At 39.0% G+C, this 60,948-nt stretch overlaps 1 protein-coding gene across 3 annotated transcripts; it reads right to left on the reverse strand.

Moving 5' to 3' along the window:
• Positions 1-5,581: 5,581 nt before the first annotated feature.
• On the reverse strand, positions 5,582-58,803 carry LOC139751194 (uncharacterized). Of its 3 annotated transcripts, none has more exons than XM_071666360.1 (11): positions 58,538-58,803; positions 47,389-47,555; positions 46,192-46,281; positions 39,891-42,779; positions 31,800-31,997; positions 31,433-31,573; positions 30,395-30,534; positions 22,310-22,449; positions 19,027-19,166; positions 13,800-13,950; positions 5,582-11,632 (listed from the first exon to the last, which is right to left on the reverse strand). In XM_071666360.1, the coding sequence occupies exons 1-11, from the start codon at positions 58,779-58,781 to the stop codon at positions 10,785-10,787; spliced, it is 5,148 nt and encodes a 1,715-aa protein (XP_071522461.1). In that variant the 5' UTR covers positions 58,782-58,803; the 3' UTR covers positions 5,582-10,784. The 3 variants fall into 3 exon arrangements, with proteins under 3 accessions (XP_071522461.1, XP_071522460.1, XP_071522462.1); XM_071666359.1 differs by having other exon boundaries at positions 22,310-22,452; XM_071666361.1 differs by lacking the exon at positions 58,538-58,803 and adding an exon at positions 58,186-58,435 and having other exon boundaries at positions 22,310-22,452.
• Between the last annotated feature and the right edge of the window lie 2,145 nt (positions 58,804-60,948).

The raw sequence follows: 60,948 nt of genomic DNA on the forward strand, positions 1-60,948 counted from the left end.
CACCATATATTCTTAATACCTTCCACAGAGAATCTCTATCAACTCTATCATATGCCTTCTCCAGATCCATAAATGCTACATACAAATCCATTTGCTTTTCTATTTCTCACATACATTCTTCAAAGCAAACACCTGATCCACACATCCTCTACCACTTCTGAAACCACTTACTTATATATATATATATATATATATATATATAGAGGATGTGTGGATCAGGTGTTTGCTTTGAAGAATGTATGTGAGAAATACTTAGAAAAGCAAATGGATTTGTATGTAGCATTTATGGATCTGGAGAAGGCATATGATAGAGTTGATAGAGATGTTCTGTGGAAGGTATTAAGAATATATGGTGTGGGAGGCAAGCTGTTAGAAGCAGTGAAAATTTTTATCGAGGATGTAAGGCATGTGTATGTGTAGGAAGCGAGGAAAGTGATTGGTTCTCAGTGAATGTAGGTTTGCGGCAGGGGTGTGTGATGTCTCCCTGGTTGTTTAATTTGTTTATGGATGGGGTTGTTAGGAGGTGAATGCAAGAGTTTTGGAAAGAGGGGCAAGTATGAAGTCTGTTGGGGATGTGAGAGCTTGGGAAGTGAGTCAATTGTTGTTCGCTGATGATACAGCGCTGGTGGCTAATTCATGTGAGAAACTGCAGAAGCTGGTGACTGAGTTTGGTAAAGTGTGTGAAAGAAGAAAGTTAAGAGTAAATGTGAATACGAGCAAGGTTATTAGGTACAGTAGGGTTGAGGGTCAAGTCAATTGGGAGGTAAGTTTGAATGGAGAAAAACTGGAGGAAGTAAAGTGTTTTAGATATCTGGGAGTGGATCTGGAAGCGGATGGAACCATGGAAGCGGAAGTGGATCATAGGGTGGGGGAGGGGGCGAAAATTCTGGGAGCCTTGAAGAATGTGTGGAAGTCGAGAGCATTATCTCGGAAAGCAAAAATGGGTATGTTTGAAGGAATAGTGGTTCCAACAATGTTGTATGGTTGCGAGGCGTGGGCTATGGATAGAGTTGTGCGCAGGAGGATGGATGTGCTGGAAATGAGATGTTTGAGGACAGTGTGTGGTGTGAGGTGGTTTGATCGAGTAAGTAACGTAAGGGTAAGAGAGATGTGTGGAAATAAAAAGAGCGTGGTTGAGAGAGCAGAAGAGGGTGTTTTGAAATGGTTTGGGCACATGGAGAGAATGAGTGAGGAAAGATTGACCAAGAGGATATATGTGTCGGAGGTGGAGGGAACGAGGAGAAGAGGGAGACCAAATTGGAGGTGGAAAGATGGAGTGAAAAGGATTTTGTGTGATCGGGGCCTGAGCATGCAGGAGGGTGAAAGGAGGGCAAGGAATAGAGTGAATTGGAGCGATGTGGTATACAGGGGTTGACATGCTGGCAGTGGATTGAATCAAGGCATGTGAAGTGTCCGGGGTAAACCATGGAAAGCTGTGTAGGTATGTATATTTCCGTGTGTGGACGTGTGTATGTACATGTGTATGGGGGGGGTTGGGCCATTTCTTTCGTCTGTTTCCTTGCGCTACCTCGCAAACGCGGGAGACAGCGACAAAGTATAAAAAAAAAAAAAAAAAAAAAAAATATATATATATATATATATTTATTCCCTGGGGATAGGGGAGAAAGAATACCTCCCACGTATTCCCTGCGTGTCATAGAAGGCGACTAAAATGGAAGGGAGCAGGGGGCTAGAAATCCTCCCCTCTCTTTTTTTTTTTTTTTTTCCAAAGGAAGGAACAGAGAAGGGGGCTGGATGAGGATGTTTCCCCAGAGGCCCAGTCCTTTGTTCTTAACGCTACCTCGCTGACGCGGGAAATGGCAAATAGTATGAAAGAAAAAGAAAGATATATATATATATATATATATATATATATATATATATATATATATATATATATATATATATATATATATTTTTTTGTCGCTGTCTCCCGCATTTGCGAGGTAGCGAGGAAACAGACGAAAGAAATGGCCCAACCCACCCCCATACACATGTATATACATACGTCCACACACGCAAATATACATACCTACACAGCTTTTCATGGCTTACCCCAGACGCTTCACATGCCCTGATTCAATCCACTGACAGCACGTCAACCCCGGTATACCACATCGATCCAATTCACTCTATTCCTTGCCCTCCTTTCACCCTCCTGCATGTTCAGGCCCCGATCACACAAAATCTTTTTCACTCCATCTTTCCACCTCCAATTTGGTCTCCCACTTCTCCTCGTTCCCTCCACCTCCGACACATATATCCTCTTGGTCAATCTTTCCTCACTCATTCTCTCCATGTGCCCAAACCATTTCAAAACACCCTCTTCTGCTCTCTCAACCATGCTCTTTTTATTTCCACACATCTCTCTTACCCTTACGTTACTTACTCGATCAAACCACCTCACACCACACATTGTCCTCAAACATCTCATTTCCAGCACATCCATCCTCCTGCGCACAACTCTATCCATAGTCCACGCCTCGCAACCACACAACATTGTTGGAACCACTATTTGCGTGGGTGGACGTGTATGTATATACATGTGTATGGGGGTGGGTTGGGCCATTTCTTTCGTCTGTTTCCTTGCATTACCTCGCAAACGCGGGAGACAGCGACAAAAAAAAAAAAAAAAAAAAAAATATATATATATATATATATATATATATATATATATATTATATATTTGTATTCAAAGCTAGCACCCATAAATCACAATAGGGACTACTTTCATGAAACACAATTCTCTCAATGCACTCAAATAAATCCAAGACCTTTGGCCCCTCTCCCATCCTGTGATTTACCTTGTTCCCCCTGTTCAATCTCTGCTACATCTACTCTTCCATTCAAATTCATACACAAACTGACCTGTCTTATCCCTACTAAACTTGGAATCTTCCTTTCACACACTCTTCTATACCCCAACACCAATTTCTGCAACTTCTTTCTTATTTCTGCCACCACTGCAGTGTAAACCATAAACAGTAGCTGACACTTATCACCCCACTTCCTCAGCATAATATAGTCCTGCCCCTCTCTGAATGTTCTTATCAACTCCCTTACCATCTCACCCATTAAAAGATCAAACAGCCATGGTAACATCACACATCCTTGACAAAGACCCATCTTCAGTTGGAACCACTCACCCTCCTCCCTTGATAGTTCCAACCATGCTTACTTTCTCAAAAGTAAAACTCCTCACTACATGTAGCAGTTTTCCTCCAAAATCCATGAGTCAATCCTCTCATATGTTTTCTTCGCATTCATAATAGTCACATTTAACTACTTCTCAGACACCATGCTCATAGTAAACACCTGAACCAAATATCCCCTACCACTTCAGGAACCATATCGCTCCTCCTCAATCTGATGCTCTGTGCACGCCATCATCCTCTGAACCACCACTCTCCCATACAGCTTACTTGGTGAACACAACAGACTTATACCTCTTTTAATCAAGTATTTCCTTTAATCCCCCTTACCTGTATATCATGGCAGTATCCAGGCATTTTGTCGGTCCTACGACACCTCACCTTAAGCAATGCATAAATGAAAATCCAGGCTAACGATTCTAATAACGACACACCCTTGCTTAAAGGCAAAGGGTAACAGCGTAGAGGTAGCCTTTGGAAGATATACATCATCCTTAATTGCAAACATTCACTCTAGACAGCATCCATAATGCATCAAAACTAGAGCCTACAACCTGCAGCCAAACCCCACTGATTATCTAATGGTTTACCATGACAGCATCAAAACAATTATAACTAATAATGACCACTTAAACTAAATAGTTCTCTTACTTATTTGCAATTCCCAGCATAACAACAATATAGTGCCAGGAACAAAGAACAGCCTCATTTCTTAACATCCACACTCTTGCTGTCATGTATAATGCACTCATACCACAACCTTTTCATTGCTTCCCTTGACTACATCATATGCCCTCATCCAGTCTACTAACAACACATTGCCCTCAGTATGACTGATCATTCCAATTTGCTCTATCCCAAGCATCCCTCACACCCTCCTGCATGTTCAGGCCCTGATCAAAGCGTCTTTCACTCTATCCTTCTACCTCCACCTTGGTTTCCTCTTTAACCTTTTTTACCCCACTTCAGACATGCATAAATCCTTAGTCTGCCCCTACCCATTTCAGCACACCTTCAACTCCCTTACTAACATACTCTCTTCCTGCATAATTTCTTATTCAATCAATCCCACCTCAAACCACATGCTGCCTTTAAACATTTAAATTCCAACATATAAACCCTCTTCTGTACTTTTCTTCACCTAAAGCTCAGGCCATTCATCCACACAACACACACAGGACACCTGTACCATAAAACATGCCCAATCTTTGCCCTTACAGACAGTGACCTGTCATTCACACTTTCCTAAATGCATCCATGACCTTAGCTTTCTCTACCACCCTTTGGCTTACTTCAGCTCCCATGGTTCCAGGCCCTGCATATCCACTCCCAAGTAACTAAAACACTTCACTTCCTAAAGTTCTATTCATTCGAACTCACACTCCAATCAACCCAACCTGTCATTCTTCACTACTTAACTTTATTTTCATTCACACCTCAACTTTATCCTTTCACACACTGATATTTGATTCTGCAGTTTAGCACTTGAAGTTGCAACCAGAGTAGTGTCATCAGCAAATAGCAACTGTCTCACTTCCCAAGGTGCCCCATCCCAAACACTAAACCAGCCCCACTCATTGATCCTCACATTCACGTTCCTCACTACCCTACCCATAAAGTGAATATAATATTAGTTGTCCCTAGCTAGAAGGTTGAAAGGATAATACCCATTACCTCCAGCACATCAAAAATGGTGACTAGAAGGGTGTAGCAGTGGTGAAGAAATCTATCCCATATCATTATCTTCCAAAAGGTGGAGTAATGAAAGAATTCTTCAACGATGGCTCATCTATTACTGAAGCAACATCACTAAGGTGGGAAACAGCAATCAATCAATCTATCCATTTCTAAGACATCTGTTCACCCTATGAACTCCATGCATGGCAGTGGCCACAGCAAAGAATCCCACTTAACCCTGTCCTTATATGCCTCCCTTGGATACAACAAACAGGAAAAAATATCTATTGATCTATATCTCTTGACATCCATTCCCTCCAAGAACTCCCATCAAAGGGGTGGCCACGGCAAAAGTCTCCACTTATCCTTGCACTTGCATGGATCCCTCACACACTAAACCACTCATTTTTCCACCCTTTCTCTTGATCCAGTATTCTTCCACTCTAGGATAAAATAAGGTAGTAATAATGATAATGGTAACCTTAGGAACAAGTACAACTGGCTTACTTACATCATTACTTTCCAAAGGAGCCAAGAAAGAATTTTACCATGACGACCCAATCTAAATTTTTTACTAAGGGGGGAGGTAAACACCAAGCAGACTGAAATAAAATAAAAATAATAATGATAATGGAAACTTTAAAAATGGGTAAAGCTAGCTTCACCTGTTTTCCATATTTCTACTGCAATATGACCAATTATTACTTATGGTTGCCATCATATAAGTTCTAATGGTGCACTAACACAACACATCATACTAATATTTTATTTATGTACACTTTGTGATTTACACATCACGAATAGTTCAAACATCTTAAAACTTAACAATGGCAAAATGCGAGAGGTGTAAAAATAGAGAAGATACACAATGAGTGAAGCCAGAAGCTACTGCTCTTAGGAAGCTGCAGAAATGACCAAAACCTAGATCAAACCATAAAACAAAATGGAAAATAGAAAGATAAGAATGATGTCCACTATATAAAATTTGTAAAAACTTTTATAATACATATCTAAGTCACTTGTAAGTAAAGGCATCTATGCTGCAATAAGTATAATCTTTACAACTATACACTACTATAATACACTACAGCAGAAACAAGAGAAGTAAGAGGAGAATAAATTACCAAAGTTTTATGCAAGCAGCCATATCTGCAGCCCCTTAAGGAAGCTCTGAAGAGAAAATGAAGATAATCCTAATATAACAGTATTTGCACATGGGTAAATGCCAGAAAACAGGACATGAATTTCAGGTGAGATCATACTTAATATTCACAAAAGAAATATACAAAAATATACAAAGGATACACAATACATTCATCCAAATAAATAAGAAATAACAATAGAGAAAAATCAAATAGAGCATGATGTGTAAAATTTCTAACCTCACTGTGCCATGAACACTGGTAAACACTGAGGATGTAATGACAAAGGTGGAATGCCGAGACTTAATTTTTACTATTTTTTTTTTATTATTTCTGATGGCTTTTGATTGATAAGTTAGGTTGCTAAAGTTTATTGATGTGTTGTACTTCCAAGGCATAATATCTTTTCAAATTCAAATACTGTAGCTTCAATTCAATACAGATATCCAGAAGGTATAAAGAATATTCCTAATCATAACAGCTTTCTGTATCTCATAACTATACTGTGAGGAGACTTATAACTAGGTTTTGCTTCCCATCCATTTTTCTAAAAATAACATTTCAAGAATTAATCTACTTTCTGGGTAATTTTAGACTGCCTTTTATTATATCATTCACCAGACAGTTCACAGGATACAACCACCTGAGTTACTGGGAAAGACTCAAGACCCTGAAACTCAGTTCAGTAGGGGGAAGAGGGAGCATCACATAACCATATACACCTGAACTTTGTAGAACTGGTACATAATCATGTACATCTAACATTTCATGGAAATACTAAATGCAAACTTTTGTGGCATGAAATATGACAGTAAAAAATTCACTACCAATGAGATGAACTCACAAGCTCAGCTCTATGAACGCAAGGGAGTTTTAAGGTTTAAGGGACATAAATGTTCCACGCGCAAATAGCTCCAATCATGAACAATATCAAGACTCCCCAAGAATATTCAGCTGTTACTGATAAGTACCAGTGATTAAGCCCAACCAGTCAAAAGTGCTACAATGCACTGAGTTTGGACACAGGCCACACAGCTACATCACTGTCAGCTTTATGGAAATAAGCACCATTTGCTGATTCTGAGAAACACTTTCCCTTACAGACCAGACAAAAACTGAGCAGTAAACTAATAATTTACCTCTAGATTCAGCAAGAATTCTATTTTTTCAGCCACAGAAAGTCCACAGCAGCTTCATCTACTGGTATTTATAAGTCATAATAAAGAATATGCCAAAAATTTACAAACACATCCCAAAATTAACTCTTTCCCTGACATTACATGGCTTTAGCTATTCAACTGACCAGAAAAAAAAACAAAAATAAAAAAGTATATATATACACACATCAAAAGTATTCTTTCTACATGGCAAATATATAAAATAAGCATAATATAATATATCTGATCTAAATTATACAATATGTTAGAGGACATCAGCAGGATAACAACCATGAATGATGGAATTATAATACTGTGCATTCTGAAAACACTTATGAAGATAAGAAAAGGCAAAGTCATGTGTGTAGAAGACTGATGACTTGGAAAATTCTGCAAAGGATGATGAGTGATGTTTATGAGCACAGATAAAAGATATAACTTCAGAAAAAGCTGAAGAAAATGTTATTTGTGTGAGACATCTCTAAGGTCCAGAGTGGTAAGTTCTTAAGAGCCATACTGCTACAAAGCAGTAAAGGTTAATATATTAAAAATATATAAAAAGACTTCTTAGCTCATACTAAGGGTTTTACTTTAGTACACTAGAGCCAGGATGATTATTAAAATCATTTTACACAAAAATCATTAATTACTTCCTCATCAAAGTTCCTGATGGGCACATTCCTTGCAAAATAGATAGAGAAACAAGACCTTCCTAGCACTACAGGTTTAAGGGTGCAGTTGTTATTGTAAGTGTTTCATTGCTCAGTTCTTTGATATAAGCATAGCTTCCTGCTTGAATAAGCACACACCTTTTCCTTTGCAGCTCTGAAATAAGAATTCTGAAGATACATTTCAAAGAAGAATGTTCCGTGCCAATTTTAAGTACACAGTACTTAGTTTCCTAAACTGATGACAACCTGGTAAAGATAATGGTATTCAAGCATATTTCCCAGTTGATATGACATGGATGAAGGGATATCAAAATTTCAAGAAGTTTCTTCAAAGTGATGATCAATAAGAAAACTAACATGTCAACTTCCTTGTTCACATGTAAAATCACAGCTCATTCAAATATCCTTAAAAACTGCCACTGTATTTAGGTTATTTAATCAACAGCTGAATCCAAAAACCCATAGCATCTTTAAACTAGTTAGAAATATTCTGAGAATTCTATCTTGACTAAATATAAAAATCAAGAACATTAGTATACCACTAATGTTAAACAACTTAGTAAAAAAGCTGAAATATTATACATATGGACACATCTGAAAATATCAGGTGCACAACACAAACACTTTCAACATTTGCAATTTCTGCCCATGTCACCTTGTATCTTTACCATAATACAGCTCTTAGATTTCACGGCCAGGTTTCATTATGAACCTAAATTCATGGGGGAAAAAATTAAACCATCCACACACACCTGTTAAAGCTGCCAAATTGAAGACACTGATCAGGTGACAAAACTTAATCCAATTATTATTCTACACAAGATCTTTGGTTGAACTGCAAAAGGTAAACCGTCACTTGGAAACAATGAATATGATCATATAATTCACATTTATCATAAAACTGTTGTAAACAAGAACAGTAATTTTTAATTACAGTAATTTGTTCCAAGCAAACTTCTTGGCCATCTCATGATCAGTCTCCCTTTTGCCAGTATTCCCATTAAAAAAACTAATTCTTTCCTCTGACCACTTAGGAGTACTACACAAACAAAAGCAACAGATTAGTCTGTTAACTGTTTCTGTAATGCAAGTATTATACTATGCCTATAGGGGCACACATTAAACACCTCCAGTTTCAGATATCTGCTAAAAATAATGAAACACGTTTCCCCAAATATTTCACTTAAAAAATTAGCTGACAAGTGACACAAAAGCTGGCTGAAACAGGTGAAATACCACAACTGCCACAGGAACCTTGTCAGCAACATTGCTCAGTGATCCCCAGATAATTTTGTACTGTCAGGAGAACTTTACACTAACCTAACTCACATACATCACTGGAAACTGATACAACAGCCTAAACTAATGTATGCTATAGTCACTGGGGTTGAAAGCAATAACAGTGCCAGATACGCTAACAGTGAATTGCAGTGTTAATCTTTGCATTCATTCTCGCCGAGGCACTCACAGCCTTTACGTTCATATCCTTGAGTGAGAATGGTAAATAACAATTCAGAATTAAAAAATCATCAATACTACAATAGCTTAAGTACTACTATATGGTTACTGCAATGCAACCATAACAGTAATAAATCAATATTTTAAACATAATTTTTAATGCAGAACTTGTGTGGTGCTCAGCCAAAACTGTATTAACGACAAGCGAGTAGAAAACATCATACTTTTAACTGGCTTTACCTCTACAAACAATACTTATGAGAGATATTAAGGGACTGTGAACATCAGTATAATAAATATCAATGGTCCATTTCACAATATTAGTTAACATTACACTGATGCCATAACTGTAAGTTCTGTGCAAATGAAAGTTTCCAGAGATTCTATGCTGGTTAAGTTGACATGATTAACCAATGCTACTTTATTTACACAAAAATTAAGTTTTCAAGTAACAACTCAAATTACAAGATGCTGTGAGTCATGAACTTTTAATTTTGATTGTGATTAAAATCCCTCGAGCGCTCTACAGTACTGGTCCTCAACCCCTAAATGTAATCTGCTGCTTCTCTGTGATGAGGTGTAAAAATGACCCACAAAACCAAAATTTTCACTAATTAATAAGGGTTTTGATTATATGACAGTCATGAATAATAAAAAAAACTTTCACTGGTTGAGAACCCCATCAGTATTCTACACAAATCTGCTGCTGCAAGTATGGCTGATAGAGGTTATCTGCCAGGATATATCTCAAATGGCTGGCAAACAACTGGATAAAGAAGATATTAAAAACTGAAAACAAACTGAAACACCAATATCATAATCATATTCAGGAACAACTCTATATTGCACTTCCTCTCTCAAGCAGAGGCCTATCTCATCATAACACTATAAACCATTATACACATCCCCAGTTTGTTTTCTTGTTAGATGGTAACATTCTCAAAACATTGAAGTATTTAGGCAAAGAATTCATTTGTGCCCATAGATCATCTAAAAATTCATAGTCTAAGGTCATGTTTGCAAGAAATGGCAAAACTGCTTTAATTCTATGATGTTCTGCCACTTCCTTTGCACTACCTATTCAATGCTTTCTGATCTCACAAGCATACTTTCATTAAAAGAGAACTGGCACGAGATAATCAGTCACAAGGCTTTCTGGTATTTAAATTTCACAGGATTCTACTCACTATTATAATAAAATCTATGAATAAATAAGTCAGCATATCTACAGCAATTTACATCTTTATCTATAAAGGACACAGGAATTTTAACCAAACATCACTTAAGTGTGTTTAGAAGTAGCTGGAGCCTTTATAAGAATGAGGTGTTTCTTCCCATATCATGATACCAACAATAGTAGCATGATGTCACACAAAATAACTGTTGTTTGTATCTAAGGCATTAAATGCATATAATTTATTGTGGAACTCAGTGTAATAATATTTCTTACATTTTCATCTACCAAGTTGAGTTCACAAGTGTTTTCTACATAGTTTATGGTATCTTTAACTAATTATTCACTTTGTATTATTTGTGCATACCTGACTGTGACATTCTAGCCATTATAGACTCAAGAACATCACAAGCTGGCTGTTCACTTGCAGCTTTGTTTGGAGTCTTGGGTCTGTTTACCACTCCAGTAGTTTTCAACTTTGGAACACCACTTGATTTTTCAAGATTTCCATTCTCCTTTTTTGACTGACTGGCCTCCAAGTTTACCTTGGAGTTCTCAGGGCACTCTTGCATAACTTCTGAGGCTCTGTCTTCTGTTTCAACTTGAGTTTCCTGAGGGATTATATTGGTCTCGGGTAAAGACTTGGATTCAGCATCAGCTTCAACTTTCAATTCATCCTTCAGTTCAATCTTAGATTCCTCTTTAGGTCCATTCTCTTCCACTTTAGCTTTCTTGGGTTCTGGTTCCCCTGCATCCTCAACACTAAGTTTCTCATTCTTACCTTCCACTGTTTGTTCATCTGTTGAGGAACTTGAATCCAATCTTAATCTTTTCTTCACTTTTTCTGCTTCATCCTTCTCTGGTTTTTCTCTCTTTTTGCTTTTGTGTTCACTTCTGCGATCCCCTCGATGGTAATCCTTATCTTTGTGTTTATCTTTATCTCTTTCTTTAGTTTTATGTCTGTGTTTGTGTTTTTCATGCCTCTCTTTATCATGTTTGTCTTTTCTGTCATGTTTGTGGCTTTTGTGGTGTTTTGATGGAGTTGAAGAAATGGATGATGATGACGACTTTTCCTTCTTTTCTGTGAGTTCTACCTTAACTGGAGAGAGAACAGGTGAACTTTCTTCTTTTGGCTTTTCCTTCTCCTTTTCCTTCTCTGAGTTCTTTGGAAAGTAATACTGTTTTAGCTGAACATGCCAAGCTGCAAATAGAAGAAAAATTAGTATCAAAATACTGCCTCTTTCACACAAACACAGCAACAGCAGGGTAGCAAGCCCATGATCTTTAATTGTTACCATTAACATGAGGTGGATCAGGTGCATACAACCTGTCAAAACAGTTTAACATGCACATTCTCCACCCATGTTCAGTTAGCTAAAGTGAAGCATGAAGCTCCATGATAATAAATGTTTTTCTCAATGTTCAAGTTGATTTGTTACATCAAACTGTACTTCATTCACAACTTTCCTATAAAAATACATTTCTACTGACCCCAGTTACTGCTCTGGCACCTTTCTCGCCTTAATTGATTCCTTCACTGCATCTATCTTTTACCCAATCTACCTTGTCCTTTTAAACTCTACATTTCACATTTTCAGGAAACCTGCCATCTACCAAACATTCTATAAAGCCATAATCTGCACTGTTTCTAGCCTTACCCATTCTCTTGCTGCATCTATATATCTCTTTCACAATCGATCTCCCCTTCATTTACCTTAAATGCTCATCTACTAAAGAATATACATGTGATTCTATTTCTTTTTTACATCATTCTTACCTCTTTTCTCCTAACTCCAACTACCTTAAGTTGCTGTTTTTACTTTCAGCCTTAAATGAATGTGGGATGCTGGCATTCAGTCTAAAAATCCTCTCTCCAGTTCATGCGTAACACCTGACATGTAACTTATTCGACTCTTCATTCTTACCTCTAACTTTCTTTAGTGAAAACTACACACTACTAATGCCAAATGGCAAAAGCTTATCACGGGTAATGAAAATTCAGGAAATGGGGCAGCATGAGTGTAGAACTCTCCCCATATAGCATAAATAGTAAATTACATACAAACATATACACACACATACAGATATGTGACAAGTTCAAAAGTGGTTTCACAAAGGAGGCCATTATAGCCCCAACAATAATAAGATGGAATGGGAAGGAGGTCTTGGAAAGCGTTGAACTATCTACAAAAGACATAAACAGACTGCTAAAAGGGTCTTGACCCACATATGGCCAGTCTGTGATAAGAACCACTTGTCAACATATAAACAAATTCAAAGCCCATGTCTTCATGCAACTCCAGCATCTTTTAAGGTACAATGGCATGCCTTTTTGTATCATAACAGATAAGAGTGCCATCAATGTTGTATGTGTTAAAAGATCTAGGAAACATCTCAGCAGTGCTGGAATGCTGAAAATCATTGACTGTCATGACAATGGAGGGCTTTCATTCAATCTCTATATCTGATTAGGACATAATTCACGTGACTTCAAACCCTGAAGCTTCCCCCTATGACTCTGAGAAGTCTTTGCTATTCCTTGAACTCCACTACCTCAAAGAAATAATGAAAATTTCCATTACAACTGTTGGTTTCTAATCTGTTTGTTCCTTGGGATTTAATGGAATTTGGGTTTTACTAAACCAACCTTCACCCAATCAGACTGTTAGAATGGGGATTCATAGTACTACGAATCTCTAAGCACACATATCTAAGCCCATCTTATGAACTGCGGAGAGCAAGGAAAGTGTGTGATACTGGTTACACCACTCACTTAAAGAAGTTTAGCTTACAATAATATGGAAATCATACTAAGATTGCCTGAATTACTGTACTGTCACAACTTACTTCTCAGTCCAAGTTATCCTGTGTATGATTGCAAAGCTGGATTAATTAGACTTTCTCTTATCATCAGATTCCAAGCTAACTGATTCAAGATGTAATAACACTATACTATCAAAAGATATTCAGTGAACTCAAGAAACAAAATCATCTTTCATAACTGATGTCAGTATAAAATTACACAAGTTTTGGAGGCTGGCAAAGTTATAATACAGCATATTATCAATGGCTATACAAACACAGCATATTATCACTGGCTATACACACAAAGCAATCACTAAATATTCTTAAATTCTGAAATCACTAAAGACCCAAAAATATTTTTCAAAATTACTTTCAACAATAATCAAAAACCAGACTACTTTTTCATGAAATAGGTACAGCTGGTTACTGTCACATAATTTCTCCCTAATATGCATATTCACATGACAAAGTTACTTTTGCTTCTCATTCACATTAGTTTATAAATACAGCATAAACCATCAACTCTATGAAAAACACTGTATAATGAAAAATCTTTTGCTTACCAACACTGCAAACTGATGTAACAGTACGGAACTGGTGAATAATGTTCCGGGGAAGAAAGTATATATCATTATCACACAGCTGTATTCGTGCAAACCTTATTCCATCTCGCCGAAGCTGATTTAATTTTGCATCTTCTATCCATTGTACACACTGCAAATAAACAGAGACTATACATATCTGTGATAATTCATATTCAAATTCTATATATGATTACCACTTTCATATAATTTTTATCAAGCTTGATCACTGTTTCCCGCATCAGCAAGGTAGCACTAGGAAACAGACGAAGAAAGACACAGCCACTCATATACACATATATATACATACATGTGCATATACATACTTGTACATATCAACATACATATACACAAACATCAAGTATAACATATAAATATATGAATAATAACAATAATAATAATCAGTGACGGAATAAGTAAATGATAGGTAAGAAAGAAGTGTGGCAAGAGGAGGAGTATGTATGAAAAAGCTGAGGATATTCCCCCAAAGGCCCAGTCCTCTGTTCTTAACGCTACCTCACTAACACGGGAAATGGCAAATAGTTTGAAAAAAAAAAAAAAAAAAAAAAATATATATATATATATATATATATATATATATATATATATATATATATATATATATATATATATATATATATATATATATATATATATTTTTATTTTTCATTATACTTTGTCGCTGTCTCCCGCGTTTGCGAGGTAGCGCAAGGAAACAGACGAAAGAAATGGCCCAACCCCCCCCATACACATGTATATACATACGTCCACACACGCAAATATACATACCTACACAGCTTTCCATGGCTTACCCCAGACGCTTCACATGCCTTGATTCAATCCACTGACAGCACGTCAACCCCGGTATACCACATCGATCCAATTCACTCTATTCCTTGCCCTCCTTTCACCCTCCTGCATGTTCAGGCCCCGATCACACAAAATCTTTTTCACTCCATCTTTCCACCTCCAATTTGGTCTCCCTCTTCTCCTTGTTCCCTCCACCTCCGACACATATATCCTCTTGGTCAATCTTTCCTCACTCATCCTCTCCATGTGCCCAAACCACTTCAAAACACCCTCTTCTGCTCTCTCAACCACGCTCTTTTTATTTCCACACATCTCTCTTACCCTTACGTTACTCACTCGATCAAACCACCTCACACCACACATTGTCCTCAAACATCTCATTTCCAGCACATCCATCCTCCTGCGCACAACTCTATCCATAGTCCATGCCTCGCAACCATACAACATTGTTGGAACCACTATTCCTTCAAACATACCCATTTTTGCTTTCCGAGATAATGTTCTCGACTTCCACACATTCTTCAAGGCCCCCAGAATTTTCGCCCCCTCCCCCACCCTATGATCCACTTCCGCTTCCATGGTTCCATCCGCTGCCAGATCCACTCCCAGATATCTAAAACACTTCACTTCCTCCAGTTTTTCTCCATTCAAACTCAAGTATATATATATATATATATATATATATATATATATACGTGTAGGAAGAGAGGAAAGTGATTGGTTCTCAGTGAATGTAGGTTTGCGGCAGGGGTGTGTGATGTCTCCATGGTTGTTTAATTTGTTTATGGATGGGGTTGTTAGGGAGGTAAATGCAAGAGTTTTGGAAAGAGGGGCAAGTATGAAGTCTGTTGGGGATGAGAGAGCTTGGGAAGTGAGTCAGTTGTTGTTCGCTGATGATACAGCGCTGGTGGCGGATTCATGTGAGAAACTGCAGAAGCTGGTGACGGAGTTTGGTAAAGTGTGTGGAAGAAGAAAGTTAAGAGTAAATGTCAATAAGAGCAAGGTTATTAGGTACAGTAGGGTTGAGGGTCAAGTCAATTGGGAGGTGAGTTTGAATGGTGAAAAACTGGAGGAAGTGAAGTGTTTTAGATATCTGGGAGTGGATCTGTCAGCGGATGGAACCATGGAAGCGGAAGTGGATCATAGGGTGGGGGAGGGGGCGAAAATTTTGGGAGCCTTGAAAAATGTGTGGAAGTCGAGAACATTATCCCGGAAAGCAAAAATGGGTATGTTTGAAGGAATAGTAGTTCCAACAATGTTGTATGGTTGCGAGGCGTGGGCTATGGATAGAGTTGTGCGCAGGAGGATGGATGTGCTGGAAATGAGATGTTTGAGGACAATGTGTGGTGTGAGGTGGTTTGATCGAGTAAGTAACGTAAGGGTAAGAGAGATGTGTGGAAATAAAAAGAGCGTGGTTGAGAGAGCAGAAGAGGGTGTTTTGAAATGGTTTGGGCACATGGAGAGAATGAGTGAGGAAAGATTGACCAAGAGGATATATGTGTCGGAGGTGGAGGGAACGAGGAGAAGAGGGAGACCAAATTGGAGGTGGAAAGATGGAGTGAAAAGGATTTTGTGTGATCGGGGCCTGAACATGCAGGAGGGTGAAAGGAGGGCAAGGAATAGAGTGAATTGGAGCGATGTGGTATACAGGGGTTGACGTGCTGTCAGTGGATTGAATCAAGGCATGTGAAGCGTCTGGGGTAAACCATGGAAAGCTGTGTAGGTATGTATATTTGCGTGTGTGGACGTGTGTATGTACATGTGTATGGGGGGGGTTGGGCCATTTCTTTCGTCTGTTTCCTTGCGCTACCTCGCAAACGCGGGAGACAGCGACAAAGTATAAAAAAAAAAAAAAATATATATATATATATATATATATATATATATATATATATATATATATATATATATATATATATACTTAGAAAAACAAATGGATTTGTATGTAGCATTTATGGATCTGGAGAAGGCATATGATAGAGTTGATAGCGATGCTCTGTGGAAGGTATTAAGAATATATGGTGTGGGAGGCAAGTTGTTAGAAGCAGTGAAAAGTTTTTATCGAGGATGTAAGGCATGTGTACGTGTAGGAAGAGAGGAAAGTGATTGGTTCTCAGTGAATGTAGGTTTGCGGCAGGGGTGTGTGATGTCTCCATGGTTGTTTAATTTGTTTATGGATGGGGTTGTTAGGGAGGTAAATGCAAGAGTTTTGGAAAGAGGGGCAAGTATGAAGTCTGTTGGGGATGAGAGAGCTTGGGAAGTGAGTCAGTTGTTGTTCGCTGATGATACAGCGCTGGTGGCTGATTCATGTGAGAAACTGCAGAAGCTGGTGACTGAGTTTGGTAAAGTGTGTGAAAGAAGAAAGTTAAGAGTAAATGTGAATAAGAGCAAGGTTATTAGGTACAGTAGGGTTGAGGGTCAAGTCAATTGGGAGGTAAGTTTGAATGGAGAAAAACTGGAGGAAGTAAAGTGTTTTAGATATCTGGGAGTGGATCTGGCAGCGGAGGGAACCATGGAAGCGGAAGTGGATCATAGGGTGGGGGAGGGGGCGAAAATTCTGGGAGCCTTGAAGAATGTGTGGAAGTCGAGAACATTATCTCGGAAAGCAAAAATGGGTATGTTTGAAGGAATAGTGGTTCCAACAATGTTGTATGGTTGCGAGGCGTGGGCTATGGATAGAGTTGTGCGCAGGAGGATGGATGTGCTGGAAATGAGATGTTTGAGGACAATGTGTGGTGTGAGGTGGTTTGATCGAGTAAGTAACGTAAGGGTGAGAGAGATGTGTGGAAATAAAAAGAGCGTGGTTGAGAGAGCAGAAGAGGGTGTTTTGAAATGGTTTGGGCACATGGAGAGAATGAGTGAGGAAAGATTGACCAAGAGGATATATGTGTCGGAGGTGGAGGGAACGAGGAGAAGTGGGAGACCAAATTGGAGGTGGAAAGATGGAGTGAAAAAGATTTTGTGTGCTCGGGGCCTGAACATGCAGGAGGGTGAAAGGAGGGCAAGGAATAGAGTGAATTGGATCGATGTGGTATACCGGGGTTGACATGCTGTCAGTGGATTGAATCAGGGCATGTAAAGAGTCTGGGGTAAACCATGGAAAGCTGTGTAGGTATGTATATTTGCGTGTGTGGACGTATGTATATACATGTGTATGGGGGTGGGTTGGGCCATTTCTTTCGTCTGTTTCCTTGCACTACCTCGCAAATGCGGGAGACAGCGGCAAAAACAAAAAAAAATATATATATATATATATATATATATATATATATATATATATATATATATATATATATATATATATATATATATTCTTTCTTTTCTTTCAAACTATTCGCCATTTCCCGCGTTAGCGAGGTAGCGTTAAGAACAGAGAACTGGGCCTTTGAGGGAATATCCTCACCTGGCCCCCTTCTCTGTTCCTTCTTTTGGGAAAAAAAAAAAAAAAAAAAAATAAAAAAAAAAATAGAGGGGAGGATTTCCAGTCCCCCGCTCCCTCCCCTTTTAGTCGCCTTCTACGACACGCAGGGAATACGTGGGAAGTATTCTTTCTCCCCTATCCCCAGGGAGGATATATATATATATATGTATATTAGAAGTGGAAAGGAAAAGGAGAAAAACCAAGGAAGGGATGCTTGGATGGCTTAGGGTATGAACATGCAAGAGAAAGTGATGCATGCATGGCAAAGAGTGAATTGAAGCAATGGGTTTACAAGGGTGAACATAATGTCCTTGTGCTGAGCATGGGCATATGAAGCAGACACAGGAAACCATGGAAAAGATTGGGAGGCCTCACTATGGATAGGAGACTCAGGTTTCATAGCATTATACATGAAAGCTAGACAGTTGATGCGACTGCATGAGGCTATTTCTTCATCTGTTCCGATTATGGTAAAATAATAATCATAATGAATAATCTATTAATTAAATCTTATTTCATAAACAGGCACAGTGCTGATAGTAAACATGGATACAAGATGAAATATCACACCTATCCCACAATAGACTTGAGTATAACAACCAGCTGATAATTATAGGGTATACACAGCACACCAACCATTTTCTAGCCATCTTATGATTTCAGTTTTTAATTTCAACGTTATAGTAATCTTTAATTCATTCATGTGGGAGTCAAGATGCAATAATGAAAGTACAGTTCAGCGTACTCCAGCATGTGCATGACTGCTAAATCGTAGACAAAATCATGCTTGAGATAATAAAGGAGGTGAAACGTGTTTACCTTTATGTGGAGACTTAAAAAGTAAAGATCATGCCTCTATAAACAAGAGGTGAAAAACAGAAACTAACTTGGATAAAGGTAAATAAAATCTAAGTGGAGATAGCTGATTACATTCCTTTCCAAAATTACCTTCATAAATTAAATAAAGGTAGTACATACCTGGGAGATTGGTGGTTCATGAAGGTCTAGTTGAAGCTTCTCTACAATCTCATGAAAATCATGGGCATCAAATGCTACGACATCTTTCACTACACGATTATGATGATATTCATTACCACAATGGACAGCTTTCAAAACCCCTGGAATGAAATGTCAATATCATAATTCAATAATCACACCACCTTCTGGAAATCACTGTCTGATCCAAGCCAAAGTTCTATTCTCATATATCCTGAACTCTCTAAGTCTTTAGTTATTCATACAGTACTGTGGGGCGTCTGGGGTGAACCATGGAAGGCTGTGTAGGTATGTATATTTGCGTGTGTGGACGTGTGTATGTACATGTGTATGGGGGTGGGTTGGGCCATTTCTTTCGTCTGTTTCCTTGCGCTACCTCGCAAATGCGGGAGACAGCGGAGAAAAAAAAAAAAAAAAAAATCTACAGCATTTCCAACTTTCGCATGGCAGTATAGGAAATGGATAGACAGTGGCCTTATTTGTAACAACCAACCTCTTACTTGTTATAATTAACAAATCTTGGTCAGAGCCTTCTACCCACAAACAAATCCCACAGATCACTCCAATGGCTAGCTTGTTTGTCTCAAATGCCCTTGTTCAGCCCATTGACAGCAGATCACCTCCAACATATCATAATGTTACTGATGCACATCACCTCCCAAATATCACTATTCATTCTATCCTTTTCATACATCTCATCCTCCTAAATGTTCAGGCCCCAATATCTTGAGGCCTCCCTCTCCTTATCCTTCAAACTATGTTGGTCTGCGGCAAGGGTGCGTGATGTCTCCATGGTTGTTTAATTTGTTTATGGATGGGGTTGTTAAGGAAGTGAATGCAAGAGTTTTGGAGAGAGGGGCAAGTATGTAGTCTGTTGTGGATGAGAGAGCTTGGGAAGTGAGTCAGTTGTTGTTTGCTGATGATACAGCGCTGGAGGCTGATTCGGGTGAGAAACTGGAGAAGTTGGTGACTGAGTTTGGTAAAGTGTGTGAAAGGAGAAAGCTGAGAGTAAATGTGAATAAGAGCAAGGTTATTAGGTACAGTAGGATAGAGGGACAAGTCAATTAGGAGGTAAGTTTGAATGGAGAAAAACTGGAGGAAGTGAAGTGTTTTAGATATATGAGAGTGGATTTGGCAGCAGATGGAACGATGGAAGCAGAAGTGAGTCATAGGATTTTGGGAGTGTTGAAAAATGTGTGGAAGGCAAAATCGATATCTCAGGAAGCAAAAATGGGTATGTTTGAAGGAATAATGGTTCCAAAAATGTTGTATGGTTGCGAGGCGTGGGCTATAGATAGAGTTGTGCGGAGGAGGGTGGATGTGTTGGAAATGAGATGTTTGAGGACAATATGTGGTGTGAGGTGGTTTGATCAGGTAAGTAATGAAAGGGTGAGAGAGATGTGTGGTAATTAAAAGTGTGGTTGAGAGAGCAGAAGAGGGTGTTTTGAAATGGTTTGGTCACATGGAGAGAATGAGTGAGGAAAGATTGACAAAGAGGATATATGTGTCAGAGGTGGAGGGAACGAGGAGAAGTGGGAGACCAAATTGGAGGTGGAAAGATGGAGTGAAAAAGATTTTGAGCAATCAAGGCTTGAACATGCCGGAGGGTGAAAGGTGTGCAAGGAATTGAGTGAACAGGAACGATGTGGTATACCGGGGTTGACGTGCTGTCAATGGATTGAACCACGGCATGTGAAACGTCTGGGGTAAACCACGGAAAGTTTTGTGGAGCCTGGATGTGGAAAGGGAGCTGTGATTTCGGTGCATTATACATGACAGCTTGAGACTGAGTGAATGATTGTGGCCATTGCTGTCTTTTCCTTGTGCTACCAAGCGCACATGCGGGGGGAGGGGGTTGTCATTACATGTGTGGCGGGGTGGCGACGGGAATGAATAAGGGCAGACAGTATGAATTATGTACATATGTATATGTCTGTGTGTATATATATATATGCATACATTGAGATGTATAAGTATGTATATGTGCGTGTGTGGACATGTATGTATATACATGTGCATGTGGGTGGGTTGGGCCATTCTTTCGTCTGTTTCCTTGCACTACCTCGCTAACGTGGGAGACAGCGACAAAGTATAATAAAAATAAATAAATAACAGCTGATAATTATTCAATCAAATTGGTATTACATTAGGACTCTTAAACTCAATCTAAAATCAAGAATGTTACTTGCAGTTACTTTTTAAGATCCTCCAACACAAAATCATCAAAGTGATTCATTATTCAACACACTCCTCATCCAAATCAACTAGCATAATGACAGACAAGCAAGTAGTCTTCTACTTAAAAACTGGATCACATTAGGTTATAGACATGCATATGTTCAAATACATTTGTGCAACAAGCTAAATCAAAACTACAATATGTCACAACCATGTGTACAATTGCATTTAGAGCCCATGATCAGCATCCACACAGTGCTGTCTGGACTACTATACCATAAAACATATCAATCTTTGCCTTCTCTCCCTCCCCAAGGTTCACCTCTGCTCTGACAGTTGCAACCATTGCCAGGTCCACTCCCATGTATCTAAAACGCTTCACATCCTCCAAGTTCTTTCCCATTACACCAGTAATCAAACCAACACATTTCTCTCCCCTACTCCACCTCCTAAATTTACTTTTATTCACATTAATTCTCACTTTCTGCTCTTTACATTCTCTCACAAACTCAGAAAATGGCTTCTGGAGTTTCTCACTAAAGTCTGCCACCACATCTGTATCATCTGCATACATCAAACAAGCACCCCCAACCAAGCAGACTATGCAATTGTCCCTCACCAATATCTTCACATTTGAACTCTCTCACCAACCCATCCATAGAAAAATGTTGACATCACACACCCATGCAAAGACCCACTTTCACCTGGAACCACTAATTGTCCTCCCTAACACACACACAGGCATATCTCTTTCCATAAAAATCCCTCACAGCTTCAGGTAGATTTCTCCTAAACCACATATTCATACTTCAAAGCATCTTGTCAACCCTTTCATATACTTACTCCGGACTCATAAATGCCATTCTCTGAGTACTTCTCACACAAATTCTTCTCAGCAGAGATGATCAAAGATGAAAAAATTAACTTCTTTACATCAACTTTCTATGGAGGAAAGGAAGTTGGTAACACTGAACACAGTGATGTCATTCATCTGTAAGGCTTTCCCAGTATCTCTCTGTCAACACTGAAATCACATTCATTCCTCCGATCCCTCTTATCACATCAAATTTATCTATGCAGAACTCACCAACAGCAGCTGTTGTTTTTCTGTCTAGTCCAGCCCCTACATGGTCTGCATGGGCTTTGGTTCGATCTTCAAACATCATCTCTCTAGCATTGGTAGCTCGGGGCAGGTACTGGAGGCGCTGCAACTCATTTATCCCTGTCCTGCTTGAATAGAAAGTCAAAAATAAATTTTAGCTCATTCTCTACTTTCCTCATTACAATATCCCTCACACCGTCTTGGAATAACTATGCCTATTCATTTATGTACAAACATCTTTCTTCTACCTATATCTTTTTCCTCTATTTATGAATCTCCTACTTCCTAGCTAACAAGAGTGGGGGAGAAAGAAAAAGTACTGGTAGTTGTGGGTTGATTTAAACACAAACAAAAATATCAAATAATTTTTTTTTTTTTTTTTTTTTTTTTTTTTTTTTTATACTTTGTCGCTGTCTCCCGCGTTTGCGAGGTAGCGCAAGGAAACAGACGAAAGAAATGGCCCAACCCCCCCCCCCCATACACATGTACATACACACGTCCACACACGCAAATATACATACCTACACAGCTTTCCATGGTTTACCCCAGACGCTTCACATGCCTTAATTCAATCCACTGACAGCACGTCAACCCCTGTATACCACATCGCTCCAATTCACTCTATTCCTTGCCCTCCTTTCACCCTCCTGCATGTTCAGGCCCCGATCACACAAAATCTTTTTCACTCCATCTTTCCACCTCCAATTTGGTCTCCCTCTTCTCCTCGTTCCCTCCACCTCCGACACATATATCCTCTTGGTCAATCTTTCCTCACTCATTCTCTCCATGTGCCCAAACCATTTCAAAACACCCTCTTCTGCTCTCTCAACCACGCTCTTTTTATTTCCACACATCTCTCTTACCCTTACGTTACTTACTCGATCAAACCACCTCACACCACACACTTTCCTCAAACATCTCATTTCCAGCACATCCATCCTCCTGCGCACATCTCTATCCATAGCCCACGCCTCGCAACCATACAACATTGTTGGTACCACTATTCCTTCAAACATACCCATTTTTGCTTTCCGAGATAATGTTCTCGACTTCCACACATTTTTCAAGGCTCCCAAAATTTTCGCCCCCTCCCCCACCCTATGATCCACTTCCGCTTCCATGGTTCCATCCGCTGACAGATCCACTCCCAGATATCTAAAACACTTCACTTCCTCCAGTTTTTCTCCATTCAAACTCACCTCCCAATTGACTTGACCCTCACCCCTACTGTACCTAATAACCTTGCTCTTATTCACATTTACTCTTAACTTTCTTCTTCCACACACTTTACCAAACTCAGTCACCAGCTTCTGCAGTTTCTCACATGAATCAGCCACCAGCGCTGTATCATCAGCGAACAACAACTGACTCACTTCCCAAGCTCTCTCATCCCCAACAGACTTCATACTTGCCCCTCTTTCCAGGACTCTTGCATTTACCTCCCTAACAACCCCATCCATAAACAAATTAAACAACCATGGAGACATCACACACCCCTGCCGCAAACCTACATTCACTGAGAACCAATCACTTTCCTCTCTTCCTACACGTACACATGCCTTACATCCTCGATAAAAACTTTTCACTGCTTCTAACAACTTGCCTCCCACACCATATATTCTTAATACCTTCCACAGAGCATCTCTATCAACTCTATCATATGCCTTCTCCAGATCCATAAATGCTACATACAAATCCATTTGCTTTTCTAAGTATTTCTCACATACATTCTTCAAAGCAAACACCTGATCCACACATCCTCTACCACTTCTGAAACCGCACTGCTCTTCCCCAATCTGATGCTCTGTACATGCCTTCACCCTCTCAATCAATACCCTCCCATATAATTTACCAGGAATACTCAACAAACTTATACCTCTGTAATTTGAGCACTCACTCTTATCCCCTTTGCCTTTGTACAATGGCACTATGCACGCATTCCGCCAATCCTCAGGCACCTCACCATGAGTCATACATACATTAAATAACCTTACCAACCAGTCAACAATACAGTCACCCCCTTTTTTAATAAATTCCACTGCAATACCATCCAAACCTGCTGCCTTGCCGGCTTTCATCTTCCGCAAAGCTTTTACTACCTCTTCTCTGTTTACCAAATCATTTTCCCTAACCCTCTCACTTTGCACACCACCTCGACCAAAACACCCTATATCTGCCACTCTGTCATCAGACACATTCAACAAACCTTCAAAATACTCATTCCATCTCCTTCTCACATCACCGCTACTTGTTATCACCTCCCCATTTACGCCCTTCACTGAAGTTCCCATTTGCTCCCTTGTCTTACGCACCCTATTTACCTCCTTCCAGAACATCTTTTTATTCTCCCTAAAATTTACTGATAGTCTCTCACCCCAACTCTCATTTGCCCTTTCTTTCACCTCTTGCACCTTTCTCTTGACCTCCTGTCTCTTTCTTTTATACTTCTCCCACTCAATTGCATTTTTTCCCTGCAAAAATCGTCCAAATGCCTCTCTCTTCTCTTTCACCAATACTCTTACTTCTTCATCCCACCACTCACTACCCTTTCTAAACAGCCCACCTCCCACTCTTCTCATGCCACAAGCATCTTTTGCGCAATCCATCACTGATTCCCTAAATACATCCCATTCCTCCCCCACTCCCCTTACTTCCATTGTTCTCACCTTTTTCCATTCTGTACACAGTCTCTCCTGGTACTTCCCCACACAGGTCTCCTTCCCAAGCTCACTTACTCTCACCACCTTCTTCACCCCAACATTCACTCCTCTTTTCTGAAAACCCATACTAATCTTCACCTTAGCCTCCACAAGATAATGATCAGACATCCCTCCAGTTGCACCTCTCAGCACATTAACATCCAAAAGTCTCTCTTTCGCACGCCTGTCAATTAACACGTAATCCAATAACGCTCTCTGGCCATCTCTCCTACTTACATAAGTATACTTATGTATATCTCGCTTTTTAAACCAGGTATTCCCAATCATCAGTCCTTTTTCAGCACATAAATCTACAAGCTCTTCACCATTTCCATTTACAACACTGAACACCCCATGCATACCAATTATTCCCTCAACTGCCACATTACTCACCTTTGCATTCAAATCACCCATCACTATAACCCGGTCTCGTGCATCAAAACCGCTAACACACTCATTCAGCTGCTCCCAAAACACTTGCCTCTCATGATCTTTCTTCTCATGCCCAGGTGCATATGCACCAATAATCACCCACCTCTCTCCATCAACTTTCAATTTTACCCATATTAATCGAGAATTTACTTTCTTACATTCTATCACATGCTCCCACAACTCCTGTTTCAGGAGTATTGCTACTCCTTCCCTTGCTCTTGTCCTCTCACTAACCCCTGACTTCACTCCCCAGACATTTCCAAACCACTCTTCCCCTTTACCCATAGCCAGAGGTTGAACCATTATGTGACATTCATTTTTTTCATTCATTTCAAGCTAAAAGTTTGTTTTCTAAATTGTTTCTTACATTTTTCATATGTATATATATGTATGTGTGTGTGTGTGTGTGTATGTGCGTATGTGTGTGTATGTGTGTGTGTGTGTATATGTATATATATATGTATATTATCCCTGGGGATAGGGGTGAAAGAATACTTCCCACGTATTCCTCGCGTGTCGTAGAAAGCGACTAGAGGGGACGGGAGCGGGGGGCCGGAAATCCTCCCCTCCTTGTATTAACTTTCTAAAATGGGAAACAGAAGAAGGAGTCACGCGGGGAGTGATCATCCTCCTCGAAGGCTCAGAGTGGGGTGCCTAAATGTGTGTGGATGTAACCAAGATGTGAAAAAAGGAGAGATAGGTAGTATGTTTGAGGAAAGGAACCTGGATGTTTTGGCTCTGAGCGAAACGAATCAAATAATACATATCAAATAATGCTGTCCCGTTAAAGCAACTGCACCCATACATAAAAAGTCTCAACAATTAAAAAAAGTATATCCATCTCAAAAGCACCTTTCTCTTATGAAACAGACAATCATGGACTTCAGAAATACATATATAAAGTGAAACCCCTTTCTAATAGACTCTAAAGAATCAGAAACTGGCTTCTAGCAGATCTTTTAGACTTCATCCAACCAAGTTTGTGACCAAACGGTAAATTCTGAAAAATCTGTTACATTAAAAATTTAGTTCAGTAAAGTAAGGACTCATCAGACTGACTTTGGAATGTAACAGAAAAATGTGTATGTTCCTAGGGTCAACAGGATGCTGGATGTCAGAAAAACAAAGAGAGCTTGTTGTGCACCACCTCAGTGCGCTTTTTCATTTTTTCAATAACGTGGAAAGTTCTCTCTGCAAATAAACATATTGTTTTACTTGAATCTAAAAGTTTAATGATGCAAAACTATTTGTCCCACTACACCTACAAAGAGAATTTCGGTAGAAATATCAAGATGAAACAATACCTAATAATGTCACTGCCTGCCAATCTAAGCATGTGCCTTGTCTACACAAATCTGTGCTCATGTTCACACAACTGCAAAACTTTTTGTCACAAAGGCCTGTCTTTTTGTTTTACATCTTAGCGGATAAGAATACAATCAGAGTTGCATGTACTAAGAGGTCAAGGAAACGCCTCAGCATAGTTGAAAAGCTGAAAGTGACAGAGCATCTAGCATGGAGACAGTAGCTTCTGCCATTTGCATGCCCCATTTCTTACAAGGGCATGATTTAGGTGACTCTAGAAACACCCCTGGAGCTACTTCCTTATAATTCAAAGAAGTCTTTCTTACTTCCTGAATACCTCCAGACTCAGGATGGTGACCTACAGACATCACTATTGGATCAACATAATTCTATTGTGTTTATATGAATTTTTTCCCATTTTAGAAAGTTAAAAAAATACAAGGAGGGGAGGATTTCTGGCCCCCCGCTCCCGTCCCCTCTAGTCGCCTTCTACGACACGCGAGGAATGCGTGGGAAGTATTCGTTCACCCCTATCCCCAGGGATAATATATATATATATATATATATATATATATATATATATGTAGCATTTATGGATCTGGAGAAGGCATATGATAGAGTTGATAGAGATGCTCTGTGGAAGGTATTAAGAATATATGGTGTGGGAGGCAAGTTGTTAGAAGCAGTGAAAAGTTTTTATCGAGGATGTAAGGCATGTGTACGTGTGGGAAGAGAGGAAAGTGATTGGTTCTCAGTGAATGTAGGTTTGCGGCAGGGGTGTGTGATGTCTCCATGGTTGTTTAATTTGTTTATGGATGGGGTTGTTAGGGAGGTAAATGCAAGAGTTTTGGAAAGAGGGGCAAGTATGAAGTCTGTTGGGGATGAGAGAGCTTGGGAAGTGAGTCAGTTGTTGTTCGCTGATGATACAGCGCTGGTGGCGGATTCATGTGAGAAACTGCAGAAGCTGGTGACGGAGTTTGGTAAAGTGTGTGGAAGAAGAAAGTTAAGAGTAAATGTCAATAAGAGCAAGGTTATTAGGTACAGTAGGGTTGAGGGTCAAGTCAATTGGGAGGTGAGTTTGAATGGTGAGAGGCTGGAGGAAGTGAAGTGTTTTAGATATCTGGGAGTGGATCTGTCAGCGGATGGAACCATGGAAGCGGAAGTGGATCATAGGGTGGGGGAGGGGGCGAAAATTTTGGGAGCCTTGAAAAATGTGTGGAAGTCGAGAACATTATCCCGGAAAGCAAAAATGGGTATGTTTGAAGGAATAGTAGTTCCAACAATGTTGTATGGTTGCGAGGCGTGGGCTATGGATAGAGTTGTGCGCAGGAGGATGGATGTGCTGGAAATGAGATGTTTGAGGACAATGTGTGGTGTGGGGTGGTTTGATCGAGTAAGTAACGTAAGGGTAAGAGAGATGTGTGGAAATAAAAAGAGCGTGGTTGAGAGAGCAGAAGAGGGTGTTTTGAAATGGTTTGGGCACATGGAGAGGATGAGTGAGGAAAGATTGACCAAGAGGATATATGTGTCGGAGGTGGAGGGTACGAGGAGAAGAGGGAGACCAAATTGGAGGTGGAAAGATGGAGTGAAAAGGATTTTGTGTGATCGGGGCCTGAACATGCAGGAGGGTGAAAGGAGGGCAAGGAATAGAGTGAATTGGAGCGATGTGGTATACAGGGGTTGACGTGCTGTCAGTGGATTGAATCAAGGCATGTGAAGCGTCTGGGGTAAACCATGGAAAGCTGTGTAGGTATGTATATTTGCGTGTGTGGACGTGTGTATGTACATGTGTATGGGGGGGGTTGGGCCATTTCTTTCGTCTGTTTCCTTGCGCTACCTCGCAAACGCGGGAGACAGCGACAAAGTATAAAAAAAAAAAAAAAAAAAAAAAAAAAATATATATACATACATACATACATACATACATACATACATACACATACATACGCACATATACACACACACACACATATGCATATATATACATATGAAAAATGTAAGAAATAAGGAAGTAAAGTGTTTTAGATATCTGGGAGTGGATCTGGCAGCGGATGGAACCATGGAAGCGGAAGTGGATCATAGGGTGGGGGAGGGGGCGAAAATCCTGGGAGCCTAGAAGAATGTGTGGAAGTCAAGAACATTATCACGGAAAGCAAAAATGGGTATGTTTGAAGGAATAGTGGTTCCAACAATGTTGTATGGTTGCGAGGCGTGGGCTATGGATAGAGTTGTGCGCAGGAGGATGGATGTGCTGGAAATGAGATGTTTGAGGACAATGTGTGGTGTGAGGTGGTTTGATCGAGTAAGTAACGTAAGGGTAAGAGAGATGTGTGGAAATAAAAAGAGCGTGGTTGAGAGAGCAGAAGAGGGTGTTTTGAAATGGTTTGGGCACATGGAGAGAATGAGTGAGGAATGATTGACCAAGAGGATATATGTGTCGGAGGTGGAGGGAACGAGGAGAAGTGGGAGACCAAATTGGAGGTGGAAAGATGGAGTGAAAAAGATTTTGTGTGATTGGGGCCTGAACATGCAGGAGGGTGAAAGGAGGGCAAAGAATAGAGTGAATTGGATCGATGTGGTATACCGGGGTTGACGTGCTGTCGGATTGAATCAGGGCATGTGAAGCGTTTCGGGTAAACCATGGAAAGCTGTGTAGGTATGTATATTTGTGTGTGTGGACGTATGTATATACATGTGTATGGGGGTGGGTTGGGTTATTTCTTTCGTCTGTTTCCTTGCGCTACCTCGCAAACGCGGGAGGGGAAAAAAAAAAAAAAATTTAATTCTATATGCACCTGGGGAAAAATTCACGATGTAATGGAATTCATCTTCTATCAGACCGTCTTTTCGTAGAATTAGTTAAATAGAATAAGGATTTCCTGGAGGATGATAAATATCTGCAGAACAGCTGGGTCAGAATAAGTCCTCACAAATGACAAGCCAAATCAAGAAATATCACATGAAGATGGTTTGGTGGAGTATGCATCCACTAAACTCAACAAAACTAATATCACCTTTTACAAAAAACTAATTTGCAACATCTGAAAATATTCACACGACAAGCTAATTTTATTCAAATACAAACTCTGCTGTGTTTTAGTTATCTTTGCTACATTTTAAATTGTTACTTGAGGATCTTTACTAAAATTTCATGAATAAAAATTACATTCAGTGATGGGATAGCATTAAGACACTAACATATTATTTCATAGCACATGGCACATTATTGCATGACAGCTAGAGACTGAGTGTGAACGAATGGGGCCTTTGTTTGTCTTTTCCTAGCGCTACCTCGCACACGAGGGGGGAGGGGGATAGTATTCCATGTGTGGCGAGGTGGCGATGGGAATGAATAAAGGCAGACAGTGTGAATTGTGTGCATGGGTATATATGTATGTGTCTGTGTGTGTATATATATGTGTACATTGAGATGTATAGGTATGTATATTTGCGTGTGTGGACGTGTATGTATATACATGTGTATGGGGGTGGGTTGGGCCATTTCTTTCGTCTGTTTCCTTGCGCTACCTCGCAAAGCGGGAGACAGCGACAAAGCAAAATAAAAAAATATAAATAAATAAAAAGGTGTACCTTGTTTGGATGAATTAAGCTGTGCCATTAACACACCCATTACCTCTTTCTTTTAGCTGGAGATTTACCCAGCTCTGCTGTTGGGATGAGCTGCTCTCCAGGTCGGATCCATAGGATGGGCCCATCATTGCTCTGCTGTGGTGATGTCATATTTACTACAGACATGGGACCCCAAGGCATTGCCTGCAAGTAAAGAATACTATGATGCAAATCTACAACACTGGCATTGTGAAAAAATAGTTTTGTTGGAGATAATAATTTTGGCTCTCTGAGAAATGTGAAATATGCATGTTTAATCATCATGTTCTATCATTGTTACAGGAATGGAATTCAGGTACTATCTTTGAACCTATTATGGGGTTAAAGGGATATGCAAGCTTACTATGTCCAATAAAGCCCAACATAATACAGCAAAACAGGAGTGCCTAGTAACAGAAAACCAATCTAAAACAGTTAGACATATACACACATGGATGTGAGATTTCGTTAAAAGTTATATCTAAATAATATCATAAAAATCTGATTTGATTATAACAACTAATGACCAGAAAAAGTTTGGAACATATGCACATAAATACACCATACTGGCAAGTAAGGGTGTACACAGGTACACTAAAACTGCAAGACCACAACACCATGGAATGATGACATTAATACTTGACATTTTGGTTGTGGTCCACATTAGTTTGTTGAAATGTTGCGAGACCATCAATCTATCTATTTATCTACATCACTGATGCCTGTTCCCTTAGTGTCCATCAATATAATCATATCTTCAGAAACAGTGATTCTAATGCAGCCACTAATCAGTTTGGCAAACTAAATACAGCTATTCAGTTTAATTACATATCATACTTCTACCTACACATGACCAATTCTGTCATATTCCACTTGTCAACCAGGGTATCCCTTGCTTAAAAGTATGGTCACATTATTTTACCCCTTGATATAAATTGAGGTATAAACCAAGGAGTTACGTACAAAACTGCCTTCACACTATGGCATTTTGGGAAGGTTCACTATGAGTTAACAGTGTTTACAGAAAGATTCATTAAACACAAGGAAACATGAGAAGACTTACCCTCTTAAGGAATGGACTTTCTTCCATCATATTCAGGAAATGGGGGAAGTAGCCACCAACTTCCTCATGTACAGTCCCAACCACACTTACTTGATGAAGGGGACCCGTGCGGAAGGTACCATTACAAAATGTCCTGTACACCTGCCATGTTTAAATCGCATTACAACCTTAAAGGCATCACGCTGTCATTCTTGGGACTACAGAGAAGTATGTCAAAGATAAATTTTCTATTTTTCTTTAATCTATATCATACTTAAGTCAAATGTAATGAAAGATAAAGTTTTTCTGAAGGGTAGCAGACCAAACCACTCGATTTATAGATAGATACATGTAAGACAATAATTTGATGCAACAATACAAGCCATACCTCATTCCTGTATTTTTCCATTGTGTATGTCTCTAGGTCAGAGTTTCGCCCTATGTGTCCTATAACTCCAGCCTTGACAAACAGGTTGGGATGTTTCTCTGCCATGTAATCCAGAAGATCAGGCATGTACCTCGCAGAGTTGTGGACAATTCCACAAACATGGTTGGCAAATCCATCATCATCTTCATCAAACACAACCTAAAAAATCAATACAATATAATCTTTTTATGCCAGAATAGATTACAAAGTTCTGGTGTTTTTTGATTAAATATTTATACTATACAGGGGGAAAAGCAAAGGAGACAGACAGAAACAAATTCACTCCAATTTGACTCAAGTGATGGCCAACTGGTGACCAATCTAAATTCTGATGATAATCTCTATTTGAACCATCTCTCAGGGAAGAGTAATGCACACTTATCATTTTACAGATGATACATGATTATTCCAAAGTCCTCAATTTTGTACCTGGCTTAAAGCAACAGAGTAATATCAGGACATTCTTTTTTCTAAATCAAGGGGTCTCTGCAGAATAATGGAGTTACAATCCCACTGATCTATTATTATAGCAAAATATTACAACAAGATAATCTGAAACTCATGTTATAAGGGTGAACATGTTCCACACCAAAAAAATTCCCCAACCGCAGTCTCATATATGGACAAAACAGAAACACCTGGGCTTATCAGTGATATAACACTCTACATTATATTGTAAACTTGACTATGATTCAGAAACTGTAGACTTTTCACAGGTTAATCAGACATTTAATAATTCTTACTGAGAATGCTAAGGATGAGGGACTGAAGTGAGATGAGGTGGAATGAATAATTTGTTGAGTCTTCTGAAGAAAATTAATCCATCTCATTTTGTGATGTTTATATTTGCTGACATTTTTAGCCACTACAGTATGTATTCCAATGTCTAAAGTTTGGCATATCTTACTCCCATGGCATATCAAAAACGTGAAAACATGCTGTTCTTATAAGGGTGACCATCAAATGCTACAATATAAGAATCTGTTATTTGGCTTTCATATACTTATAATGGGCATTATAAAGTGAAAAACTTTACAATATACTAAATTACAACATAAGAATCTAATGTTATTTTGTTTTCATATACTTATAATGGGCATTATAAGGTGAAAACTTTACAATATACTTAAATATTTTATTATCAACCTAAAAAATTTTGAAAAAAAAAAATCTTCAAATCTGTCACTACAGAGAAAACTCTGTCTTTTTCCAAATTTACACCCACATTGTCAGATATCACCATTATGAAATGTTGCTCTGCAAACCATCATTCTGTAGGGGTTACCTGTAATTATTTAAATCTTATTTTCACATTCTTAGCAGCTGACATGACAAAGGCAAAAGCATGCCCAAAGCAAAGCTATGTCAATTGTGGAGAAGCACATCAGATGTTTGAAGATTCCATGAATAACTGTGAATGTTACATATGGATGGGAAAACATATGAAAGAAGACAATTCCATAGCTCCAATTCATGAAGAATGGAGATATACTGAAGGTATATCTTTGTGTGACTCACCTCCAAACAAAATAATCAAGAAGTAAGAAATCATACAGTGCAGGTCCAGGACTTAAGAGAGTTGTGAAACACAAAAGCAGCTCACAAGATTGGTGGCTGAAATAATAACAATTGGAAAGACAGGCAACACTGTGGCAGAGAAATGAAGAGCTAAAGAAGATAGCAGATAGTTAAATAAGCAGAATGCTTCCAATTCCATTCTAAGAGAGAAGTGGATGAAGAGCAACACTACATATGCAAGTGCTATTCCATTAAAACCATTATATACAGAATAGGTTTTCAACAGAAAAATACTTGCTCACCTAAAAACACCCCTACTTATGAGAACCACATTTTGTTATGTTAATCATATGAGGTTTCCATGTTTACATGACAGAGTGGAAGCTGTGGTTATGCCAAAATAAGAAATGAGTGAAATCCTGAATAATATAAGTGAAGAAATTATGGTTTTACACTTTTTAATTCAACTACGTTACTGATTTCCTATTCAGAGGCGCTGCTGGATGCTGCAATTTGGTCAGGCAATAAATTCAATGCATATAAAAAGAAAGTTCCCCTTGCAGAAAGGGAGCTGTGGTTTCGGTGCATTATACATGACTCTCGAGACTGAGTGTGAACGAATGTGGCCACTGTTGTCTTTTCCTAGCACTACCTCGTGCACATGTGGGGGGAGGGGGTTGTCATTTCATATGTGGTGGGGTGGCGACGGGAATAAGGGCAGACAGTATGAATTATGTACATGTGTATAATATGTCTGTGTGTGTGTGTGTATATATGTATACGTTGAGATGTATAGGTATGTATATGTGCGTGTGTGGATGTGTATGTATATACATGTAAATGTGGGTGGATTGGGCCATTCTTTCGTCTTTCCTTGCGCTACCTCGCTAACACGGGAGACAGCGACAAAGTATAATAAAAGAAAAAAGAAAGATTACCAGAGTGATGAGGGTAAGGAAAGCGATATGAAGAATGAGCAATGAGACGTGGCACAGGTGTGAACAGGGTTAGAGGCTGAAGAAAGAAGACTGTTTACAGACAGAAGAAAGAACCGAGGTGATAGGCAGAACTCCAAAGGATTTTCTGTTGACAGGATCGGATGGGGTCACTCTTCTAATCACTATCATTAAAGAGCAAATTGCAGTGTAACTAAAGAAAAGAGAATAAAGAGAAATGGATTAGCCAAAGGAAAGAAATTCTTTAAGCAAAGACTAGTCCCAATACCTATCACATGATTCAGAGATGTCGAAGACCACAATTAGAGTTGGAACATATAAGAGAAGACCACCCATACACCTTGCAACACCAAAACCCATATTGATGAAATGGAAGAAGTACATATGACTCTAAACTTTAAGGATGTGAGAATTAAGGATAATTCTAGGAAGTAGGAAGATGGTGGCAGTGAAAGTGAAAGGCTGATGGTTAGAAGGGTGTGAACAAGCTCCTTTCTTGAGTAAAATAGCATAAGGCAAGACTAATAAGAAAAATCATATGAGTTTTAGAGTAAGCAAGGATCAGAGCTGACTCATAAAGTATGCTTCATTAAGACAAGAGCAGGTATACCACTCAACCCATATGCCTTCAACAACTGCAGATGAGAGAGAAATTAAAGGACTTTGCATGAAGATATACATGTCATACTCAGTATGACATGTATATGTCATACTGACATGCTGCCTCATCATACTCAGTATGACGAGGCAGCATGGAGAATAAGATGCAGAATCATACAAAGCAAGAGTAAAAGGAAATGAAGTTGATGAACAGAACTACTTTTTCAACTGGAAAATCTGCTCAAGGATGATCAGTCATCTAAAAGGAAGAAAGGTGAAAGTACTGCAGTAACAGAAGATGTTTTTGCTTTTGGTTAAGGGTTACACAGACATAATTATCCTTCCTTAAACTTAACTACTTCTTCCACCTTTGAAAGGTAGAATCATTTGCCCCATTTGCACATATTCAATTTCTAGCCATCATGTACAATGTACTGAAACCTGGGCTGACCATCCACAGTCAAAGTCCATACACTATTCCATGGTTTACCTTGACTGCTTCATAAGCCCTTGTTCAGACCCAAAACAGCACATCACTCACCACAAACAATATCAATCCTATTCATTCCATCCAATTAATGCCTCTCATCCTCCTGAATGTTGAAGCTTCCTTGATTCCATATTTCCATCTACCTGGTCTCCCAGTTCCCAAATCCTCCCTCCACTTCTGACATGAAGACCCTCATTCAGTCTCTCATCACTCACTTTCTCCATATTTCCAACCAAATCAGCACACCCTGATCAGCTGTGTCAATCTCTCTTTTACGATGTCATTCCTTACATAATCAACCCAACTCACACCTCATATTGTTCTCAGGCATTTCATTTTCAATACATCCATCCTCTTCTATTCTTTTGTATTCAGCCCAATACTCATACACATAATACAATCTTGGGGCTACTATGCCTTTGCCGTTACAGACACTGACCTTTCTTTTCACAAACATCCCCACCCTATGACTTACTTCATCTCCTAAGGTTCCATCCACTGCCGTGTCCACTTCCAGGTACCTAAAGCACTTCTCTTTCTCAGATTCTCCCCTTTCACACTTACTGTCAAATCATCCTGTTTCACTCACATGCTGCACCTCATCATTTTACTTTTATTCAGATCTACTCTCAACTTTCTCCTTTCATACATTTTCCTAGCCTGTCACTGTTTCTGAAGTCTCTTTCTTAAGTCTACCAACATAAAAGTGTCATCTACAAACTGCATTTGCTTCCTCTCCATAATGCAGACCTGACCCTTGCTCTAAGACCCTTCTGTTTACTTCCTTACCACCCTGTCCATTAACAGATTAAACCACTGTGACATCACATGTCCTTGAAGCAGACCCACCTTCACCACCAACCCCCTCACTCTTCTTTTTTCCTTCTCACATACATGCCTTCTTCAGGTAAAAATTCCTTCTGCTTTGAACAACTTTACATTTAAGCCATATTTTTGTAGCACCATCCACAAGGCTGGTCTGTCAACTCTTTCATATGCTTTAATCCAGATCAATAAATGCCAAGTATCTCTAATGAAAGAAAAAAGAAACTTCAAACACCAGGTCCACACATCTACTACATCCCCTAGAACCGCAATGCTCCTTCCCTATCAGATGCAATGTGCATGCCACCACCCTCTTTACCACTACTACCCCACACACCTTAACAGGTATACTCAACAGATCTTTTTATCTGTGATCCGAGCACTGACTTTTGTCCCTTTTGTCTATATAAAAGGGGATTATACATGCATTCTGTCAGTCCTTAAGTCCCTCAAACTGGGCCATACATATGCTGAATAGCCTGACAAACCAATCAACAAACCTGTTGACCACACTCTTATAATATTCTACTATCTATCTATATCTATGATGCCTATTCCAACTGGAACTTCCTCAAAGGGGTAGCCATGGCAACAGTCTCTCCATAACTAAAGAACTCTTGTGCTGCTTCTTAGCCATTATGTCACACTCTTAACAGGCCACTGGCAGAGGGGCAAGTCTAATGTAGTGTTTGCAGAGGCTCCAACTAATGTTCCTAATGACTATTTCTATATGATGCCATTATGTCACACTCTTAACAGGCCACTGGCAGAGGGCAAGTCTAATGTAGTGTTTGCAGAGGCTCCAACTAAAGTTCCTAATGACTACTTCTATATGATGCTCCTACCTACTGTTTCTGGTTAAAGCTCCTGATTAAATGTTCCTACCTACTACTTTTATCTACTCCAACCATTTTGCCAAAAGGCTGGGCTAGCACATTCTACTACAGTCCTAACCACTCCTGACAATTTCTAACATTCCACCTTAGACAAGGCTTCAACCACTAACTTTTTTCAACAAACCAGTTGCCTGGACTCTCACTCCACATGCCTATTTGTATCAAGCAAATCATTCAACAGTTCTTTAAAATATTCATCCAATCTTCTAACTTCTTCTTCAACCCTTAAATGCCTGGAGTCAACACATGATAACTTGTGTAGCAGGTACCACAAGTTATCATGTGAGCACAAGTTCAACCTGGCCCATGTCAAACATGCAGCCAATATTTTGACATCCATATTGCTGTAAAATGTTTCTCATCACCATAAGTGCTCATTACAGAGATTAACACTCGATATGATTCTGGAGGGAAAAAATTCACACACATAAACTAAAGCGTGTAAATATATAGGTAAAAAAACATATTGTCTAAATATATACATAATCATCATTTAGTGAGTGTGAGTCATGAGGCTAGTGAAACCCCAACACTTATACATAAAAGATGACACATTATCATAAGGGTTATCTCATGTCGTAAGTTATGTAAGCTTAATTGATTCTATATGCTTGTGCTCTTTTTGTTTACTTGTATTCCTTCCTAAAGCAGTGATGAGTCATTTTTGAATCTCCATAAAAAAAAAAAAATACGGAAGAGGGTTGGAAAAAGAAATGCTCCACAGGGAACTCCACTGATGAGCTTTAAGGTATTATGTTGGTAAGCTTCCAGAAGTTTGGGATTTCACTGTGTTGTCTGGAGTGATTGATAATAGCAATAAGAGCTTGGACTGCAAAGTGCCAAAGTTCTTTATGTGGAAACTTAATATGTCATTAGGGCCTCCTGCAGGGAACGTATACTTAGTAGCATTGCTTGTGTAAGGGGTGCAAATGGTGGGAAGAGTACTTTTTCCTTGAGTGATTTTGTGTAGGTTTTTCATATATATTCACTGTGTAAGTGAGATGGCTTTGATTATGGCATATGGCATGCAACTGCCCATGCCGTCTCGGCTAAAATACAAATCTTTTTCCTCTTCCAAAATAGCATCCTAACCTGCAGCAACTTTAGTACCATCTTTATCCACTCCCATCATTTGCAGCATTCATCCTGTCAGCAAACTGATCTTAGAAGCCTGATTATATTTCAATAACTGAATCTTTCCTGAACTTCTCCGCAATGTTCTCCCTCCAACTCCAACTCACATTGACTATTTCTGTTCATTTCTGCATATCTATACCATGTACAATATCCAAAATTCTAATCACAGCATAAAAAATAGCCAGTTTTAGGAGCAGATGTCTAACAATATACATACTAGAAAATCCATAATTCTCATTACATTAAATCCTAAACAGGGAATGTTGCAGTCAGGTACAGGAAACCTAAGGATTTTGCCCATCATCAATATCATCCAAGATGATGTTCATGCAAGTCATACACTAATATAGCTATACTCAGATATTGGATGCACTAATGCTGAACAAGCTTTCCTGAATTTCTTAGACTGACAAAAAAGTTATCAGAGACTTCCATGCACTAATCTCCTTGATGCTTCGACAAATCCCTAATGTGTAGAGAGAGAGAGAGAGAGAGAGAGAGAGAGAGAGAGAGAGAGAGAGAGAGAGAGAGATATTGCCCAAGGTAAAAACTTAATTTCTTTAATCACCACCATTTCATTACCTTCTACATGCATTACAAAGACCCTATGAACTTTATTTTTCCCCCTAATAGAAAGCTGCACAATACCTTTCATTCCATATCATCAATTACTCCTTGCTTTTCAAACACACACGCCTATTGCAAACACACTCCTAAATTCCTAATCTTATCTTTTCCTTATATTTTCATTACAAAGGTGCTTCACCTTCTTCACATTCTTTCCTCATTATCTCTCTCTAATCATGATGTCTTAACTGGTTTCTTTTACCATTCTGTGCTGTAAAGGTAATCTTATTCTCCTGTGAATCAGAAAGTAAAATGAATGTTTGTCATCCATGTATGATACAAAAGACATTATTCCACTTAGTTTTGTTTTTATAAGCTCTGTTTTCTACCATATTCTGCACTTCACTATCACAAAGTGCATATAAATAACACCTAAAAAAAATTCATTGGGTACTGGTATATGTTTTTACTTGGCCGAAAGTACAAAGGTCTGACACAAAGGCTGTCTGGTTGAATGTTTCATAACTTTTTATGGCATTAATCTACGATAAGGCCCAACAAGGTATCACATAAGTGAAGAAAGCGTGTGGTTGGTATGTGGAAAACAAACTGTGATAATATGGTTATTTTCAATAAAGAGTACTAGTCTAAGGAGTGTATTACATGGTAAATGGCAAAGGAAAGACAAACAAGTGATGTGGATCCCTGATGTGGATGAGAGCTGAGTCAGTGTTTTTTAAATGTACATACATGGAGGATAATGTAGCCTAAGCACCGTATAATATGTAAAAATCATGTCTGTGTAAAACTGAATATCAGATGAAGCTAAATGACCGAATTATATTAGGCAAAGCGAAAATACCAGTAAGCATAGATCCCTATGCAAAGACGAGCAGAGTATGAAATGTTTAAGCAGTTACCTACTGGAATTAATCAAATGATTATTCAAAGACAGAACTAAATTTTAAGCACTGTAAAAGAGCACAGATGATTTCATTCTAAATCTTACTGATCAACAACTTCACTATTATATCAAAAACAAAAATATTGATATAATTCTCACCTCTAAAAACTCTGCTGCCAATTCATCCTGCTCTTCCTTGCTTAGAGTGTCAATTTCTTCTTGATACATATGAACTACAGTTGCATCTCCATTTGGGTAAGTTTCAACATGCATATATTGGCCATATTTGTACTTCTCCAAGCCAGGCTTGCCATGACTTGGGGGTCTGGGTAAGGATATGTGTTTAGTTCCATAATCCACTTTGGGAAAACAAAGTTGATTTACACATGGAGCAGATCCAGACAATGAATTTGAAGCCTTTGAGTCTGTTTTATCTCGTCTGCATTGGACACCAATATTATAACGTTTAATTTTACTTCGCTTATGACACTTTGCACAATCATATTTCTTATTACTGGATGAGGACCCAGAGTTTGATTTATGTCTGTGTACAGCATCACAAAAGTTCTTTGTTTTGTCTGATTCCTGTTCAGTGTTTTTTTCAACTTTCTCAAGAGGTTTCCCGATTTCTAATGTCTTTTCCACACTATTTCTGGGATGGGAAACTTCAGTTAATTTATTTTTGTTCAACAGATCTGACACTTTGGTCCCATTCACCGGTAGATTTATTGAGTCCACAGGTGTCAACACTTTCTCTTCAATTTTACTCTCCTTTTCTTTCAACAAGTCCAATGTACTCTTTGGCATACTAACAGTATCTTCCTTGACATTCAATAGACTAGTAAAACTGACCGGGGATTCACTTTCCTCCTTCTTTGGTGTTGCTGAACGATCTAAACTCTTTGGTGAATCTGTTTTCTTGGATGAAGTAGGTGGTTTTCTTAAAGTGGTGGTCTTGATATATGATTCTCCTTTTGTTGGTGTTGGTATTTGGTCTTCATCCTTGGAGACTTTGACCTCCTGCTCATCCCCTACCTTCACAGCCTTCCCCTGTGGTCCTGTGTAAATAGTGGTGTCACCCTCCTCAGCAAACTTACAAAGTTCATCCAATACTTCACTTTTGAAGTCCAGCTTTGGCACAATTTCTGTCTTCACATTAACACAACCCTCCTTTTTTCCTCCTTCTTCCATTACATCCTGAGACCTAGAATCTACATCAAGGGGTTCTCCCTTTACAGATACTTCTGGCTTATGGTCTGGAGATAAATCACTTCCCTCATCAAAGCCACTTTCTGCTGTATCATGTCCCTCCCCACTTGCAGATCTTTCCCTTACATCGAGACTCTCCTCCTCACTAAATCTCCGTAATTTTTCTGCTGTAGGAGGAATTGTAATAGGTCTTGGTGTTACAGGAACAATGACTTCTGTGACCGAGGACACTGAAGAGATAGATGAAATGGATGTTCTTGATTCAGATGATCTTTTTTGTCTGATTATTGGATCTGGTTTCCATCTCGGTACAGGTAAGTCCATTGGACTTTTTGGACGTGATCTAGGTGGGCTTTTGACTTTTGGAGATTTAGGACATACTGAAGAAACAGGAGATACCAATTTGGGTCTTGTAGGATGTGTTGGGGAAAGAATACCCTGGCGTGGGCTCTGGTGGGGAGGGGACATAATATCAGTTTTAATAGAGTTAGTTGGTGAGAGAATGTCAGGTATAGGCACCCTGGGTGATAGAATTTCTGCTTTAAGTGGAACAACAAGAGATGGACTTGGAGGAGCAACTACTCTCAGGGACTGTGGCAAGGGTGCTATGGTTGAGGGCGGACTTCTTGGCCTTGTAGCCGGGATTGGTGATGGGGAGGGAGAACGTGAGGATGATGGGGAACCATACTGGGGAGAAGGTGATTTAGGGCATTCAAAAGGACAATCTGGTAATGGTGAGGGTGTATCCCTTTCTGGATTGTCCTCCTGAAGTATACTATCCTTAAGGCATGGCTCTGTATTTAAAATTGGATTGACATAGCTTTCATGAGATTCAACAGGTGATGATGGTGAAAATGCTCTTGGTGATAAGTCTGGGAGAAGATTTTTGAATGAAGGAGAATGCACAGATGAATTTCGATGAGGAGGACTACAAGGAGTTCCAGGCAGTGGTGGTGGGGTTCCTGGTGACATAGGAGGTGGAGGAGGAGTTTCTGGAGGTAAGGGAAGAGGGGGAGGAGTTTCTGGTGGGAGAGGAAGAGGGGGTGGAGTACCTGGAGATATGGGAGGAGGTGGAGGAGGAGGAGGATCTTCTAATGTTCCTAAACCTCTTCCTTCACAACTATATGAATTTGAAATCGTTCCTTCTAGTCTATGAGGGATCTCTTTAGTTATCACAGGTAGTGGCGGTGGAATTTCAGAACCTGCAGGAAGATGAGTTTCTGGGGATCTTGGGGGAGGTGGAGGAACTTCTGGTGATTTTGAAGGGGGTGGAGGAGTTCCTGGGGATCTAAGAGACCATAAGGATTCAGGTGATACAGACTGAGGTGGAGTGCTGGGTCTGAAAGAGGCTTCATGAGGTCTTGAAGGGAAGGATGATGATGGTGAAGTTGGACATCTTGGGGTAACAGTGTTTTCAGAAATTCCAGAATGTGAAAAGGGTAAGGATGAATATGTTAAAGGTGAAGTTCCTGGGGACTTGTGGGCAGAGGGAGAGCCTGGTGATCTAGGAGGAACACAACTTGATCTTGACATGGGTGAAGTTCCAGGTGGTCTTTGCAGTGGAGTAATTGATGAGGTAGGTGGAATGGGAGGGCTTGGAGGTGATGCTGAGGGAGAAGCATTCCCCAATCCATGAGGCAACAAAGGTACTCTTGAGGAATCCGGATGGTTTTGCTGAATACTTCTATCATGTATGTTATTACGAGTATGTGGTGAGGAGGGGCGTCTAGGGGGAGTAAGAGACAGGGATCTTGCTGAGTCACCATCTTCAGAGGATCCTTGGTGTTTTCTTGATGTTACTCGTAAGTCTGGGTGAACAGGCGGTGTGTAGCTTCTCTCCTAGGGAAAAAACATAAGAATAATTGTCTACTTTCTTAAACATGTTTGCTGATAATAATATTTAAATTGTTGACATACAATAGGGACTTAGTACGAAAAAAAAGTCAAAATTTTCCAAAGCAAGTTGTCTGGCAGAAATTGGAAAAATACCTTAGGATAATGCTAAAAATACAAGTCTACCTTCGGATAACACTTGAAATACATGTCTAACTCATATCTGTATCATGCTATTTTTTCTCATACTTAATCAATACAATGTATGCAGAATTTCCTTCAAAAACTTACAATCTATCAACGTCTCTGACGTCCATTCCCTCTGGGAATTCCTACAAGGAGGGGGCCACGCAAAAATGCCCAAAATTGGGGAACTCTAGAGCCATTCTTAGCCTTTAGTGCCTCATCACCCTTAATAAGCCACTGGCAGAGGACAACTCTAGCAAAGTGTTTCCAGAGGCTTTTACCAAATGTCCCAACCAACTACGACTACTCAATGTGTCTATGTAATGTTCTAGCCTAACGTTCCAACCTACTAATTTTACATAATGCTCTCACCTAATATTTCTTCCAACTACTTCTACCTTTTTCCCCTACCATTTTGTCAAAAAGCAGGGCTAAGCACACAGCATTCCCAGCAAGAAAATCTGGAATTATGAAGAATTTGAGTCAGTTAAATGTAACAAGGAGAGACTGTATGTTTGTGGACAGAATGTCAGCAATCAAAGTGTGGGTAAGGCAGAAAGACAAGACAGCTACCTGGGTCACAGATATACAACTTGACAACCACTGAAGTGCCGGCTCACTATACAGCCATCACTAACCCTCCCGACATTCAGACAGGTAGAACTAGTAATATATCTCCCTGGCCAATGGCTGCCTACCAACTAGTACCTTACAACACTTGATAATTGACCTCAGTTATATTCTTACAGAAACAAGTACATTTCACACAATGAAGTTACTTCATAAGATCTGAAAAATCAAATTAACATAAGCATAACTCCCTAGGGACCTTTACCATCCAAGCATAAAGGCTATCAGTGATGACCTACACTACTTCCTCTTCAAGTGAGAGATGGATGATTGTAAAATCATTCTATTTTCCAAAATAAGTTGCACTTTCTGTCAGCAATTTGCTTCCATTTCAATTAAGAGGCATGAATATGTTATAAAAAATATGTAACTACAAACACATATACAAAATTATTATCAGTATCAAAGGTTCAGAAAAGTGTGCATGTCTTTGACACCAGTGTGTGAAGAAAATACAATGACCAGCATAAATACATCTCTTATGGAGACCATATAGGATGATTTTTCATTAAATTTTGAAATCAAAATATGAAAATCTGCGAGTTCTTAGAAAAGTTAAAGATCAAAGACTTTTCCATCCAAGAATTCTTAGGAGGTTTTTAAACCCAATGCCCCATAATTACCCATACCCTCAGTACAAGGTAGATACATTTGAGCACTTATATCTAATACACTTAAATATAAGTTAAAAGTGGTTTATATTCACTTATGAAAATCATTCAATACATGGCTCTACTGAAAATGCACAAAAAAATTATCCCTGGAGTTTACTAATGGAGCAAAGAGGAAATGTCATGGTTTATAGCTGGCTTATTTTTGCTAATTTGATATTTTGGAGACAATTATTGTGGTGCCTTAAGAAAGTGAGTTTCAAAGACTCCTAAGTGTTTGTTAAAGTTGCTATCTATGTGGTAACTGTAAGTTACTGAAAGATAATCAGAGGTAAACCACTAACTGTGTTTTCTTAATTACTGTTATAATCAATGCATGACTGAGTGCTCGTGTAAGTCATTGTTTTACTGTGTTTTCTGACTGCTTAAGTAAGTTATCGTTTATGCAACCAGTGGTACACTGAGGTGAGGCTGAAGTGTTATAATTCTCCCAGCAAGGCCAGTCAGTATTCAAGTGTTTTGTAAGTAATTACAGTATCCACAAATGAGTCTGGATGAATCCATGAATTCCTATGTCTGAATGTACACCAGGGGAAACACAACTGCTATATATTCCATACACCCACACACACATACACATAAGGCTGAAAACCCTCCCTTCCAGTTTTTACTTTTCCAAAAGAAGATACAGAGAAGGGGGCCAAATGAGGATTTTCTCTCTTAGGCTCAGTCCTCTGTTCTTAATGTTACCTTATACTAAAGCAGGAAATGGGGGATATGTATGAAAAAAATTTATAAACCTCGCTGACATGGGAAACAGCAATTAAGTATAATTAATATAAAAATACATAATGTTCCTTACACCACAATACTACTAATGAGTGTATACAAATACAGTAAAAAAAGCAATCTCTAAACTTGCTTTGCACATTCTTTATTTATCTATTTATCTGTAATCTAATAAACAACTTTTAATTACCAAGCATTATGGGAATCCTTACTTATTGGTGCAAATTCTGCAGGTAGACAATTTTCATATTTGTGTATCCAATTCACCATTCCTTCAAAAACTGTCCATCCTATTATCATCTTTTCTCAAAGTAGTGTGCATTTCTAATACCCATTACAAGCACCTGGAGGATATACTTCAATGTCTATGTGACATTTGTTTCAAAGAGAAGACCCCTGGAGGTTTTGTTCTAAACATCTAAATTTTGTTAAGTCTCTGAAGGGTACAAACTCATTCTTAATATTATTGTATAGTAATAAAGAAAGATTTGCAGGTTTGCTGCAGTAATTCAATGTAAAATACACGATAAAGAAGATCTGCATGTACATTATCACTTACTGTATGAGTGTATTGGGAAAAAAAAGCTGTTGCTAGTCTCTATTCTCTGACTATCAAATATGACTATAATCCATGTTAATTCATATATTTTTTTTGGTTGTTGATTTTCATATTTTCCATTTCATTCTTTCTTTGAAATTCTGATACTCTGTATTTTTCCTCAACAATTGAAGTGCAATAAAAATTACAAAATAAGAAACCGTAATTTCTATGAACGTTTATGCTGTGTTTAGGGGTTATGATACCTTAATGCTTCTGTGCTCTATATTTGAATTTTGTCATCTCAAAGTAAAAATGTTGGTCTATGTAGACAAAATTTATGTGTAAATAATTCTGAATGAGTGGCTATTTACTTTGGTCTTTACTGAAACTGATTAATACACACCAACTGCCCCACTTGGTCTCCATGAAAATATCTAAATAATCTAAAAAATCTTTTGGGAGCTCAGCATTTGGAAAACTGGATAAAGGTTGATACAAAAGGACTGCCAACTGCAACAGTACACTATAAAGGTTGTCAAAGGAAATGTTCCACTGTACATTTTACTGTAATTTTTCTTTCGTGTCCATGGCAAGGGACAATAAACAAACATATTCCTACAAGATGATTAATGCTCATTCTACATTGTAAAATGCAACATACCTCAGATGCATCACAATCTGGTGAACCACTTCCACTACTCCCATTTTCAGTTCTCCATCTGATGCGAGGCTCTCCACCACGGTCCTTGTCCTGCAAGAGTTGATATCAATTTCACTTTACATGAATACTATGAAATAAGTGAAAAAAAAGAAAAAGAAAGAAAAGGTAGGCCGATATACCATAACTTAAAAGCTCAATGGAGATTCTCTAACAGACACCATGCAATGCATAATCAAATGATTTACCTTGCAAACTAGACTGCATAAAGTAAATCACCTCTCACTAGTCAAATCTTTTCCTTCTCCAGCATAATCACAGGTTTAAGTATCTCTAACAAACCAACACATATCCTAACATCAGAATTAAGCTGCTCACAAATTCTGCCAGAGAGAGAGGAAATATCTATGATGCCTGTTCCCTTTAGAAACTTCCTCAAGGGGGTGGCCACAGCATGCCTCCATAAATGTTAAAACTCCAGTGCTGCTTTTTAGCTTTTAGTGCCTCATCCTTAACAGGCCACTGGCAACTCTAGTGCAGTGTTTTCAGAGGCTTCTACTTAATGTTCCTACCATATGCTTCTTACTAATGTTCTAACTTCTACTAATGCTCACAGATAATGATCCAACCTACTTCTAATGTTTCCAAAGGAGTGAAAGATTAGTCATCTATACAAACAATGCACCATTAAACAATCAAGAACTGTGGAAAACTGAAAGGAAAACCAATTTGATAAGAGAATGCAAGGTTGGTTCATTAAATATCTATATCATTACAAATCAAAAAAACAACAATAATTAAAGAGTTTTGTGCAACAAGACAGAGCCGCTGCTAAGCAAAAACCTCAAGCCCAACCTAAATTAATGTGATTGGCTCAAATTGAAATAGTCCAATGCTTATCAACCTCAATTGCACCTATTATCCCAGAGTTATCACAGACAGGCACAGAAATACAGTACTTTAGACCATTACTATCTTTTTGCATAAAACATCTAGGGAATACACTCTTGCAACCAGCACAACGTCACATTCATTGTTGCATTGGTCTGGCAGAAGTGGGATACTAAAGCTTTTCATCTATGTAAAGAGTGTATGTATTTTTTGTTTGCATAAGCAACTACCCTGCATATAGTGGCAATATATCATAACCTTTTTCCTACTATGTATAACTGAATATATAATTCTTATCTAAAGAATTACCCTATGTCGGTGTTTCTTGTGGTGAGGTCTTTCTCTATCTCTTTCCTTGTGCTTCTTTTTCTTGTGGTGGTGATGATGATGGTAATCCCTATGGTGGTGGTGATGGTGAAAGTGGTGATGATCACTTGTATCCAATGGGCCTGATTCTACACTGCATAAAGGAGGTTCTGCAAGATCAAAAGTGAAACTTGAAAAAATCTGAAAAAAATTAATACTCTGTTGACCCAACCAGTTTACTTCTAAAGGTAATTAAACTTAATAATCAAGTACTGGTACAATTCATACAACTATCCATGATGAGACCTGATATAAACTAAACATAAAAGTTTCAGCAATGTTTTATAAAGGACATTCATCCAGCCAGAATGAGAAGAAAACAATGCCTTGGAAAAATCATACAAATAACTATGATAAAGAGAAAGACATAAAGGAGCTATGACCTTTAAAAAGGACCCAGTTATCTGATGCTGTCTGCATTCCTGTCTAAATTATCATATATCCATAAAACAATCAGCATGAGTTACAATCAGAAGAGGGTAAAAAACATAAACACATCAATAAAACTCTTAGATGCTCTCTAAACAAGAAAGTTGAACAGGCAAAATATATCTCTAGAGAGAAAATACTCGATTGCAATACACTACACATCAGGGTCATCGCTAAGATCCTGGAAAAGATAGGTTCAACAAAAGTAGATAATATCAAGAGGGTGTGAGATTCATAAATATAAAGAGTGACAAAGTCTAATGGAAGAGTGTCTGGTTAATTCTGAAACCAGAAAAATTTAGCCCTCTTGCAGAAAATAGCGGTATTAACAGAAAAATTAAGTATGAAATGAAGAAATCTCTTCAATGGAATGAAAGTTATTACATGAAGGGGACTGCAGAATGCATTTAAAAGGCAAATTTCCAAAATGACACAGTTAAATGTGGAATCCCCTAAGAGTCAGTAATACAAGCATTTGCTATTAATTCAAAATAACCATTAATGTACTTTCATAATGCACAGATGGAGTGTGTGGTGACTTAAATAGCTAAATAGAAAATACTTTGTCATTGCTGTAAATACAGTAGGTGTAAATCCCACAAAGGAATAGGGTAATTAAGAACCACCTGTGAAATGCTTTTACATAGTCAATAACCTGCCTGGGGGATAAAAATCATAATAAAACAATTCTGCACATAGTTTAGAATTTTTGACTAATGTAATGAGCACTAAGGACTACAGGAGCTTAAATGGCGACCCAGATGAAGAGCACCCAAGTAGAAACATTGGTGAAAGTACAATACAGGTTCATGTAAGGTAAAGAGGATGGGAAAAGAAGATAACACCTAATTATAGCTATTCACAAAAGAAACTAAGAATCTACCTATGGAAGAATTTGGAACAAATATCCTACCATTGCTTTTCCCAGAAAAACACATTAGAAGACTGCTGAACCAAATTATCTGCTATTATAAATCAGAGCAAACTTCATGTACATAATAATTGTCTGAAGATAGAGGATGTGTGCATAGGTTAGGGAATACACCAGTACAAACTGTGAGTTTTCCATCAGTAGGTACACCAAATGAAAAATGAACACATGCTGAAAGAGCTAGACATGGATAGATACATCTCTGATAAAATGCCAGAAGAATTATTTCTGACTGTGAACAGTTGCACTGTTTTGTGTGAAAGTGGTGTGCATGACAACGACCTTGCTTGATAAATCAATTCAAATGTGGAAAGTGATAACAAAACAGCAGTCGTTAGCCTGGATACCCAGCTTCCCCACAGAATGTTGGTCTTAAGCTGAGAATGTGTAATAGTAAACTGAATGGCTCTTGCACTTGGTCCAACTCAATATACACAGGAATGGAGCATGACAACACTCAAAGGGAAAGCTATACTGTAACATAAAACTAATGTTCTTCTCTAATACTTCCCCATCATAATTTTTGTATAGTAATAAGAGCTGTAAAATAACAAAGAATACCCCATTCCTCCTACAATATATACTTTGCAGAATATTTATAACATGAAGATGCTCAGATCCTCAGTGTAAGCATGAATTTTGGTAAATTCTGCCTTGGTAAATAAAGAAAAGTAAAATGTGCAGTACACATCATTAAAAATTAAACAATTTATGAATACCAATATATATGACATGGGATCCAATATGAACAAAATATATGTTCTCATATCACCAACATATACCTATACAAATCAATGTTTACAGTTCACTGAAGATGTAAAGCAATGTATGCCATTTCCGAGTGACATAAGAAGTGCATTATAATCTAAAACATTTCACTTATGGTATCACATATAATAGTAAACAGCAGTGTAATATAAAATATAAGGTGGAAGGGCAGACCAGAGAAGAGAGAATCTATCAGATATGGATATTTCTCATGAAGATGCTAAAGGAATGACTGGGAATGGGGATGTGATGGAACCATCTAATGTATGGAGTTCATATAAACTGACATGTTAGTCTTGCTTGTTGAACCAATTTAGTCAGACAAGTCAAAATGTATGGAGCACTTTTACAAGCATGGAAGTCCATGTTTCACTTATTTTGCTCTTTCTTTTTTTTTTTTACATAGCATTTACTCTTACATGAATTTTCTTTCTTTTCATTAAATGGAAAAAACTGATGACATTTATGGTCTGTATCGTGATCAACATTTTACAAGTCACCTATTTTTTATGAAATACGGAAAACCAATTGAAGAACTACTTTAAAGCTACATTATGTTCTTAGAGAAATGAGCCTCTCACTTGAAATGCATTTTCACTTGTTTGTGAAAATGCTGAATCTCCTGATTCAATGAGATATACTAATCAAAATTTTATCTAGTGTTCCATTTTTTACCACCATGCCAATTTAGTCTTAGGCTGGGATAGGTTCATGAATCTTAACTCTTCTTTAATGAAAATAATGTTCATTTTTATCCAAAAACTTTAGTGTCATGTACAGCTGAAATTAAATAAAAATTTTATGGTTACTGTTTTATCCATACTGCTGGATAAAACCAAAAGAAAATTGTAAACTTATTTCCATACATCTCCAAAACAAAATAAGACAAATTCTACAGTTTTTACTAGATAAGACTATATGTAAAGTGGTAGAGTGGGTCAAAAGTACTATTTTGAGGTGGTTTGGGCATGTGGTAAGAATGCAGGAAGTTTACAAGGAGAGTGCATAAAAGTACAATTAATGGGATTAGTGTGAAAAGACCACCTGTGACATGGGGAAAAAAGAGTGGGAGAATACTGGAGGGAGAGATCAGATATTAGAACGCACAGAATGGGGTATGTGAGGGAGGCATGTAAGGACAGGGATAAGTGGAGACCCTTTTGCCATGGCCATCCCTTTCACAGGAGTTCCCAGAGAAAAAGAGCATCAGAGATATAGATATATCTATAGAGATATAAACATTACCTTCTCAGGAGGTTTCCATAAGTTCCATGAGCACTGTGGTTTTAGAAGTGGTAGAGGATGTGTGGATCAGGTGTTTGCTTTGAAGAATGTATGTGAGAAATACTTAGAAAAGCAAATGGATTTGTATGGAGCATTTATGGATCTGGAGAGGGCATATGATAGAGTTGATAGAGATGCTCTGTGGAAGGTATTAAGAATATATGGTGTGGGAGGCAAGTTGTCAGAAGCAGTGAAAAGTTTTTATCGAGGATGTAAGGCATGTGTACGAGTAGGAAGAGAGGAAAGTGACTGGTTCTCAGTGAATGTCAGTTCGCGGCAGGGGTGCGTGATGTCTCCATGGTTGTTTAATTTGTTTATGGATGGGGTTGTTAGGGAGGTGAATGCTGCCTTCATCCATTCCTGCTGCCTCCCTGCCACACATGAAATGACAACCCCCTCCCCCACTTGCACGCGAGGTAGCGCTTGGAAAAAACAAAGGCCACATTCATTCACACTCAGTCTCTAGCTGTCATGTGTAATGCATCGAAACCACAGCTCCCTTTTCATATCCAGGCCCCACAAACTTTCCATGGTTTACCCCAGACGCTTCACATGCCCTGGTTCAATCCACTGACAGCATGTTGACCCTGGTATACCACATCGTTCCAATTCACTCTATTCCTTGCACGCCTTTCACCCTCCTGTACTTTCAGGCCCTGATCGCTCAAAATCTTTTTGACTCCATCCTTCCACCTCTAATTTGGTCTCCCACTTCTCATTCCCTCCAACTCTGACACATATATCCTCTATGTCAATCTTTCCTCACTCATTCTCTCCATTTGATCAAAACTTCAATACACCCTCTTCTGCTCTCTCAACCACACTCTTTATATATATATATATATATATATATATATATATATATATATATATATATATATATATATATATATTTTTTTTTTTTTTTTTATACTTTGTCGCTGTCTCCCGCGTTTGCGAGGTAGCGCAAGGAAACAGACGAAAGAAATGGCCCAACCCCCCCCCATACACATGTATATACATACGTCCACACACGCAAATATACATACCTACACAGCTTTCCATGGTTTACCCCAGACGCTTCACATGCCTTGATTCAATCCACTGACAGCACGTCAACCCCGGTATACCACATCGATCCAATTCACTCTATTCCTTGCCCTCCTTTCACCCTCCTGCATGTTCAGGCCCCGATCACACAAAATCTTTTTCACTCCATCTTCCCACCTCCAATTTGGTCTCCCTCTTCTCCTTGCTCCCTCCACCTCCGACACATATATCCTCTTGGTCAATCTTTCCTCACTCATCCTCTCCATGTGCCCAAACCACTTCAAAACACCCTCTTCTGCTCTCTCAACCACGCTCTTTTTATTTCCACACATCTCTCTTACCCTTACGTTACTCACTCGATCAAACCACCTCACACCACACATTGTCCTCAAACATCTCATTTCCAGCACATCCATCCTCCTGCGCACACCTCTATCCATAGCCCACGCCTCGCAACCATACAACATTGTTGGAACCACTATTCCTTCAAACATACCCATTTTTGCTTTCCGAGATAATGTTCTCGACTTCCACACATTCTTCAAGGCCCCCAGAATTTTCGCCCCCTCCCCCACCCTATGATCCACTTCTGCTTCCATGGTTCCATCCGCTGCCAGATCCACTCCCAGATATCTAAAACACTTCACTTCCTCCAGTTTTTCTCCATTCAAACTCACCTCCCAATTGACTTGACCCTCAACCCTACTGTACCTAATAACCTTGCTCTTATTCACATTTACTCTTAACTTTCTTCTTCCACACACTTTACCAAACTCAGTCACCAGCTTCTGCAGTTTCTCACATGAATCAGCCACCAGCGCTGTATCATCAGCGAACAACAACTGACTCACTTCCCAAGCTCTCTCATCCCCAACAGACTTCATACTTGCCCCTCTTTCCAAAACTCTTGCATTTACCTCCCTAACAACCCCATCCATAAACAAATTAAACAACCACGGAGACATCACACACCCCTGCCGCAAACCTACATTCACTGAGAACCAATCACTTTCCTCTCTTCCTACACGTACACATGCCTTACATCCTCGATAAAAACTTTTCACTGCTTCTAACAACTTTCCTCCCACACCATATATTCTTAATACCTTCCACAGAGCATCTCTATCAACTCTATCACATGCCTTCTCCAGATCCATAAATGCTACATACAAATCCATTTGCTTTTCTAAGTATTTCTCACATACATTCTTCAAAGCAAACACCTGATCCACACATCCTCTACCACTTCTGAAACCACACTGCTCTTCCCCAATCTGATGCTCTGTACATGCCTTCACCCTCTCAATCAATACCCTCCCATATAATTTACCAGGAATACTCAACAAACTTATACCTCTGTAATTTGAGCACTCACTCTTATCCCCTTTGCCTTTGTACAATGGCACTATGCACGCATTCCGCCAATCCTCAGGCACCTCACCATGAGTCATACATACATTAAATAACCTTACCAACCAGTCAACAATACAGTCACCCCCTTTTTTAATAAATTCCACTGCAATACCATCCAAACCTGCTGCCTTGCCGGCTTTCATCTTCCGCAAAACTTTCACTACCTCTTCTCTGTTTACCAAATCATTTTCCCTAACCCTCTCACTTTGCACACCACCTCGACCAAAACACCCTATATCTGCCACTCTATCATCAAACACATTCAACAAACCTTCAAAATACTCACTCCATCTCCTTCTCACATCACCACTACTTGTTATCACCTCCCCATTTGCGCCCTTCACTGAAGTTCCCATTTGCTCCTTTGTCTTACGCACTTTATTTACCTCCTTCCAGAACAACCCTTCCAGAACATCTTTTTATTCTCCCTAAAATTTAATGATACTCTCTCACCCCAACTCTCATTTGTCCTTTTTTTCACCTCTTGCACCTTTCTCTTGACCTCCTGTCTCTTTCTTTTATACATCTCCCACTCAATTGCATTTTTTCCCTGCAAAAATCGTCCAAATGCCTCTTTCTTCTCTTTCACTAATACTCTTACTTCTTCATCCCACCACTCACTACCCTTTCTAATCAACCCACCTCCCACTCTTCTCATGCCACAAGCATCTTTTGCGCAATCCATCACTGATTCCCTAAATACATCCCATTCCTCCCCCACTCCCCTTGCTTCCATTGTTCTCACCTTTTTCCATTCTGTACTCAGTCTCTCCTGGTACTTCCTCACACAGGTCTCCTTCTCAAGCTCACTTACTCTCACCACCCTCTTCACCCCAACATTCACTCTTCTTTTCTGAAAACCCATACAAATCTTCACCTTAGCCTCCACAAGATAATGATCAGACATCCCTCCAGTTGCACCTCTCAGCACATTAACATCCAAAAGTCTCTCTTTCGCACGCCTGTCAATTAACACGTAATCCAATAACGCTCTCTGGCCATCTCTCCTACTTACATACGTATACTTATGTATATCTCGCTTTTTAAACCAGGTATTCCCAATCATCAGTCCTTTTTCAGCACATAAATCTACAAGCTCTTCACCATTTCCATTTACAACACTGAACACCCCATGTATACCAATTATTCCCTCAACTGCCACATTACTCACCTTTGCATTCAAATCACCCATCACTATAACCCGGTCTCGTGCATCAAAACCACTAACACACTCATTCAGCTGCTCCCAAAACACTTGCCTCTCTTGATCTTTCTTCTCATGCCCAGGTGCATATGCACCAATAATCACCCACCTCTCTCCATCAACTTTCAGTTTTACCCATATTAATCGAGAATTTACTTTCTTACACTCTATCACATACTCCCACAACTCCTGTTTCAGGAGTATTGCTACTCCTTCCCTTGCTCTTGTCCTCTCACTAACCCCTGACTTTACTCCCCAGACATTCCCAAACCACTCTTCCCCTTTACCCTTGAGCTTCGTTTCACTCAGAGCCAAAACATCCAGGTTCCTTTCCTCAAACATACTACCTATCTCTCCTTTTTTCACATCTTGGTTACATCCACACACATTTAGGCACCCCACTCTGAGCCTTCGAGGAGGATGAGCACTCCCCGCGTGACTCCTTCTGTTTCCCATTTTAGAAAGTTAATACAAGGAGGGGAGGATTTCTGGCCCCCCGCTCCCGTCCCCTCTAGTCGCTTTCTACGACACGCGAGGAATACGTGGGAAGTATTCTTTCACCCCTATCCCCAGGGATAATATACATATATTTATACATATACACATACACCCACATACACATACATACGCACATATACACACACACATACATATATATACATATGAAAAATGTAAGAAACAATTTAGAAAACTGAAACTTCTAGTGAAGTATATCTATATTTTCTAATTTTCTTTTTCCATCTGTTTAACTTGTGACCACACAAGACTGCAATATTCTTTTATATATATATATATCCACTGTCAGTGGATTGAATCAAGGCATGTGAAGCGTCTGGGGTAAACCATGGAAAGCTGTGTAGGTATGTATATTTGCGTGTGTGGACGTGTGTATGTACATGTGTATGGGGGGGGGGGGGGGGGGGGCATTTCTTTCGTCTGTTTCCTTGCGCTACCTCGCAAACGCGGGAGACAGCGACAAAGTATAAAAAAATATATATATATATATATATATATATATATATATATATATATATATGTGTGTGTGTGTGTGTGTGTGTGTGTGTGTGTTGGAAGACTCCAGTCACAGACAAAAGTCCACACCAAGGCTGGGCCTTAATCAAATTTTGATATGGAAAAAGAAAAGGGAAATTATTTACAAATTTTTGAGAAAATGAAAAACCTGTCTTTTGAAATGTGCCAGGTCACAGTTATTGGGAAAGATATGAGAAGGAAGGGAGTTCCAAAGCTTCCACATGTAGGAAAAGAAGCAGGTATCGAAGCAACCCACCCATGAGTTGCTGATAGCCACACAATAGCTTACCAAGTATTTTGTGATCTAGCTAGTGATGAGGGCACACAAACAGCCAGCTCTCGGGAGCAAAAACTGAAGTAATACCAAAAGAAGTGGAAAAGCAAACCAACATTGCAGCAAAAGGCAAGGGGGTCACCTTCGTTAGTTAGCCTGGGACAGTTTATCAGGTGGATCACTTTCAAGTGATCTCTGTCAAGTAAGGCTGCAGAGCTAGAATCACCCCAAATGTGAGAGCAGTACTCCATACAAGGACGAATCAATCCCTTGTATAAACAGAGCAAGTGTTCAGAGAAGATATGACATCTAATCAGGACACCCAGTTTCTTAGAGGCAGTCTCACTTATTACAGCAATATCAAGTATGTTTTACTGAGTCAAGAGGTGGAATTACAGAACTGTCAAAGTAGAGATGAGAGGTATCAGGAGTTTCAATAGAGAGATGAGTAAAACTGGGTCTTGGGGGCATCAAACTTACTAAGACTTTGTGTACCCCACTGAGATATCCTGTCCAAGTCTAAGTTTACTGAGGAAGCTGTGTCAAGACAAGGTAACAGACTGAGTGAGAGAAGAGGGGGCACAGGTGAAGGATGTGGATGAATGCAGTGTTGAGCTGTCAGTATATAAGAGCACTGAATTACTTATGGAGGAGAGAAAATCGTTGAAAAAAGGAGAAAAGAGTAGGGAACAGGAGAGAACCCTGAGGGACATAGTTATTGATGGAAAAAAGGGGTAATACTGATCCGTCAACAACCACATAGATCGCCCAGAGAGAAAGCTAGATATTAAGGAGCAAAGTGAGGGAGGAAAGCCAAAAGAGGGGAGTTTAGAGATGAGACCCCAGTGCCACACTCTGTCAAAAGCCTTACAAATGTCAAGAGCTATTACACATGACTCCCCAAAATCTTTCAGGAATGATGACCAAACATTAGTGAGACAGGAAAAAATATCACCAATGGATCTCGCCTTAAGGAAGCCATACTGGTGATCAGAGAGAAGACTGATTTTTGAGGTGTTTAAGGACATATTGCTGTCCCTACTTATCAATTACTTTATTCCCATAATTTCAATAACATACTAGTATCAACATTTCATATTGCTTCAATAGAATATCATTCTCAATTTCATGCACCTCAACTGTCACTGTATTCTATAAACACCTCTAGCATAGAAAAAGAAAATTGCTCAATCTCAAAACTTAATGGTGATGCAGGGATAAGACAGACTTTCTACCAATAAAACATACAAAATATTGCAACATTATGTAGAGAAATTTATAAAGCAAATGATATGTGATGACCACAGCATGCTCTATGGTGTAGGTCAAAGTGATGAAGTTGTATGCATGATGGTCAAACAATTCCATGTATTTCATACTCTTGGAAAAATAGAAGTTATCTAATTAATGAAATAATGAAAATCTAAGATTGCACAACACAAATTCAACAATCTCAGTCACTGAAGGTCTTTCTTATATATGAGCAACATATCAAGTCATATGACCAAATAAGTTTCCTTTAGCATTGTGTACTTCCCACTGGTAGTATCAACATTTGTGTGTACATTATAACCCATAACATTTTTACATTCCAATTTAATTTCATCATTTCAAGGGGCAATGCCAAGCTACACCTTGATTAAAACTTTCCTTTTCCATTAGAGGTATCTGTAAGCCCTCAATCACTATTTCTATGGGGTTTCTGTGTTCCTTTAATCACTAATTTTACAATGCTTCTGTATACCTTCAAATCATTACTGTTGAATGGTTTATGTATACCTTCAGTCACTATTTTTACAGGGGTTTTCTGTATACCTTCAATCACAATCATTACACAGGGTTTCTGTACATCTTCAATCACTTTTTACTATGGGGTTTCTCTATACCTTCCATCTGATTTTCTAAAAGCTTTTTGTATACCTTCAATCACTACTTTTCCACAGGCTTTCCGTTCATCTTCAATCACTTCTTAGAGGGAGATGTTTCTTCATACCTTCATTCACTTTAATTTGTTCTTAACCCACAAATTCTCACTCACAAACAACTTTCTCACCTCTGGAATTTAAGCAAGGTTATTGACAAATTGATTATTTGAATCTTATCCAAATGGAATACAAATAATATCACAAGAATAATGATTATGAAAAAGAAATGAAGAGTACTTCTACTTATTAAATAGAATGTCAAACAAATAATTTACTTAACGTTAAGGGGACTTTAAGAGAAAACACCTGAACAAGTCTGCTTACCATATCGACTTACATGAGATTACAGTAACACAACGTGTTTTGAGTCATTAGGGAATATGTCAAAAGAAATCATCCCTATCTCCCCAAAATAAACTTATCAGCAACAATTAATAGTAACCCAACTTACGGGCTTTCTTGCCCTGCGGTTTGACGTCTCCATGACAACATCCTACATTAGATTTCTGGCCGCCACCTTGGATAAATACCATCAGCTGTAATCCCTAAGGATGTGAGGATTAGGGAAGATGGGCTGCCACCCACCGCAGGGCCCCCAGCCCCACTAGACCCCCTTAAAACGCACTACGTTACATCAGTGTCTGGCCTCCTCCCCTGCTTGACACGCTTGGAAACAGGTGCAGCCAGGCACGGCCGCTCATAATTCTCCCGTTTCTGATCCCTACTAAGTATAGACATGATGGGGTAAAGAATGTGGTGATGTGTGGGTGTACAACGTAACGTGTTTTAAGTCACGTTCCTACCTGGCGAATACTTCGAATCCATTTTTACAAGCGAAGCTGATGAACCAGGCGACGACATATCAACGAATCCTGGGAAATTCCTAAAGCTCTCCTTATCTCTTCCCACTACACTTTGGCCCTCGACTTGTGTGATATTGCTCTCCTGTTCTACTTTCACGTCATCTTTTACACATTTTCCATTCGTAACATCAAGTTCATCGTCGTTGCTGGCTGCGTCATATTCACCCTCTTGCACGGCCGCCATAACACTGACAAGGCCCGGATGTGGCTTCCTCAAGTTCCCGTCAGATGGCAGCACACAACTTTGTGTTTACATGCCAAATATCGGCTTTCATTAATTATGATTGCTTTTAAGAGCTTTATAACTAAAAAGAAGTATAGCACCTAAATTTACTCCTGAACGGATGCTATCATCATAGTGCTTCATTAATTATCGCCCATCAAAGGCCTCTAGAAGCCTTAAATAATCCATATTTTACACGTGTCTTAATGCATCATCGCAGCTGAGGGTTCGTTAGTTGTGTGCGTCATCCTGTGCACCGCCTCAGACACTCACCTACACAACGACACGCGTTTTATTATTATTATCATTATTATCATTATTACTATAATTATTAGTATTATTATTATTATTATTATTATTATTATTATTATTATTACTATTATTATTATTATCATTATCGTTGCAACAATACCCTTCATTACGAATATATCAATCGCTATTTTCCTGTGGAGCAGTTCAGTTATACGACTAACACATGATGCAAATGTCACTATATGATGTGATATCAAGTAAGCTTTCCCTTGCCGAGAAGACTATCATATTATGACATTCCTTTCAATGGAGATACTGATATCCAGTACTGGTGGAGTAAAAGTGACACATAGATCCAAAATGCATTTGTAAGGAGGTACAGAAAATCGCAACCAGCAATGACTAAGTTTTCATGCAGTATTTACTACTCCTTTTCTGTGCCACTCGGTGAATGGAATTCAGTCAGCAACATGGATGAATAACCATAGAAATATTACGAGACAGAGCAAAATTTGCATCATAAAAACAGTTATTGGCGAAAGTTTCTCCGTGGCGGTAATATAGCTCGTAACTACCATGGTGTTTTGATAGCCAGTGATAAGAATTTCCTGGAAAGTTTGTCACTTTGCGTTATTACATTTGATTTTATTCATTTAAGTATAACATTTGCCACAAGAATGCAGGCAAAACAAACAAATATCACCTTCATATATTATGATGCAAGCATATCAGGTCTCTCCCTCTCGCATATATTTACATTTATTATACTTGATCGCCGTTTTCTACGTCAGCGAGGTAGCGCCAGGAAACAGACGAAGAATGGCCCATCCAATCACGCACACACACACAAACACACAATGAAACAACAGCTACCTATCAACATCCAGGCCCCACAGACCTTTCCATGATTTACCCCAGACGTTTCACATGCCCTAGTTCAGTCCATTGACAGCAAGTCGACCCCGGTATAACACATCGTTCCAATTCACTCTATTAATTGCACGCCTCTCACCTTCCTGTATGTTCAAGTTCCGACCGCTCAAAATCTTTTTCACTCCATCCTTCCATCTCCAATTTAGTCTCCCGCTTCTCCTTGTTCCCTACACCTCTGACACATATATCCTCTTTGTCAATCTTTCCGCGCTCATTCTCTCCATATGACCAAACCATTTCGACACATCCTCTTCTGCTCTCTCAACCACATTCTTTTTATTTCCGCACATATACATTACCCCTTCATTACTTACTCGATCAAACCATCTCACACCACATACTGTCCTCAGCCATTTCACTTCCAACACATCCACCCTCCTCCACACAACCCTATCTATAGCCCTTGCCTCGCAACCATTACAAGGGTTTGAAGTTTTTATGAATTCGACATGAATAGGAATCTAAGGATTATTTTGCATAATGCAAGACAATTACTTAGCTGTACCATACAATTAAAACTATTGACATATGAAGTATCACTGCTCTGCACCTGATTTATCCGGATTAGTCCATCTAAGTTACGTCATAACGGTTTTCGCAATATCTTACAACCAAAATGAAGAAACATTCTTTATGAGCAAACTGTATCAACAGCTATATATCTGTTACTTACTGCTGAAATGATTCTGAAAAACGGAAGTATGTCAAGTCGATTATTTTTGCCATGTTCGAGATGGTTAAACAAATTTGCATATTCGTGTCTCTTGTTGCATCTCTGTAAGACGTCGTAATACATCTTACATAAAGAATTAAATCCGTCATAGACAGCACATGTATAGAACGCTTGAACTTTAGAATTTCGCGACCGTGAACCTGTCGTAATTTTTAACTGAACTTGTACAGTTGTCTCTTCCTTACTTCTACAGATTTTATACGACGTCTC

Source organism: Panulirus ornatus, chromosome 11 (assembly GCF_036320965.1).
Source record: "Panulirus ornatus isolate Po-2019 chromosome 11, ASM3632096v1, whole genome shotgun sequence".
Classification (NCBI taxonomy): Eukaryota; Metazoa; Arthropoda; class Malacostraca; order Decapoda; family Palinuridae; genus Panulirus; species Panulirus ornatus.

Coding starts and splice junctions, on each gene's coding strand:
- LOC139751194 (XM_071666359.1), bottom strand. CDS start 58,781: ATGGCGGCCGTGCAAGAGGGTGAATATGACGCAGCCAGCAACGACGAT. Junction 22,453..30,394: donor TCTCCAGCTAAAAGAAAGAG/GTAATGGGTGTG, acceptor TTTCTATTCAAG/CAGGACAGGGATAAATGAGT. Junction 19,167..22,309: donor AAAAACAACAGCTGCTGTTG/GTGAGTTCTGCA, acceptor ATTTCATTCCAG/GGGTTTTGAAAGCTGTCCAT.